The sequence below is a fragment of the Hypanus sabinus genome, chromosome 1, assembly GCF_030144855.1.
Source record: "Hypanus sabinus isolate sHypSab1 chromosome 1, sHypSab1.hap1, whole genome shotgun sequence".
NCBI classification, from domain to species: domain Eukaryota; kingdom Metazoa; phylum Chordata; class Chondrichthyes; order Myliobatiformes; family Dasyatidae; genus Hypanus; species Hypanus sabinus.
The window spans coordinates 149,464,727-149,536,815 of NC_082706.1; positions in this window are offsets into that span (position 1 = coordinate 149,464,727).

A 72,089-nucleotide genomic window follows, 5' to 3' on the forward strand; every position below is an offset into this window, starting at 1 on the left:
CCTCCTGTACTCTATAAACAGTAACAATGGATTAAAACAGATTATTCTGGCAGATTGAAAGATTTGCTCTCAATATTATTGTTAACTATAAGAAGAATGAATTTGATCTGGAATAACAAATAAAATTGTAACTTAAATTAATTTTCTTACACTTGTCAAAGAAAATAATAGAAACTAATTTAAAAGGGGCCAAGATATTCCTTTAATGAAGCACCAGAGGGATGTAACTCTGTACTGAAGAAAAAGGAAAGATAGGGACTGAGAATATTAGAATATTTTGGAAAAATTGACAGATGACTGGGAAAAAAGACATACAATAAATTTCTTTTAATAATTAGTCTCAAAAACAGTCAACTATAATCAAGTGAGTTTAATCCTCATGAAGGAAAAATTATGAGAAAGCTTATCAGAAATATGGTAAAAGGTGTTTTCCATTCCAACGTATCAGACCACAGACTCCTCCACCACCATGATAAGGCTTCAGGAGCAACAACTCATATTCTGTCTGGGTAGCCTCCAACTTGTTGGCATGAACATTAATCATAACATTGTAATAATCTGCAAAAAGTAATACATGGCACTATTGACAGACTAAAGCTGTTCAGCGGAAAAGGATAGCGGAAAATATTCCAAATAATGCTAAAGCTTTTTTGTGCTTATGTTAGAACTACAGTTTCAGACAAATCCCTTGAATAATGAAGGAGGAATCTTAGGAATTATTAGAAAATTGGGAAAATTTGTAATATGATCGTAAATGTCATATAAATTAGAAAGGGATGATGGGAAAGTCAGGTTTCCCATTCCAATGTGTCAGTCCACGGCCGCCTCTTCCTCTACTGCCATGACGAAGCCATTCTCAGGTTTCAGGAGCTTCACTTCATATTCTGCCTGGGTAGCCTCCAACCTGATGGCATGAACAACAAATTTTCTAACCTGATAATTTCTTCCCCCTCCTGCTTCTCTCTTCCATTCCCTTTTATCTCTTCTCTTCTCCTCGACTGTCTATCATCTCCCTCTAATGCCCCTATATTCCTTTCCTTTCTCCCGTGGTCCACTCTCCTCTCCTAATAGGTTTCTTCTTCTTTAGCCATTTCTCTTTTCCACCTATTACCTCTCAGCTTCTCACTTAACTCTCACCTACCTACCCCCTTACCTGGTTTCTCTTATCACCTTCTAGCTTGTACTCCTTCCCTCCTCATCACACACTCTTATTTTGACTTCTTCCCCCTTCCTTTCCCCTCCAGATGAAGGATCTCAGCCTGAAACATCAATTGTTTATTCATTTCCATAGACGCTGCTTGGCCTGCTGAGTTCCTCCAGCATTTTGTGTGTGTTACTCTGGATTTTCAGCATCTGCAGGATCTCTTGAGTTCGTGAAAGTGTGCAGCCTTTTCACAACATAAATATTCAAATGAAGTAAAGTTGCTGTGAAAGCTCAGGATCACAATCTGCTTGCTTGAACTATTCATTACAAGACCAGAAGCACTTTGAGATGATTTTAGAAGGATTCTGTTGTGTTTAACAAGTAGGATGTGTATGAATAAGCATCATGGACATCCCTAGTTTGCTCAGAGGTATCCTTCTTCCCAAGGCTTTTCATATGGTCTTCTTGTAGCTTATTTTTGGTTTTAGTGTCTTGACTTCCATCAAATTTAACTGTATCATAAGAACTTTCTTTCAAGCTTTTATTAAGGAAGTTGTTTTCCCAAGGTCCAGAAACATCTTTGCAGTTTTTTGGAAACTCATTTACCATTTATCCTGAAGGCCTTTCAGAAGAAGAAAAAATGCAAAAAGTTGGTAAAAAGGAAGGTTTACTGACCCAACAGACTGCAGATGCTGTAATCTAAAGCAACGAAGAGAAATGCTGAAAGAAGCTCAGCTGGACAGGTAGGCAAAGGGACAGTTGATGTTTTGGGTCAAGACCGGTATTAGTACTGAAAGGGAAGATACTGTGTAGAAAGTGAGAGGGAGAAAAGGCTGCTGATAGGTATCACAGTTTTCCGTCCTTGAACCTACAGCTCCTGAATTTTCATGTACGTTGCAAGAATGCCTACACAAAATACTTCTTGTTATACCTATTCAGTGCTAATGATGTTAACAAGATCTGATTGCGTAAATTATCAGTAGGTTGGTTTGTGGGAATATAACAAACTTGAATTAAAACTTTGTCTCTCTTCCAACAGATGCTGCTGGATCAGCTGATTATTTCCAGCTTTATTTATTCCAATCAAATGTGGAGTTATCATTAAGTAGCCTAGTTGCATCTTGCATGTCATTACATCATCAATTCCATTATGGTTTGTACATTCTCCCATGACCATGTGGGTTTCCCCTGTGTGCTCTGGTCTCCTCCCACATCTCAAGGACGTGTGCATTTGTAGGTCACATGGGTATAAATGGGCAGTGTGGATTCATTGGTCTGGAAGGGCCCTTTACCATGCTGTATCTCTTAATAATAGAGTATAGTTACATCAATGGAGTTTTAACAATTCTTTGCAATCTACTACTGTTATTACTTCTGGAATTGCATTGTGTAACAACCAGTGGGGGGAAAAAACAACTTCTCCAAGAGAATATTAAAAAGCGTATTTTAATTCTAGCATCTGACACAGCATTCCCCATAATTTCCGTCATCTTCAGTGGGATCCTACCTACAAACACGGCTTTACCTCATTCGTCCCCTCACCCAAAGTCTCTGCTTCCTGCAGGGATCACTACCTCTGTGGTTTCCTTGTCCCTTCGTCCCTCCCGACAAATTTCCCCCGTGGCACGTATCCCTGCAAGCAACGAAAATGCTGCATTCCACCTCCTCCCTCACCTCCATTCAGAGCCCAAATAATCCTTCCAGGTCTGTCGGTGAGAGGCTGCATTGGGAGCACTGGATATAGTGAGGGTCTGCTTTGTCCAGCACCGCCACTCCATCCACCAAAGTGGAATATCCTGGTGGCCAACCATTTCAATTCCAATGCCCATTCCCATTCTAACATGTTGGTCCATGGCCACAATGATGCCACTTTCAAGGTGTAGGAGCAACACCTCACATTCCATCTCAGTGGCCTCAAACTTGGTGGCATGAATATTGATTTCTCCTTCCGGTAACTTTTTTTTCTTTTTTACTTTTCCCCTCCTCCTTCTTTCTTCTTCCATTCTCCACTCTGGGTTCCTACCTATCACCTCCTCCTGGTGACCCTCCTTCTTCCCAGTCTCCCATGATCCACTCTTCTCTCTTATCAGATTCTTTCTACTCCAGCCATTCATCTTTCCCACCCACCTGGCTTCACCTATCACCCTCCAGCTTGTGTTTCTTCCCCACCTACTTTTTATTCTGGCATTTACCCCCATCCTTTCCAGTCCTGATGAAGGGTCTCAGCCTGAAACATTGAATGTTTATTAACTTCGATAGATGGTGCCTGACCTGCCAAGTTCCTCCAGCATTGTACTGCATGTGTGTTAATCAGAACATGTTTACTTTACTGTAGTTAAGGCACCTGCAGAAGCAGATGGTAATCCATCAGCTTTTACTGCAAGCTCTCAAATCTAATTACCAAATTAAATAAAGAGTTTCTTATAACTGAGCTCTCAGCCTGATTTCCCACTTTCTGTATTCAGAAATGCATTGATTGCGGCTGATAATTACATAAATCAGAACACAGAATGGATAATGTGAATTCATGAAATGTAATCAGTGACTTCAAATAAAGTCCTTTAAAGATAAATTGAAGAAATCATTAAGTGCATTTTCATAAATATCAGAAACAAGTCAACAGATCATGGCGGAACAAAATGGGTTGGGATCTGAAAGATAAAGTTAACATTTTCAGAAGTAGAACAAATTGACAGAATATAATACAAACATATCAACTGCACCTAATTTCCCAATGCTGCAAACAGAAGCAATCAATTAAAATAAATCAAGCAGCATTTCCAAAATACAAACACAGGAAATATGCATAGGAAGGAGCAGAGTACACAACAGCATATCAAATGCATGTAGATTTAAAAGGAAATTGGAAAAGTATTTGAAACAAAAAATACGTAGAAACAAAGGCTTGGGAATAATATTAGAACAGAGTGCTTCAGCTGAAAAGCCAATCCTTCTACTGGGTAATGAATCAGAATCAGGTTTAATATCACCAGCATATGTCGTGAAATAGTTGCTATTTGGCAGCAATGCACAATAAAAAAACATAAATTATAATAAGAAATATCTACATATAATTAAATTAAATTAAATTAAATTAATAATACAAAAAGAGAGCAAAACCAGAGCAAAAATAGTGAAGTAATCTACATAGGTTCATTGTTCATTCAGAAATCTGATGGCAGCAGGGAAGAAGCTGTTTCCAAAACATTAAGTGTGGGTCTTCAGGCTCCTGTACTGCCTTCTTCAAGGTAGCAATAAGAAGAGGGCATGTCCTGGGTCATGGGAGTCCTTAAGGATAGATTTGAGGCAACGCTGGGGAAGCTATTGCCCATGATGATGTGGCTGAGTTTGAAACTTTCTGCAGTTTTGCTAATCCTCTGCAATGACCCCTCCATACCAAGTAGTGATGCAACCTGTTATCGTGCTCTCCATTTAGACATCTGCAAAAATCTGCAAGAGTCTTTGGTGACGTCCCAAGTCTCCTCAAACTCCTAATGAGTTATATGTTGGGCTCAGGATAGATCTTCAGTGATGTTGACACACAGGAGCTTGAAACTGCTTGCCCTTTCCACTTCTGATCCCTCAGTGAGGACTAATATGTGTTCCTCTGTCTTCCTCTTCCTGAAGTTGCTGATATGCCAGTTTTGTGCAGTGCCCATATCTTTGCATGCATGAGATTAGACAGAGTAACTCTTGTATGGGAAAATTTGCACTAAAGCATTTCCTCCATAGTCTCCAACCATGGATGGTGGTGTTGGTGGGGGTATGGGTGTGTGGGTAGGGGGAGGAATGTGGAAGACAGTGGTGAGAGGAACATCCAGCCCTGGGGGAAATTGTGAAGGTGGGAGCTCTTGGTCCGAGACACATGGAGGAAGGGAAGTCATTAACAAATGGTCAACATGGAATTTGATTAGGAAAGAAGGGTCCACTAGAAGGATGATCACAAACTGAGGACATAAACACCTAAGTAGAATAGAAAGAAAATTACTAGTTAGAAAAACTTGAAACACATCCTTCTCCTCTTTTTTCAACATTTCAATGGAAACGGTTCCCTTGCGACTCCATGGTTCACTCTTCCCCTCTACCAATCACTCCACTTCTCAATAAAGTTTCCATGGCAACAGTCAAGAATGCAAGATTTGTTCCTTTGCCTATCCCTTTCCATTATTCTGGGACCTTAAATGTCTCTTTCAATGGAAGAAATGAATCACTTACACTTCTTCCCATCAAATGAACTGAATCTGGTGTTAAAACTGTTGCCTTCACTGTATCGGAGAAACCAAATGGAGGTTGGGCAACTGCATTGCAGAGATGTCCCAGAGCTTTCAGTTACCTGCCACTCTAATTTTCTATCCCTGTTATTCCTTCAACATTGCATCCTAGCTTGGTGTGGCAACTGCTCCAATCAAGGTGGCAAGACAACGCAGAGAGTTGTGAACACAGCCAGTCTATCACTTAAACCAGCCTCCCATATTATGACTCTGTCTACATTTCTTTCTTTCTTGAGAAAGCAGCCAACATAACTAAAGGCTCCTTCCAGCCCAGTATTCTGTCTTCCCTCCGCCCCACTCCTTTCATCACACACAAGATACAAAAGCTTGAGAACACGTAACACAAGGCTTGAAGACAGCTTCTAGCCTGCTGTCATAATATATTTGAAAGGACTTCTTGTATAGAAAAGGTAAACTCTTTATCTCTCTATCTACCTTGCCATGGCCCTTGTACATTCTTTGTCTACCTGCACTTCACTTTCTCTCTCTGTAATTGTGAGACTAAATTCTGTATTCTGTTATTGTTTTACCTCTCGTGCATCTTTGATGTATTTTTGTTTGGAATGATTTGTCTGGAAGGCATGCAAAGTTATTCACTGTAATTCAGTAATGTGACAATAATAAACTGATTACCAAGTTCCATTCTGACTTCTCTGTCTGTGGCCTCTGAAATTATTTCAGCAAAGTTTAATGCAAGCCTGAGGGCCAACTCCTCATTTTCAATTTGGGTATCTTGCAGCCTCCGAGATTCACTGCTGAACTTAACAGTTTCAGATAACTGATGTTTTCTGTTTGCATCAGGATTGACCAATCCTGGAGCAAGGTTTGATCTTGTCTTCTGTAAATACTACAGTTCTCTCTCTCTACAGACGCTGCATGACCTATAGGGCATATCTAACATTTATCTTTTGGTTTGAGATCTTGGCAACTACTCTGACTTACATTTCACCGCTTTGTGTGCCCCCTTGTTTTCTCTTCCTCTAAATTCTCTCATTAATCCAATCATTGGGTGGCTCCAGAACCAGTGGGATGATCTCAATAATACTGGGCTCACTCTATCAGAAATATTCCATTAGTCCTATTCATCTTTTTCTCTCATTCTCTGCAACTTAAAACTGATTTATTTTCTTACTTTCACAGTTCTGATAAAATATTTTTCCACTGGTACATTATCTGTTACACTGAGCGTGAAATCAGGAAACATTATTTTAAGCAAAATTTGGTGGAAGCCTACAACTTTCTCCATAAACACAAGAGCTGGAAAACCAGGGCAACATGCACAACAAGCAGACCAGGCATCTATGGAAATGAGACCTTTCATCAGGACAGACCTTCTCCATAAAAGCATATGGATGTTGGGTCAAATACCATTTCTGAAGTTGAGGTTCATAGGTTTTTATTCAGTAAAGATGTGAAGGGATTTTGAACAAAAAGACAATGAATAAAGTTGAGGAACAGAACAGCTACAATCTAAATGAATATTGGAATAGCTTGAAATACTAAATGACTCAATCCTGTTGATATTTTCCTGCCTTCATGTGGTTTCCTCATAATTACTGTCATTTTATTGACTGAGTGAAACAGCTGATAGCAGAAAAGCTAAACAACACATCTGAAGTGTTATAAACTCAGGATGCCTCTATGCCTTAATGAAAATATCAGGTATAATATCATAGCATATCAAAATACTTAGTAGTTTATGCAGCATCAATGGAAAAAGAAACAGTTTGATCAGAATGTGAAAAGCTGAAAAAACAAGGTTCTGATAATTTGCAGAGAGATAGCAATAGTGAAGGGAACGAAGAAAGTTTCTATGATAGAGTGGAGCAGATGGGACCCTGGATGAGAACGGTGAAGCACTGAGATTGGATGGTGAAGGCTCGTTAATTGTAGCTAATCTGTATGAAGAGAGAAAAAAGACAAACAAAATGCTGTAACTCCGAGATATTAAAATGTGAAAGAAAAGAGAATTTTGAAAATTCTCATCAAGAAAGAATGCACGTGTGGACAAAAAAACATAGAAACGTAGAAAATACGAACAGGAATAGGCCACTTAGCCCCTCCAGCCTCCTACCTTTCAGTATGAGCAAAGCTGATTTCCTATCTAAATACAGTCATCCCATGTCCTTCCCATATGCATTAATGCAGTTTGATTCCAAAAAAAAAACTATCTCCTTACAAATATTCAATGACTTTGTTTCCCCATCCCAGTGAGGTGGTAAATTTAATAGGTCCAGCACCCTTTGTGTGATGAAATTTCTCCTCATTCCAGTCTTGAAACTCTTGGCCAATAATCTAATTCTATAACCCCTGTTTCCATACACTCAAACCTGAGAAACATCTCCTCCACATTCATTCTTTTCTCATGCTGCCAGAACTTAGTTCCCCTCTTATTCTTCGAAACTTTAGTGAGGACAAACATAGTTGATTTAATCCATCTTCTGCCATCCTAGGGATCATTGTGATGAAACTTTACTGCCTTTATGATGAAAACTTTACACTATAGTCCATATGTGGTCTCACAAGCTCCTGTATAATTATAGCAAGCGGTATTAAAATGCTAAACACAGAGAGATCAAATGGACTTTGTTTTTCTTTTCACTAAATGTGTTTCTTGTAAAAATGGTATATAATTTATGTTCAATTGATGTTCTTCTTGTGAATGCTGCTTACATGATGTTATGTGCTTGCGATGCTGCTGTGTTAGTTTGTCATTGCAATTGCACATGGATGTACATATGACAATGAACTTTACTTTGAAATGATAAGCAACTGATCACCCTCGTGCATTGATGAGAGGAGTTCAGCAGAGTAGTCACCTAATTTGCATATGGTTTCTCCAGTGCAGAGCAGATCATGCTCTCAACTCTGAATGCAGTGTGCTACATTGTAAGAAGTTTCAATTTTAATAGTTACTTTACCCTGAAGGACTTCATGAATCACTGGGGGTGCAGAGAAGTGGTGAAGGATAAATGAATCTGCTGCAGTTGTATAGAAGGTGGCATGAAAATGAGAGGGATGGTTGAAAATACAAGAGTGAAACAGGGGGTCATAGAAAGAATTTTCCTTTATGTGTACTGAAAGGGTAAAGGAAGATATGTCTGATGGTTGAAGGTCACTGAAGATGATGAAAATAATGGAAAGTAATCTGTTGAATGTGGAGTTAGGTATGATGGAAGTTGAGAATAAGGAAAATGCTGCCCTGACTTTGGCTGGTTGGAGAGAGGTTGAGAGCAGAAGTGTGAGAAAAGTTTGCTCCCCATGCAACTGATGTCATCTAGTTTCTATTGATCTCCACCCTGTTTTAGACATTACTGTTTATTTTCTCTTCATCCATTCCCCTTTTCTGCAATTCAGTTTATGCTTGTATTCTGACTTTTCCTAGTTCTGAGCTGTTGATCTGAAAAGTTAACTTTTTATTTTTCTCCATAGTTTTATTTAATATGCTAAATAGGTCCAGGAATTTCTGATTTTACTTATGCTTACTCGAAAAATTGATACAGAATATTATACTAATATCTGTTATTAAACTAATTGGTTTACTTGAAAGTTTATCACTGATAGGTAACTAAAAAAGAGTTGTTTTCATTTTCAATATTGAACTCGAAACATGCTGTATAATTTTAAATCATTTTATGTAATTCTTCTGTTTTGGTCTGATTTTCATATTTTAGGATGCAAAAACATACCTTGTTTCCAATTTCAGCTTGTGTGATACATATTGCGTAAGTTTAAAGTGGTTCATGGAAGATTTGTTTTCTTCATTGCATGATTAATTTTTCATTTCCAGTACCATTCTTTTTCTATGCAAGCGATGTGCACTTTCATTTCTACAGCTACTCAATGACTTTTGAATAGGTGAATAATGTGCATTGTCAAGCTAAATTAAAATTCATTTGATTAAAGTCTGGCTGTCTGTTTGGAGCTTTGCATTCATTAGCATTTATTCATTGCAATTATCTTGAGAGTTGCATTTAAAAACTACACTGAATTATTTATTAGACTAGACAAAAAATTAAACAAATAATTAGTATTATGATATTGTGGTTGTGCTTTCTGTGGCAGTAATTATTTTTTGACAGCCCCTCAATGAGTATTACTTAAAGTGATAAATATCAATGCTGACAATTCAGATAAAAGTACAGCAGATTTTAATCATCTTGTTTCAGGTACATATTGCACTGAGTGACCACTGTAGTGGCTTTACAGTGATGAGAAACTGACTGGAATGACAGCTTGGTTCTAATCATCATTGTGAATTTATTTTTATATTATTAAAAGATCAAAGCACTGGTCATGACATTTTTAATGCATTTACCTGTTTTACCTACATACTTACTCTTAAAAACTTTTATAATGAAAAGATGACTGTAGACTCAGAACTATTCAATCGTCATTTTAGTGATCAAATATTCTTGACAGCAGTATTAATCTCATTTCACTCTTTATCATTGCACTTGTCCTGCTGATGCTTAACTAGTCCTAACCAACGTTTCTAAAAGATTGTAATTGACATTTTCACTGCTGTTTGTAGATTAATTAAAGGCTGATTTGGAAAGCAGATTTGAACTTCTGAGCATGTATGAAAAACATTTCAATTCTACACATACATTGTTACCTCTCAAAATTCAATGCATCAGGCAGCATCGGTACAGGGAAGTGGACAGTTGACATCTTGGATTGTGAGCCTTCATCTGGACTCTCACCCAGACCCAGGTCCAAACATAACTACTTCCATTCAACCATTCCATTCCTGAACCAACCAGCAAAACCCTAAACAATACATTTTAGCACCACTAGGCCAACTTCAATCGCTTTGCACTAAATGCATTTTGCTCTTTGGACTTCATTTTTCTTCTAATTGTGCTCTTTCTTGAAAAAAAATTGAGCAAAATGTACGTTTAATTTATTTTTTGTGCATGCTACTTGGATGATGCTATGTGCCTGTGATGCTACTGCAAGGTTTTCATTGCACCCCTGCATGAATGTAATTCTGCATCTGACAATAAATTCCACTTTGTTATGTTCCATAGCAACACCTGAAACCCTTCTGTATATTTGCTAGACTAAATGTTCTATACAAAGATAAAGTGTTCCTTGCTGTTCTAATGTCTTCCTTGCATTATTAGCCATTGATTTACTTCTACAGAATTGATTTACTGCAACAAAATTTTATTCATTTTGTTTGGTCATATAAGGATGAATTTTACTGTTTTATTCCTTTGTAAAATTCTAAACCAGCCATAATATCAAAACTTGGATCTCCTCCCATGAATTCAGTCATGGGATCTCCATTTCCCTCCAACTCTTGGACCATATATTTACCCAACTTGACTATGCCTCCAGCCACACTGTCTTCGTGTAAAAATGGTATTCTCTTTTCTCAGTTCCTTCATCTCCATTGCATTACCATTACCTCACACCCTTTCTGCAGGGACTGCTTGCTACGTGATTCCCATGTCCATTCGTCCCTCCAGGCACTTATTCCTACAAGCGGCCAAAGTGCTTCACCTGCCAATTCAGCTCTCTCTCATCTGGTGGGGTCATTTATTATATCTCTGTGCTCCTGATGTGGCCTCCTCCACATTGCTGAGGCATGTTGTAAATTTGAGATCCGCTTTATCAAGCACCTCTGCTCTCTCCACCAAAATCAGAACTTCCTGGGGGTCAAACATTTTAATTCTAATTCCCATTTCTGTTTCAACATGTTGGTCCATGGCCTCTTCTTTTTTCAAGATGAGTCCACCTTCAGGGTGGAGGAGCAACACCTCATATTCCATCTGGGTAGCCTCCAACCTGATGACATGAATATCGATTTCTCCTTGCCCACCCAGCACCTCCCTCTGGTGCTCCTCCCCCTTTTTTCTTTCTTCCATGGCCTTCTGTCTCCTTCACCAACCAACTTCCCTTCTCTTACTTCATCCCTCACCCTCCAGATTTCACCTGTCACCTGGTATTTCTGTCACACCTCCCCCCTCCTTTTAAATCTACTCCCCAGCTTTTTCTCTGCAGTCCTGCTGAAGAGTTTTGCCCTGAAATGTCGACTGTACTTTTTTTCCCATAGATGCTGCCTGGCCTGCTGAGGTCCTCCAGCATTTTGAATGTGTATTGATTTCTCCCTCCCTTCTTCTTCTATTCCCCACTCAGGCCTCTTATCTGCCTATCATCTCCCCTGGGTACCCTCCTCTTTCCCTTTCTCCTGAGGTCCATTCTGCTCTCCTATCAAACTCCTTCCTCACCAGGCTTTTACTTCTCTTACCCACCTGGCTTCATCCATCACCTTTTGGCTATTCTTCTTCCCCCATGCCCTATTTTTCTGGCATCTTCCCCCTTCCTTTCCATCCTGAAGAAGAGTTTTGGCCCAAAACATTTCCATGGATCAAGACGTACAAAAAGGCTGGATGAACTCAGCAGGTCGGGCAGCATCCCGTTGAAAGGAGCAGTCAACGTTTCGGGTTGAGACCCTTCGTCAGGACTAAAGAAGGAGGGGGCAGGGGCCCCATAAAAAGGTGGAGGGAGGGTGGAAAACCAATCAGAGGAAAGATCAAGGGGTGGAGGAGGGGAAGCAGGGAGGGGTTAGGCAGGAGAGGTGAAGAAAGAATCTAAGTGGAAAGCACTATGGGTAGTAGAAGAGTGCAGAGTCATGAGAGGTGATAGGCAGCTAGAAGAGGAGACAGAGTGAAGGTGGGATGGGGGAATGGAGAGGGAAGGAATTACCGGAAGTTGGAGAATTCGATGTTCATACCAAGGGGCTGGAGACTACCCAGACGGTATATGAGGTGTTGTTCCTCCAACCGAAGTTTGGCCTCATTATGGCAGTAGAGGAGGCCATGTATGGACATATCCGAATGGGAATGTGAAGGAGAGTTGAAGTGAGTGGCAACTGGGAGATCCTGTTTGTTGTGGCGGACGGAGCGTAGGTGCTCGATGAAGCAGTTCCCCAATCTGCGTCGGGTCTGCATGGATGCTGTCTGACCTGTTGAGTTCCTCCTGCATTTTGTGTGTGTTGCTCAATCATAAGTTGTAGTGAAAATGTGTGACAAAAGGTTCTTTCCTCCGTCATTGTGAAATGGTAGTGATTGACCCAATTCTAATGTGGTTGAAAAATAAATAGAAAACAGATTACCTGGTGTTCTATTTCAGCGCTAAGCTACCAATGATTTTCACAATCTGTCATACCTGAGCCACATTTAATTATTTCAAAATATCTTTGCATTATTAAAGTAAATAAATGTAGTTATTTTTCTCTTGCTTATTAGCTTTCTTTACAGAATGTAATTCACTTCACACAGAAATTGGGATAAGATGTTCCTATTTTTCCAATTACTATGTTATACAGTATTCCCAGTGATTCACTGCACATGTTATGATTATCCCTTTTTGCCTAAAGGCAGTCCAAGCATTGAGAAGATTAACAGGAATCTCAGTTCTCTGCTTTCCATCCACATTAAATTATTTACAATTCCAAAATATTATATTTTCTAGTTATTGCCACTAAATTGAAGTGCTATTAATTGAATCAATGCAAGCAAAAGCAAATTGGAACAAAAAGCAAGCCATGCTAAATAGAAGTACACTCTTCAGACTGCTTCATTTTAAGTTAGAGAGATACAGAGATACTTCCATTTATAATCTACAGAAATTAATAGACTACATATGTATTATATAACAGAAATCAACCACGGTTAAATTCAATGAGACTAATCATTTATTCATGATGAAGAAGGAAACAAAGTTCAGACAAGGTTCTTGAGGGTTATAAGATAGGCAAGAAAGTGCTTAAGAAAAGAACTTAGGAAAGCCAAAAGGGGACATGAGAAGGAGTATAGAAAATCCCAAGGCTTTCTCCACATTCATGAAGAACAGTGAGATGACCAGAGTGAGGGTAGGACCAATCAGAGATAAAAGGAGGAAACATGTGTCTGGAGTCAAAGAAGGTAGGAGAGGTCCTTAATGAATATTTTGCTTCAGTATACACCTGTGAGAAGGACCTCCATGAATGTGAGGTCAGAGTAGAACAGGATAACAAAGTGCTGAAACCTGCTGAGGTTAAGAAAGAATGCATTGAAACTCTTGGGAAACATTAAGATAGATAAGTGGCTAGGGCTGGATGGGATATACCCCAGGTTAGCTCAAGAAGAGTGGGAAGAGATTGATGTGCCTTTAGCAATGATCTTTGCATTTTCACTGGCCACAGGAGTAGTACCAGAAGATTAGAGAATGATAAATGGTATTCCTTTGTTTGGGAAAGGTAATATGGATAAACCTGGGAATTATTGATGAATGAGTCTTACATCAATAGTGAGCCAAGTATTGGAGAGGAATCATAGATTCAGGATTTATGAGCATTTGGAGAAGCACAGTCTGATTAGAGATAGTCAGCATGGCTTTGTGACAGGCAGGTCCTCACGAGTCTGATTGACTTTTTTTAAGAAAGCAAGAAAATAAGTTGATGAAGGGAGAATGGTGGATGTGATGTATATGGATTTCAGTAGGGCATTTGATAAGTACCCGATGGTGAGCTCATTCAGAAAGTCAGGAAGCATGGCATCCAGGAAAACCTGGCTATACGATTTAGAATTGGCCTGCCTACAGATGGCAGATGGAGTGTATTTTGTCTGAGGTCTATGACTAATGGTGTTCCACAGGTATGTATTTTTGGACCCCCGAACTTCAAGATTTTTTATAAATGACGTAAAAGATGAAATGGATGGGTGAGTTAGTAAGTTTACAGGTGATGGGAAGGTTGGTGGTTTGATGGATAGTGCAGAAGGTTGTTGTAGGTTACAATGGGACATTGACAGAATGCAGAGCTGGGCTGAGAAGTAAATGACAGAGGTCTACATGGGAAAGTGCAAAGTGATGCACTTTGGAAGCTGAAGGCAGAGTACAAAGTCAATGGCAGTATTTTTAGCAATGGATGAATTAGAAGGATCTTGGTGTCTATCAACATGCAAGTTAATTGGGTGGTTAAGAAAGCATATGGTGTTGGCCTTCATTAGTTGAGAGGCTGAGTTAAGAGACATGAGGCAGTAATTGTTACTCTATAAAACCCTGGTTAGACTGCACTTGGAATATTGTTTTCAATTCTGGTTAGCTCATTATAGGAAGGATAGACCATGGACTATAACATAAAGTTGTGTACAGCACAGTACAGGTCCTTCAGCCTATGATGTTCTGACCTTTAAGCTTGTTCTAAGATTAAACTAACCCTTTCCTCCCACATAGCCCTCAATTTTTTTCATCTATGCACCCATATAAGAGTCCCTTAAATGTCCCTAATGTATATACCCCTACCACCACCCCAGCAGTGCATTCCATGCACCCACCATTCTCTGACATTCCCTCTATACTCTCCTCCAATCACTCAAAATCAGACCCACCTGTATTAGTCATTTCATCCCTGGAAATACCTCTGGCTGTCCACTCTATCTATGTCTCTTATTGTCTTATACAATCTAACAAGTCACCTCTTATCCTCCTTTGTTCCAGACAAAAAAAATCTAGCTCACTCAACCTGTCCGTACAAGACATGCTTTCTAATGTAGGTTTATCCTAGTAAATCTCCTCTGCACTCTTCCTAAAACTTCCAAATTCTTCCTATAATAAAGTGACCAGAACTGAACACAATATTCCAAGTTTAAAGTATATTTATTATCAAGCTATATACAACCTTGAGGTTCAGTTCTTTACAGACAGCCACAAATCAAAGCACCCTGACAGAACATATTAAAACATGAAGACCCAATGAGCAGAAAAGACAAATCCTGCAAACAATAAAAATAAACAAATTACATTCAGAACTGAAGTTCATGAAAGTGAGTGCATAGCCAAAAAGCCAGCCATCACTGCATCTGATCCATGAACCCATTACTTGCAGGCCACTGCCTCAGTTTAGTGCAGAGATGAGTAAGCCTCATGGAGCAGTGTGCCCAACACAGGCTCATCCTTCTCCTCTGGCCCAGACACCCTGACCTTTTCAATCTGGCCCAGGGCTTAAATTGGCCAAACCTCAGGTCTTTTCTTGCTCTCAGACCTGGGTCCTGCCACTTCGATAGTGTAGGTTATAGAGTTGTAACAGTACCTCACAGCTCCTCAACTCAATCTCCCAACTAATGAAGGCAACCACACCATGACTTCCTAACCACCCCATCAACTTGCATGACAAGTTTGAGGGATCTATGGATATGGACCTCAAGATGCCTCTGTTCCTCCACACTGCTGAATTCCCCATTAACCTTGTATTCTGCTTTCAAATTCAACCATTTAAAGTGTATTACTTCACACTTCTCTGGATTTAACTCTAACTGCCATTTCTCAGCCCAGCTCTGCATCCTAGTAATGTCCTAATGAAACCTATGACAACCTTCTACACTACCAACTTTACAATACACTACACAATCAACTTTAATGTCATCTACAAAATTAATAACCCACCCTTCCATTTCCTCATTCCAAATCCCTATAGATGTGGAAACATTCAAGGGAATGCAGAGGAGATTTGCCAGGATTCTACCTGGTTTAGAGAACATGTCTTTTGAAGAAAGGTTGAGTAAGCTAGAGTGAAGGAGGATGAGAGGTGACTCGATAGAGGTATATAAGATAATAAGAGGCATAGCAGAATGGAAAGCCAGCACCTTTATCCCATGACCACAATGGCTAAAACTACATACTTTTAAGGTGATTGGAGGAAAATATAGGGGGATGTCAGAGGTAATTTCTTTTTACTACACAGTGTGATGGGTGTGTGGAATGCACTGCTGGAAGTGATGGTAAAGGTAGATATATTAGTAACATTTAAGATACTCTTAGCTAGGCACATGGATCAAAGAAAAATGGAGCACTATGTGGGAGGGAAGGGTTATATTGATCTTCAATTAGATTAAAAAGTCAACACAACATTGTGAGTCAAAGGTCCTGTACTGTGCAGCATGTTTTTATGTTCTGAGTTCTAATCGCAATATTAGAAAATGTAGAGGAGGTTTGACCCAAAAGCAGAGCAGCAGAGATAATTCAGCAGTAAGCAATAGTTACTAATAAACTGCAAAAGAAGAAACCACAAAACAAGAGAGAACCAATAGTGAACGTGACAAGGTGACTGGCTGGTTCATATGAACGAACAAGGACTGTGGATGAGAGTTGAATTTAAATGGGCTGCAGTGAAGATTTGGAAATGAGTGGCAGATGACTCTTGTTAGCTGGGTGGAGATTGGGAAGGGCCTGCCTGAGCAGGCCTGACAGGATTCCCCTCCTATGGCTCCTACAGCAGGCATGTGATGGCCCAGGCGATCAGGCTGGGTCTGTTTGAACTCTTCAATAAACAATGGATCCAAGATTAAACTGGACAGCGCCCATGGACTCTCCTCCAGGCAACGTGCTTCCCAGTTGATCAGGTGCTGCAGACCCCATCCGTGATGACGTGAATCAATCAACCGGCAAACTGTGTGCACTGGACCACCTTCCACTATGCTTGCTTCTGGTGGTGCAGGCTTGGGTAGGTTGAGTGGTTCATGGACAGGGGGCTTGAGGCAGGACACATGGAAGGTAGGTGAGATCCTGAGTAACAGTGGCAACTAGAGATGGAAAGTGACTGGGTTGAAGTGATGGGTAATCTTAATGGGACCAATGAAGTGGGGGAAGGGTTTGCGGGAGTTGGTACACATGGGCAGATCTTGGGACAACAGCCAGACAGTCTTCAGGCCAGAGTAGTCTGTCTGGCTGCTGACGATGGTTAGCCTACTGGCAGTAGGCAGAGATGGCGGGCTAAGATGGCCCTCTGTGCCCTCTTCCAAGCATCCCAGCATTGGTGAACCAGGACCCTGCCGGATGGGACCTCCATCTGGGAACAACAGGGGTTAATAGCCATGAACCATCTCAAAGGGTGACAGAGGAGGCATGTAGATTGTGTAGTTCAGCCCAGAGCAGATACTATACTTGTTCCATGTGAAAGGGGTTAGAGGTGTTGAAGCGTCACTGAAACTTCTCCACCTGCTGATTAGCTCTTTCTGACTGTCCCTTGGTCTGTAGATTTTACAGCCAGAGGAAAAACTCACTGAGGTGCCATGGAAGGAGCAGAAGGCTCACCTGAAGCAGGGGATGAATTGTGAGTTCCAGCCCGACATAATGTCCTGAGGAATGCTGTCTCAACAACTGACAGATATTTGGGGAGAGCAAGGAAGTGGGCAACCATGGAGAACTAGTCGAGCACTGTCATGATCACCATGACTCCATCAGAATATGGCAAACCCGTGAGGAAATCCATGGAAATGTAGGACCATTGTCATCGAGCTTGGAGGCATTGGACTGGGCAAATTGAGGGCAGGCAGTGACAAACTAAGGTACATTTGCAGTCATGGTGGCTCACCAGAACCAGCATTGCAGAAAATCCAGGATCCGTTGTGAGTTTGGATGGATGGTGAGTGATGAGGATCGGGCCTACTGGAGTGCTTTAGAGTGCATGACCACTGGCACATACAGTTGGTGTTAGATTTGTCAGCCGGAGCAGGATTGTGCTGTAAAGCCTCGCAGATCTGGTTCTTGAGGTCCCAGACGATAGAGGCAAGGATATAGGAGGGTGGAATGAAAGGATGAGGATCGATCTCCATTTCAGCAGGGTCAATTTGTTGTGACTGGGCGTCTGCTTTAGTGTTCATGCAGCCAGGTCAGTAGGAGAAGGTGAAGTTGAATTGTTTGAAGAAGAGGGCCCAGCAAGCCTGACATGAATTGAATGGGTTGGGTTGAATGGCATGAGTCTGGTGACCAGTCTAGATCAGGAAGGGTTCGATATTTCCTATCAGTCAATGTCTCCATTCCTCCAAGGCCTGTTAGGTGGCGAGTAGCTCCCTGTCTCATACTCCATAAAGATGCTGTGCAGAACTTGTGTGGGGAGAAGGCACAATGATATGCCTTCCTGCCCAGTCTTCCCTGGGAGTTGGATGGCCCTGTGCTCACATTAAGTGCGTCCAGCTCTACCACAAAAGGTCCAGAGGGGTTTAGATGGTGGAGAGTGGAGGTGGTTGAGCTCCTTGAACTCCTTAAAACCATGATCTGCGCAGCAGATCTGGTTATTCGTGAGGTAGGTGATTTGGTGAGTGGAACTGCGATTTGGCTGTAGTTCCTGATGAAGTTGGGGAAGTTGGGCAAAGAGCTCTGTACTGTCTTATGAAGTGTAGGCTTGTATTCATTTTCTTTGGGTCCATGTTTATGTCTTGGGGTGAATGGATAAAACCCAGGAAAGAAATGACTGTGTTGTGGAACTGACATTTTTCTAACTTGCAGTAGAGTTGGTTTTTGATGATACATTGTAAAACTTAATGGGCTTGACAGACGTGGTATTGGGGTCCTTGGACAAAATTGTGATGTTGTTGAGGCAGACAAGAATATACCTGTGCAGCATGTCTCAGAAGATCTTATTGATGAAGGCTTGGAAAATGACTGGACTGTTGAAAAGTCCAAAAGGCATCACGAGGTATCTGTAGTGACTAGTAGGTATAATGCACAGTGTCTTAGACTCATCCCCCGCTTTGGTGAAGATCTGGGCTCTCTGGAGTGTTTCAAATGCACTACCCATCAAGGGGAAAAGATAGTAGTTCTTAATGATGACTTTGTTGTGTTTGCAGTAGTCGATGCAGGGACGAAGCCCCATCTTCGTTTTTGATGAAGAAGACCCCTTCACCGGCTGGGGATTGGGAAGCTGTGTTGTAGCTCTTTGGCAATGTAGTCTTTCATGGCTTGGATCTCAGAAGGAGAGAGGGAGAACAGATGGACTTGGGGAGGGGAGGCACTGAGGAGGAGATGGATCACACAGTTGTGTTGTCTGTGAGGTGACATGGTGCTGACTTCCCTCTTACTGAAGGTGATGGCTAACTCATGGTATTCCTTCGGGAGTTTGATGAGGTTGAGCATTTCCTCCAACTCCATGGATGTATGGGGTGAAGTCCAATGAGGTTGCAGGCAGGTGGTCTAGCATTTGGGTGTCCAACCCAGCAGTGAACCAGATGACCAGGCAAAGCTAGTCATACAAGGAAAGCCAGGGTAACCCAAGACGAGAGGAGTGATGGGTGAGTCACTGAGGAGGAATTGAATGGACTCATGGTGCTTTCCGACCTTGATGCAGAAGGTGTGAGAGATAGGCTCGGTAGGGAGTCCAAGATGCACACACACAGAGTCCAGTCCAGAAAGTTGTCTGCTGCAGCAGAATCCACCAGAGCCTCCTATCTGGATCAAGCCACTGGAGTGTGGAGGAGGACAGGGAGACTGAGTCAAGCTATGGTGTTGGAATGAAGGGCTGGGGCATTGGGGTGCTTTCCAGATACAACACTCCTCATCTCCACTTGGTGCCATTTTCCTGGATGCAGTGGCATTTGATACATAGGTGATTGGCAGCTCCACAGTAAGCGCACAAGTTGTTTCTCCTCTGACACTCATATTCTTTAGGGGGTGGGGGTGCATTGGTTAAGGGAGCTCTCCATAAATGCTTGGGGTCTGGAGGCATTGATGGTGAGGGTCCTGCAACCTGAAAAGGTTCTGGGAATTGAACTGGGGCTCCAGCTGATGATCGGGGGATCGTTCTATAAGATGCTTGCAATTCAGAAGGCCAGAGTGATGAGGCTTTTCAGGTTAGTGGGCATCTCCCCAGTAGACAGTTTGTCTTTAAAGCTTTCCTAGAGGTAACGGGCCAGCAGAGCTTTTGCATTCCAATCATACTGTGCCACGTGGGCCCTGAATTTCATGGTGTAATCCAGCACTGTCTGTGAGCCTTGACACAGGTGAAGTATCATATCTGTTGCCTCCCATCCACTTCCCAGATGGTCAAAAACGCAGTATATTTAAGCAGTAAAATATTCATATTTATTGCAAATGGTGGTTTTATTGTGCCAGATAAGAGATCGGCCAGTCAAGACAGAGAAATGCCGAAGGCAATTTTGGCTTGATCCGTAACATTTAGAGATGTCTGGAGCTCAAAGTGTAAGATACACTGGTACAGGAAGTTGCGGCTTCAGGCTGGAGACCCTTCAAAGCAGTGAGGCACTGGAATCCGGGGCTCTGAGGCAGGAGGTTGACTGGAGTGGGGCTGCTGTATTAAGATGGGGAGTCAGTCAAAATTGGAAAGCAGATGGTCAGTGGTTTCCTGCTTTGTCAGGATTGTATGCTGTTGCTGACTGATGACCTCCTTTATGTGAGCATGCTCTGCAGGGTCAATCATGGGTTCACTCATCCTGTCAGGGAAATGTAGAGAAGGCTTAAGCAGAGAAATAATTTAGCAGTAAATGATATTTATTAATAAACTGCAAAATAACAAGCTATGAGGAGCCATGAAGCATAGAAACACAGAAAACCTACAGCACAATACAGGCCCTTCAGCCCACAAAGATGTGCCGAACATGTCCCTACCTTAGAAATTACTAGGCTCACCCGTAGCCCTCCCTTTTACTAAGCTCCATGTACCTATCTAAAAGCCTCTTAAAAGAAAATAATTACTTAACATGACAAGCAACAAGGCTAGGAGCAACTGGTTGAGGCAAGGATTGTAGCCGCCAAAGGTTTTCAGCCCAAGATGTCGACTGTACTTCTTTCTATAGATGCTGGCCTGCTGAGTTCCTCCAGCATTTTGTGTGTATTGCAAGGATTGTGGATGACAGCTGGGTTTGAATGAGCTGTAGGAATGATTTAGAAGAACGTGGCAGGAGACTCCTGTTAGCTGGGTGGAGACTGGGTAGTACCTGGCTGTACAGGCCTGACACTCAAGCAGCAAAATTAAAATAAAAATTTTATTTTCAGCTTTACCTTCATGTTGTATGCATTATGTTGTATGAGGTAGAATTATATTATAAATAGAAGATCTCCATCAAAGCCAAATATATGAAACTAAATGATTCAAAATTTATCTGGATTGTGAGTACAGTTACTTGAAATGTTTTAGTTTACATACTGATTAATGTTGGAACTACCTCCTTATACTATATTAATGTTATACGCTGTGATTGATTTTCTTGAGAGCAGAATTTTAATTGTTTAATTGGCACACAAATTGTTGTTTAAATGTCACAGCCACTGGCACCATTTGATGCAGCTTTATCTTCTACTGTCTCAAACGGACAGGTGCAGGTTTTCCTCATATGACTGAAAATGCTGGAAATACTCAATGGGTTAGGCAGCATCTGCTGTGTGTTTCCAGCACATTCTGCTTTTATTCAGTTTTCCAGACTGCAGTTTTTAAAAATAATTTTCACTGCAAAAAAAAATTCAGAAAATGTGTGCAACCTGCAAGAAACAATAACAATTAAATTTTAAGTGTAACTGTTTGAGGTAACTATCCCGGTTTTATCTGTGGAGAATTTCCGTTATGAGGTATTTTTAAAGCTTGTTAGTTTCTGAAACTTTTCCTGAGATTTGTACTTCTGCTTTTCATGACTTACTATCTGTTTCAAGTTTGAAGTTATTTTGCCTTCTATTGACCTGATTAATGGCAGTTCCAATTGGTAACAATAATAGACAATTGAAATACTGAAAATACTGATACCTTGAAATACTGAAAACTGAGAACTGAAATTCTTGTTAAAGTTCATATTAGTGGAGCTGCCTTTAGGCAAAAACAATCACAACAATTTATGCTGATGTACAATGAATCTCCACTAGATATCACAATAATTGCCAAAACAGGTCTTCTTTCTCTGTAAAGTTAGTCAGAATCTGAAAAGGAAAATATAAACTTAGCACCCCAATGGGAAAGTATGAATGCATTTATGTATTTTAATAATGCAAGGATCTATTGAAATAAATGAATGTGGATCATATAAGGCAGAATGTTACATTTCAGTTGTGGAAGTGCAATGTTGAATTGTGATATCAATTGTTATATCAAATACATAGCTCAAAGCTGTTTGACTTGCAACCACCTCAACATTCCTTGGATTGCACACTAGCAATTAGGATTGTGCCTAACAATACTTTAGAGAACCAGCTCCACCATGGATTACTGGGTCAATGAAATGATGTAGAACTTTCAAGAGGCAAGACGGAACCGTGAGTCCCTCAAGGGGGCTGATCCAGTTAAGTCTAAGAATTTTATGCTGTTTGTCTGATGTAGTGTCTACCAATGGTATTTAAAGGCACCAATTCTAATCAGGACAAACATCTTTACCTCTTCATTTGGATTAATCTCTAAACTGGATTATAATACACAAAAAGCAAGTGGGAACTGCTGGGACTTGGCTGTGGGATGGGAGATCACAGAACGAGTTGAAGATAGTTCCTTGTGAACTTTATGCACAAGTTTTAAAAAGTGAGTGGGGCCTGTTAGGACTTGTCTGCAGAGCAGGAGATTGTTTGTGTTATTAGTAATTTAGCCAGTGTGTATAAAAAGAAGTGAGGCTTAAGTGGAGCAGTCATTGTGTGAGTGGGCCAGTGATAGAATAGTCAAGATTTGGCTCAACAGGCTTAGAAGAGAACAAGCAAAGGCTAGAACTTAAGCTTGAGATGTTAGAGCTGAAGTTATAACAATTGTAGGCAGGATGATAGTTAAAGCAGTAGAATGCTCCTCCTGAAATATGTGGGATAGCAGGGTACCTAACAATCTCCCTGATGACTACATCTGCAAGAAGAGCATCCAACTTCAGGTCCTGACTGACAAAGTCAAGGAACTGGAGCTGGATATACTTAGAAACATCTGGGAGGCTGAAAACCTCATAGATGAAACTTTTTCAGAGATGGTTACACCTAGAGTGCAGGCTTCAGATCATAGATGCATGACCACCAGGAGAAGTAAAGGGAGTAAGCAATTAGAGCAGGGTTCCCCTGTGCCCAATCCCCTCAGCAATATATATCTTTTTGAATGCTATGTACCAGTCAGAAGGAAGGACAAGGATGTCAATTTAAGAGGACCTTGGATATCGAGGGAGGTGATGAATTTAGTCAAGAAGAAAAAGGAAAATTATGTAAAGCTTAGGAACCTGGAATCAAGCAGAGCCCTGCAAGATTCTGAAGAAACCAGAAAAGAAGGCAATGAAGAAATCCAGGAGGGGCCATGAAAACTCCTTGGCAAGTAGGATTAAAGAAAAGTCCAGGGCATTCTATACATACATCTAGACCAAGAGGATAAGTAGCTAGCAGGTAGGACAACTTAAAAATAAAGGGGGGAACATTTGTTTGCACGCAGAGCATGTGAGTGAGGTCCTTAATGAATACTTCATATCAGTATTGAACACGGACAAGTACCTGGAGGACAGGGAGATCAGTTAGCTTCCGGAGTTACAAAGCATAACAAATGGCATTTCCAGGTAAAGGAGAAAGTAGTGTTGGGTTTCTTAAAGAGCATTAAGGTAGATAAGTAACCAGATCCTGATAGGATATACCCAGATTATTGAGAGAGGCAAGAGATTGCTGGGGCCTTGAGCAATATCCTTGTGTCCTCTCTAGGCACAGATGAGGTCCCAAAGGACTGGCCTAATGTTGTTCCATTAGTCAAGAAGAGATCTTGGAAGTTACAGACTAGTGTGTCTCACATCATTGTTAGGGAAGTTACTAGAGAGAATTTTTAGAGATAGGATTCATAGCTATTTGGAAAACCATGGCCTAATTAGTGAGACAGCCAGCATGGCTTTGTGCAAGCAAGTCATGTCTTACTAACCTGATTGAGTTTTTTGATGAGGTGATGAGGGTGAATGTTGAAGTTAGAGCTGTGGAGCCATAGATGTCGTATGCATGGATTTTAGTTTTAAAAGGTCCCTCCAGAAGATTAAGATGCATGGGGTTCATGGTGAATTGGCCACTTAGATTCAGAACTGACTTGCCCACAGATGACAGAATGACAGAAAAGGACAGAGGATGGTAGTTGAAGGGACTTATTTGAGCTGGGGGGGGGGCGGGGGTTGTGATTACCAGTGCTTCACAGGGATCTGTACTGGGACCTCTGCTGTTGGTGATGTATATAAATGACCCAGATGAAAATTTAGATGGGGCGGAGTTTCAAGATGGCAACGTAGACATCTGCCTTTTAGGCGCTCTTCATCTTTTCAACTATAATCACCCTTTAATCAAATCTTTTCATACTTAATCATATGGGTTGATATTTATGATTTACTTTTTTTTTCTAAAACAATATTTGATCTAATCTTTTCAAACTTAAAATGGCTACAGCTAAGAAATCATCTAAAGACCCTTTATCCCTCGAGGCAATTTCTAATCTTCTGGATACTAAACTTGCAAGTTTGGAAAGTAAATTGGAAAGTAAAGCGGCAAGTTTGGAAAGTAAACTGACAAGTTTGGAAAATAAGCTTACCACGAAAATGTCTGAACTTGAAGGAGTTGTTAGATCGCTTGATACCAAGCTTCAATCGCAGGCATCGGATATTCAACTGCATGAAGACAAGATCACGACTCTTGAAAAGTTAATTTGTGAAAAAATACGTACAATTGAAACGTCGGAGAAGGTACTGTCGACTGCTAAAACAGTAGATCAGTATAAGTTCAAAATTACCGATCTTGAAAACCGATCTCGCAGACAGAATTTGCGAATCATCGGGCTTCCTGAAAAAGTTGAATCCAGTGACTTAACTGAATTTTTCTCTAACTTATTATGGGAAGTTTTCGGCGCTGAAGCTTTGCAGGCTAAACCTATTATCGATCGTGCCCACAGAGTTTCGAGATTTTCGGCTGCGAGAGACAAGCCACGAGCTGTGATTGTTCGCCTCCATTATCCTCGGGAGAAAGAGCTTTTAATCTGATTAGCTCGTCAGAAAGGCATGATTTCTCGCAGAAACAACAAGTTTCGTATTGTTGAAGATTATTCATTTGAAGTGATGAAGGCGAGAATCGCTTTTAAACCAGTGATGGCAGAGATTCATTCGATTGGACTTAAACAAGCTTTAAGATACCCAGCGAATCTCAGAATTACGTTGAATGACAACAGTCAGCTCTTCTTTAATACTCCGGAAGAAGCAAAGAAATTCGTCGAAGAATATCGATCTTCTAGTACAAGTTGAACTATGTGTTATGTTGAAGAATTTTTGGAGAGAAGATGCCATTTCGTTTTGGGCTTTAACCTATGAAGCTGCGTTATAGCTTTTTACTTTGATCTATAGATCTGATTTTTTTTGATTATTATCACAGTTTATAGATGCTCTTTTAATTTTTCTATAATGTCTTTTTTCTTATTTTTTTCTCTGTATTGGATATGCACATTTATATTTTATAATAATGATTTACTTTTTTTTAAGATGTCGTTTCTTCTTCCCATAAGACCTTGCTGTCCATAAGCATTTATTTGTTTGCTTGTACTTGGAAATGGGATGAATGTTTTGGATTTTTTGGACTTTTTTTTATATTGTAGTGACTATTGAATCCTTTTTTAATCCTATTTTGATGACTTTTTTATTACATTTTTTAATAGATTGCTGAACTTACATTTATATTTTGGAATATGGTTTTTTCAAAATGTTGTTTCTTCTTCCCATAAGTCTTTGCTTTTGAAAAGTCAGTTTCCTTGAATTTGAATATGGAATTTTTTTTAAAGTTATATTACACTTTTTCAAACTTTAATGTTTATCCTTTTTTATTAATGATCTTTTGCTTTATTATATTACTTTTTTCATTTTGATTAATATATATTCTTTTTTTGCAACCCTGTATTTAAATCTGGGTGTTATATAGTTTCGTTTTATCTTTTCATGGAGCTGCCATCTTGAAATGGGGGTAATATTAGTATTAGTTTATGCGCCTGCCGCTTGGCTTTTTTTCAAGGGGTTGGGGGAGGGGTTAGGGATCTTTTTTCACGCTTTTGCTTTTTATTTTTTTGCTTTTAGTTCATGGGCCGACTTTAAATTATTAATATTGGTGAGGTGTCATGTTCTCCGGTTGCTCCTGTATCATTTTTCCTTCTTCCTGAATTATGGGTTATGTGTCTTTTTAACCTTTTATGATATATACAATTAATATTGGCATGATGGATAAGTCTATTAATTTTATTTCTTGGAATACTAATGGTTTTAATCATCCGATTAAACGTAAAAACATATTTAAAGTATTCCATAGACTAAATGCTAATATTATCTTTGCACAGGAGACCCATATTAGGAGGGAGGATAATCAACGCTTTTTTAGGTTCTTGTAGGGTCAACAATTTCACTTGAATTGTACCGCCAAAATTAGGGGTGTGTCTATTTTTATAGACCCCTCAATTTCGTTTATACATCATGAAATTATATCTGATCCACAGGGCAGATTCTTGCTGATTACTGGTTCAGTTTTTAATTGAAAAGTGGCTCTAGTTAATATTTATGCTCCAAACTTTGACTGCCCTGAATTTTTTAAACGTTTATTTACTTCCCTTCCTAATCTAAATGAATATATGTTGATAATGGGTGGAGATTTCAATTGTTGTTTGAATCCTTTGATGGATAGATCTAAACCTATTCGAATTCTTCCGAATAGATCAGCCTCACTTATTAATTCTTTTATGGTTGATTCGGGAATTACTGAAATATGGCGGTTTTTGAACCCTAAAGATAAAGAGTTTTCATTTTTCTCATGTGTATATCATAGTTATTCTAGAATTGATTATTTCCTTATTGATCATCGTTTACTAACAGATGTTACTGATTGTAAATATGATTCTATTGCCATTTCGGATCATGCACCTTTGAAGTTATCTATCATGATTTCGGACTCTTCCATTAATACTAGATCTTGGTGACTCAACGCTACTTTGCTTCAAGATCCAGAATTTATTACCTTCATAAAACAGCAAATTGACTTATTTTTTTCAACAAACTATACTGAAGAGATTGACAGAGGAATACTTTGGGACTCTTTTAAGGCTTTTATTCATGGACAAATTATCTCATATTCTGCTGGTAAAAGAAAACAAAGATATTTAGATATAGCTTTATTGGTGGATAAAATTAAAGTAATTGATAAGATTTACTCCGTGACTCCTACCAAAGAACTTTATAAGAAGAGAGTTGAGCTTCAAATGGAGCATAGCTTATTATTATCTTCTTCAATTGAGAATCAATTAATTAAGACCAGAGCTCAATTTTATATTCATAGTGATCAAACTGGTAAATTGTTAGCTAACCAATTAAAAGCTATTTCGACTAAGTGACAAATTATTAAAATTCGTAAACAAGACGGTAATCTGACTACTGATCATAAAGAAATCAATAATACTTTCTAAGATTTTTATAAATCTTTATATCAGTCAGAATTTGATGGTGATCTGTCTATGATGGATAATTTTTTTTGACAATTTGAATATTCCCAAACTGACAGATGAAGATCGAAGTTCGTTTGATGCTCCTATTTCTATGGCCGAAGTAGGATAGGCTATCTCATCAATGAATTCAGGGAAAGCTCCTGGTCCTGATGGTTATATTATAGAATTTTTAAAAACTTTTTCTTCTTTGCTTTCCCCTTGGTTATGTGAAATCTTTAATGATGCATTCATTAAGAAGAGATTACCCCAGTCTTTTTATGAAGCTACTATTTCTTTAATTCTTAAAAAAGATAAGGATCCTACTTTATGTGCATCTTATCGCCCTATATCGCTACTAAATGTAGACTCTAAGATTCCTACAAAAATTTTAGCTATTAGGTTAGAAAAGATACTATCACAGATTATTTCAGGAGATCAAACAGGTTTTATTAGGAACCTATATTCCTTTTTTAATGTTAGAAAATTGATTAATATAATTTATACTTCTTCACCCACAACCTCAGAATGTGTTATTTCATTAGATGCTGAAAAAGCTTTTGATAGAGTTGAATGGACATACTTATTTAATGCCTTGAAACATTTTAATTTTAGTTCTAATTTTATATCATGGATTAAATTAATATATTATAAACCTGTTGCTTCTGTTCTTACGAATAATTACAGATCCTCTTTTTTTCAATTATCTCGTGGTACGAGACAAGGTTGTCCCTTAAGTCCTTTATTATTTAATATTGCATTAGAACCTTTAGCCATTGCTATTCGTGAATCCCCTAATATTTTTGGTATTACCCGTAATGAGAAGTTATACAAGTTATCATTCTATGCTGATGACTTGTTGTTATATATTTCTGATCCTGATAGGTCTATTCCCGCTATTCTATCCTTGTTGGTTCAATTTGGTTGTTTTTCTGGTTACAAACTAAATTTGGATAAGAGTGAATTATTCCCTTTAAATGTGCAAACTTTACTGAATGACAGGATACCATTTAAAGTTGTTACTGATAACTTTATTTATTTAGGTATAAAAATTACCAAGAAATATAAAGATTTATTCAGATTGAATTTTTTACCTATGCTTCATCAAATTCAACAACTTACTACTAGATGGTCTCCTTTATCCTTATCATTAGATGGTCGGATCAATGCTATTAAAATGATGATTTTACCAAAATGTTTATATTTATTTCAAGCCTTACCAATTTTTATTCCTAAATCTTTTTTTGATAACATTGATTCAAAAATTTCCTCATTTGTGTGGCAAAATAAAACCCCCAGATTAAGTAAAAGACAGTTACAGAAATCTAAAAAAGCTTTACCTAATTTTAGATTTTACTATTGGGCAAACAATATTCGAAATTTAATATATTGGAAACTAGATTTAGATTTACCATTGTGCCCACAGTGGGTAAATTTAGAATGTAATGATGCACAAGGATATTCTTTATTCTCTGTTCTTAGTTCTTCTCTCCCTGCTGATTTAGTTAAACTCAATAAACAGATATCTAACCCTATTATCAAACATACATTATGAATTTGGTTTCAATTTCGTAAGTTTTTTACTCTGAGAAACTTTGTTCTTGATAGCCCTATCTTACTTAATTTTTTTTAAACCTTCTTTAACAGATCAAGCTTTTAGCATATGGAGAAGGAGAGGTATAATATGTTTTCGTGATCTTTTTTCTGAAGGTAGTTTGATGTCTTTTGACCAACTTTCCAACAAATTTAAGTTACCTAAATCTAATTTTTTTAGATATTTACAAATTAGAAATTTTTTATATAAAGTTTTACCATCCTTTCCTAATTCAACTTTGATAGATTTTTCAGATATGATTTTTACTTTAAATCCCTGTCAGAAGGGATTAGTGGCTCTTATTTATAATATGATTATAAAGATACAACCAGAGGTGTCAGGTAGAATTAAACAGGAATGGGAAAAAGAACTTCAATACAATATATCAATGGAAAAATGGGAAAAAATTTTACAAATGGTTAATTCTTCATGTGCTAAACATGCTTTAATACAATTTAAGGTCGTACATAGAGTTCATATATCTAAAGATAAGCTTGCTCGATTTTATTCTCATGTTAATCCTCAATGTGACAGATGTCATTCAGATGTGGCTTCATTGACCCACATGTTTTGGTCATGTCCTACCTTACATAACTATTGGAAGGACATATTCACTTCCATTTCCTCAATTTGGAATATTGATTTACAACCTCATTTTATCACTGCAATTTTTGGTATACCAAATGAGGATGATAGTCGACTTTCCCCTTCAATTAGACGAATGATTCCCTTTGCAACATTAATGGCCAGAAGGTCTATATTACAAAATTGGAAAGAAGTAAATCCTCCTACCACATTTCAGTGGTTCTCTCAAACTATTTCTTGTCTGAGTTTAAAAAAAATTAGAAGTACTGTTTTCGATTCATCAATTAAATTTGAAGAAACTTGGGGACTGTTCATTCGACACTTTCATATGAATTAATTTGGCTTCTTCCAGACCTTTACTCTTTTTATTCTTGTTCTGGTATGGAGTTCCGGAGTTTTTGACACTATCATATACATATAAACTATTATTATTGCCCATGTTAGTTTAGGTTTATTTTTTTTAATATACATTTTTCCTGTGTTTTTATATATATATTTTTTTCTTTTGATGACTATTCTTAATCTTTTTCATGTATAATCAATATAGGTTAGATTGATTATTGTACGATCTTTTTTTTGCTGATAGCTTAAGATATTGTTATCTTGTTACTAATTTAACTTTAAGTCTAATGTACTCATAACCCATTTAATACAATATTATGTTGTGTTTTTTTATATATGAAATTTAATAAAAAGATTGAAAAAGAAAGAAAGAGAAAATTTAGATAAGTGGGTTAGTAAGTTTGCAGATGATACAAAGATTGGTGGTATTGTGGATAGCGTAGAAGACTGGCAAAGAATACAACAGGATATAGTTGCAGACATGGGTGGAGAAATGGAAGGCTGAGTTTGACCCAGCTAAATGTGAAATGCTGTACCTTGGTGGGTCAAATGTAAAGAGACAGTGCACAGTTAAGGGCAAAATCCTTAACAGTGTTGTTTAGCAGAGTGATCTTGGGGTCCAAATTCATAGCACCCTGAAAGTGGCTACACAGGTTGAGAGGGAGGTTAAGAAGGCTTATGGCATGCTTGCCTTATTAGTCGAGGCACTGAGTTCAAAAGTCAGGAAGTTATGCTGGAGCTTTATAAAACTAATTCGACAGCATCTGGGATATTGCACGCAGTTCTGGTTGCCGCATTATAGGAAGAATATCGAGACTTTGGAAAGGGTGCCGAAGAGGTTTTCTGGACGTTGCCTGGATTAGAGGGCATGTGCTATATTGAAAGGTTTGACAAACTTGGGTTATTTTCTCTGGAGCTGTGGAAGCTGAGTTGAGATCTGATTATGAGAGGCATAGATAGAGTAGACAGACAATATATTCTTCCTAGGGTTGAAATGTTTCATACCAGAGGGCATACATTTAAGATGAGAGAAGGTAATTTCAAAAGAGATGTGCAGGGCAAGTATTTTTATACAGAGTGGAAGGTCTCTGGAGTGTATTGGTTGTGTTGGTAGATGCAGAAACATAAGGGAATATTAAGAGATGTTTAAATGGACATGTGAATGAGAGGAAAATGGAAGATAATGGACATTGTGGAGGCAGAAGAAATTAGTTTAGTTTGGCTTTTGATTTCTAATTTAGCTGGTTTGGCACAACATTGTCGGCCAAAGGACTTGTTCCTGTGCTGTACTGTTCTATGTTCTAATACCAGAGAGCTCCTTGCATCAAAGCTTCAGCTGCCGGTTACTTTATCTCTATAATGGAATATAATCATTATAACAGACTATAATGTTTGATGTTGAACCTCACCGAAGCTAAGACAGTTTTGTGTCAGGGTATGATCTAAACTTGGGAAGTGTATAAAGAAGCCAAAAGTATTATATGAATAATCTTTCCAATAGAAATAGTACTGGAACAAATTGGGGTATTTAACTTTGTAATAATTTGTATCAAGTCAAACCTGACTTAAATGACAGTGGTACAGATATCTTTCACATACAGACTTAACTTTTATTATAAATACTGTATGTTTTGCCAGATTTTTTTTCAACAACACAATAAATAATGCAATGAGGATTGTTTATTGTTCATCTGTAATTGTAAAATCCATGTAAAACAAATTTCTTTCATAACGGAATGATAAAGTATGCATTTAATACACCAGAAACACATAAAATGGTTATTTGTTAATGCATTTTATCATTTATGCAACTATTACCATATATTGTGGAAAAAATGCCCAATCATTGGTAATTTTATTTTCCCAGACTGTAAAGTAATAGACAATAGACAATAGACAGCAGGTGCAGGAGTAGGCCATTCGGCCCTTCTAGCCAGCATCGCCATTCACTGTGATCATGGCTGATCATACACAATCAGTACCCCGTTCCTGCCCTCTCCCCATATCCCTTGACCCCGCTATCTATAAGAGCTCTATCTAACTCTCTCTTGAATGCATCCAGAGACTTGGCCTCCACTGCCTTCTGGGGCAGACCATTCCACATATCCACCACTCTCTGGGTGAAAAAGTTTTTCCGCATCCCTTTTCTAAATGGCCTACCCCTTATTCTTAAACTGTGGCCTCTAGTTCTGGACTCACCCATCAGCGGGAACATGCTTCCTGCCTCCAGCATGTCCAATCCCTTAATAATCTTATATGTTTCAATCAGATCCCCTCTCATCCTTCTAAATTCCAGTGTATACAAGCCCATTCGCTCCAATCTTTCTACATATGACAGTCCTGCCATTCCGGGAATTAACCCGGAAAAATTGATGTGGTTGATCATACTGGGTAAATAGCTCATGTTTTCTGAGCTAATTGAACAGTATTTTGAAGCAAATGAAAGAGCCAATGAGAAACAAGTATCACTTTTGCTGAGTGCATTGGGTTTAAAGGCATACAGTTTGCTTTGAAGTTTAACTACTCCAATCAAACCAACTGAAATGAGCTTTGTTGATATCATAAAAGTAATGTAGGAAAATACAGAACCAAACCCATTGTTATTTGGAGAACACTTCATGTTTCATAAGCAGAATCACAAGGAAGGGAATCCATTTCAGTGTATGTGGCTGAATTGAAGAAGTCTGAGCATTGTTAATTTGGTAATGAGCTTAATGACGCACTGAGCGATTGTTTGCTTTGTGGATTCTTACAAAAAAGCATTCAAAAATGACTCCTAATGAAAGTATATCTCAAATTTAAATGAGCAGTTGATATAGCTGTTTCAATGGAAACTACAAGCAGAGAAGCAATTAAGTTGCAGTCAGGAATAAAAGTGAGCATGAGCAAAATTGCCACACCTAAACAGGAAACTGCTTGACTGAACAAATTGTATTATCATTGTGGTAGGGTTCACATACACCAAACCAATACAGACTTAAAGATAAAACTTGCAGAAAATGTAACAAAGTAGGGCACACACAAAATGCATGCTAGGCAGGCAAAAATGTATTGACTGCACAGGGAAGAGAAAAAGCTACAAAGTCAAGTTGCAGTTTCATAAAAAGCAATAATTGGCATACTGTTGTTGAAAAATCTGATAATGATGAGAGTGACACAGGACTGTATAACCTTAGGATTTACAATGCGAAAACTACCAATAGACAAGCAATATGGTTTACACCAGAAGTGAGCAGTAAATTAATTAAATTGGAATTGGACACTGATTCAGCTGTTTCACTCATTCCACGAAATGAATTTGAATGGTATTTCAAACATACTAAGCTTAACCCTGTATATTCAGATTCAGATTCAGATTCAGTTTATTGTCATTTATAAACCACAAATACAATGCAGTTAAAAATGAGACAACGTTCTCTGGAATGATATCATGAAAAAGCACAAAATAGACCACACAAGAAAAACCACATAACGTTTGGTAATCCCCAATCCAGAGTCCGGAGAGGCTGCTACTATTCGATATAGTGCCACCGTCTTAGCACGTTCTCCGGAAAGGAACTACAAACCCATCAGACAAAACTAAAGCTACAAGACCTACACAAAACCAAATAGTTACATATAGTTATAGTTAACATATAGTTTCAGCAGTGCAGATAATTGATAAAAGACTAACTGACAAAGACACATAGTTTCAGCAGTGCAAAGCAATACTGTAATCTGATAAACAGCAGTCCATGGCACAGTTTAAAAGAAAGTCTCAAAGTCCCGACATCCCATAATCTCACGCAGACGGTAGAAGGAAGAAAAACTCTTCCTGCCATGAACCTCCAGTGCCGCAGCTTGTCGATGCAGCACTTTGGGAGACCCGATGATAGTCAACTCCGAGTCCGTCCGAAAACTTCGAGCCTCCAACCAGCCCTCCGACACTGAGCACAATCTCTGCCGAGCACTTCAACCCCGGCAACAGGCAAAGCCAAGAGTTCAGGGCCTTTCTCCTGGAGATTTTTCCGTTCGCACAGTAGCAGCGGCAGCGAAACAGGCATTTCAAAAGTTTCACCAGATGTTCCTCTATGCTTCACATGTCCGTCTCCATCAAATCAGGATTGTACATGGCTCCCTACTTGACAGATTACAGATATTCATTCCAAAGTGGCCGCTGCGCGCTGTGTCGCCATCTTGAAGTCAAGGCTTAACCAACTTAGAACTTATACTGGAGGAAAGATAACTTCTGTGGGAATAACATTCATAACAGTGAAATACAACAACCAACAAGCTTCATTGGGCTTGTAAGTAGCAAAAACCAGAGGACCAACATTGAGGGTATGTGATTGGCTTGATTGGAGATCCATCCACCATTTGCATGCCACATTCCCTGCAATAAAACCAATTGAAAGTGAATTAAGAAAGACACTAGATGATGCCGAAGTAGTGTCCAAGGATACCACTGGAAAATTCAAGGATATCAAGGGTAAAATAGTGTTGAATGAAAATATCATCCTCAAGTGATGCAGAGCCAGTCGGTTTCATATACCATCTATGACAAAGTAGCTAGTGAGCTGCATCACATGGAGGCTGAAGGAATTCTTTCCAAGGTTGAGTGGAGCTCATGAGCAATGCCATTGGTCCCGGTAGCCAAGAAGAATGGGTCTGTCAGGATCTGTGGTGACCCAATACTGAAAGTAGATCCCCTACCAGGATAGAGGATACTTTTGTAAACCTTTCTGAAGGAAAGCACCAACAAAGTGGCTTTTGCTGAGGCCTACCTCCAGATGGAGATGGAAGTCGAGTCCGTAGTGTTTCTCACCATAATCACTCACAAAGGGGTTTATTGATATACTAGGTTTATTTTTGGAGTAGCATCTACACCTGCACTTTGGCAACAAGCTATGGACCAAGTGTTGCAAGGCTGCCCAGGCACTCAGTGTTACCTGGATGACATCATTCCTACTGATAAGTATGACAATGAACATCTCCAAAACCTCAGGCTAATGTTAAAAGGATTGGAAGATTATGGGCTCAGAGCATGGCTCATCAAATATGAATTCTTTAAACAAGCATCACTTTCAGGGGCACAAGGATTACACAAGTGTGCTGAAAAAATTCAAACAGCGGTGGATGCCGAAAGGCCAAAGGATGTGCCACAGGACATGCCATAGTTGTAGCCCTTTTTAGAATTTATTAACTACTATAGCAGGTTCCTGCCAAACCTGGCTACTATGTTCCACACCTTGAATTCACTGTTGCAGACCGGAAGGAAATGGCAATGGACAAAGCAGCACAAGGTGGCTTTCAAACAGGTAAAGGAAATAGTGACATCAGACACTGTCCTCACTCATTATGATCCGCATTGTCAAGCGAAACTTGCCTGTGATGCCTTGTCTTATGGTACAGGTGCTGTCATGTCACGTGTTCTAAGTGACGGATGTGAACACCCCATAGCCTTTGCATCAGGTTCCCTTACCACTACAGAGAAAAATTGTGCACGGATTGGCAGGGTGGCCTTGAATCTATTTTGGAGTGTAAAACAGTTTAACTAGTACTTATCTGGAAGAGAGTTTACCCTCATTACTGATCATTAACCACTGGTGTTCATTTCCAATCTGTAGAGGGATGTTCAACTAACAGCAGCAGCATGAATGCAGAGATGCATTTTGTTTCTGAGAGGACACAAAAACAAATTTGAATTTGAGGGGATAACTAATCATGGAAATGTGGATGTATTGTCCCATTTCCCCTTGGAAAATTAGCTACTGGAAAAATTGACAAAAAAGAACACTCCGCTTGACATATTCTCCCTGAAGTATTCTGAAAAACAAAACCAGAAAAGACCTCACACTGTCTCAGGTCTACATGGCCAATCAAGATGGCTGGAACGTGCAGCAGAAACCTCAGTTCCCCATTTTTTGCTAGCGCCTGGATGAACTTACTCTTGATGGGGGTTGTCTTATGTGGGGCTTGTTGTACTGAGAGCTGAAGTGTTTGTGGAGCTACATAGCAGTCATCTGAGCATAGTGAAAATGAAAGCATTGGCTCAAAGCTTTGTCTGGTGGCCTGGCATAGATCAGCAGATCGAGTAGCTTGCCGTGCGCTGTTTAGAATTGCAGCACATCCGGGAGCCTCTCTCAAGGCCTGGTGTTCTGGAACACTTAGTCAATGATAATGGACCACAGTTTGTTGTGGATTAGCTTCAGTCATTCCTAAAACTGAATGGAATAGGGCATATTAACGTACCACCCATCTACAAATGGTTTGGCTGAATGGTTTGCCTACTGTCTAAGGAACGTAGTGTAAGTGATGTAAGCACAGCACACTCCACTGACACTTAATCAGAAGCTCACCAATTACATCCTTGCATATCAGTGCAGCACACTCCTCACCCAACAACTCACCAGTTATGCTGTTCTTGGGTCATCCCTTGTATTCATGCTTGGATTTCCTCAAACCCAGTCTTAGAAGGATTATGCAGGACAGATATCTGAGACAAATTGAAGGCTCCTCAGACAAAAATGTTCAATTTTTCACTCCTGGACAAGCCGTCCTAGTGAAGGACTACAGAGGTGATGAAAACTGGGTTCCTGGAAAGATTAAGGACAGAACAGGCCCACTCTCCTGCACAGTGGAAGTTGCATCTCAAGTCAAGTCAAGTCACTTTTATTGTCATTTTGACTTTACTTCTGGTACAGTACATAGTAAAAATGGGATGTTTTTCAGGGCAATGGTGTTACATGACAATGTACAAAAACTAGACTGAACTATGTAAAATAAAAACAGAGGAGAAAAACACACAGCAACTACACTAGACTACAGACCTACCCTGGACTGTATAAAGTGCACAAGCGACTGCAGGCATTACAATAAATAATAAACAGGACAATAGGGCGGTAAGGTGTCATTCCAGGCTCTGGGTATTGAGGAGTCTGATAGCTTGGGGGAAGAAACTGTTACATAGTCTGGTCGTGAGAGCCCGAATGCTATGGTTCCTTTTCCCAGACAGCAGGAGGGAGAAGTGATTATATGAGGGGTGCATGGGTACTTCATAATGCTGTTTACTTCGAGGATTCAGCGTGTGGTGTAAATGTCTGTAATGGTGGGAAGAGAGACCCCGATGATCTTCTCAGCTGACCTCACTATCCGCTGCAGGGTCTTGTGATCTGAGATTGTGCAATTTCCAAACCAGGCAGTGATGCAGCTGCTCAAGATGCTCTCAGTACAATCCCTGTAGAATGTGATGAGGATGGGGGGGTGGGAGATGGACTTTCCTCAGCCTTCGTAGAAAGTAGAGACGCTGCTGGGCTTTCTTTGCTGTGGAGCTGGAGTTGAAGGATCAGGTGAGAATCTCCACTAGGTGAACACCAAGAAATCTGGTGCTCTTTATGATGACATCTGATGTCACCTGCAGATGACACATCGATTAGTTGAGGGGAGCAGAGTCGAGTTAGAGAAGAAAAGCGACATCCACTTTCAGAGCTGCTTCCCGCAATCCCGGAGTCAACTCCTACCACAATGACGGAGGAGATCCTAGAACCTGAGAAAGGTTCACACCTGTCAGGAAAACATTATTCCATGAGAGAAAGTCCCACATAGGGATTAAATTTTTAGGCCTGGATGGGATTATTTAAAATTTACTATTCTGTGGATGTCTGTATATAGTAGTTATATTATATATAATATGGCTATATAGTTGAGATGCAGTCTCTATTGAGTTGGAGCTTGTAGCTAAGCAGGGAGGAGTGTTGTGCTTTTAATGTTTCAGTTAAATTTGAGTAATCTTTTATATAAATAGGTTGATTAAGCATTCTTTATTTGTTTAAATAATTTATTGTGGGCTCTATTTAAAAATAAGTGAATTGAATATGTCACGGCTCTATCTTGTGATATGTGTACGTCTCACTTGAACTAAGGAACAAAACTAATACACTCACATCTCATGGCTCTCTTGCTTTCCTTTAAAATACAAGCATAGTTTAATGTTTAGGAGTTACAAAACATAACTGCTACATATTTTGTTTATGCCCCATGTCAAGTCCTTGTTCTAACTCGGGCTGCTGGTTACCATGGTGACAGCCTTGGATGCTACTTCCTGCTACCATAGAGACAAATCCAGAGCTAACTCTACTACTTCTCAATACATGAAGGCATTGTGTGCCATAGCCTTGTAGCTTTCTGTACAGATGAAATTATTTTTAAGGGGTCTTGTATTGATGATCCTGCTAGTTCAGCTTCACAAACCTGATATGACTTATTTGGCGGAGTGGTGTGGAAATGCACTTTTTGTCCTACATTATGTATTTTTGCTATAATATGCAAATTAACCATATTTTCCACATAACCATAACTCTACCACTTCACCGTGGCAACTATTAATCTTCCTGTCCTGCTTGAGCCCAAACTCCTGAAGGAAGCTATCTAAACTGTGATGAGAAATTTTGAGTTATAACCACTAAGACATGTACTCCTAGTATATGTTTGAAGTATTCCTGAGCTGAGGTCCGCAACCTAACGTGCAGGCAAAATTCAAACTGGCATTAGTGAGCAGTCTATTAATGAGTAAATGCCATTCGGTCGCACTGTAGAATACAACTTCCATGATTTTGCTCTGGATAAGGTAACTTTTTTACTAACACGCAATAGACAGCCATTTGGCCAATGCTGGCTTCCAACAGAGAAATCAAATCTGTCCCTTTTCTACTTGCCTTATTTACCTTGTACCCCTGCAACTTCTTTTCACTCACATGCACACAATACTGGTGGACATTACCTACATTACGAAAAGCAAACTTTTCAATTACCCTACTAGTACACTTCAGGATGAGGTAGCAGACTGGATCACCCAGCAAAAAACCAGGGGTGACAGAAAGAAGCTCCACACAGTCAGTTTCTCAGGTCATATTGAACTCAAGACTCTAGAAATATGAAGCAGCATCCTTAACATCTGTACTACCCAGTCTGGGTGTCCAATCTGGCATATGCTGAGACGCCCAATCATAAACTGAGGATTTGCCTAAACTCAACAAATCATAACAGTTTCCTGAAGAGGAACAAATCAAATATTTTCAGTGCACTGGATGCAAACAATGACATGTATTTAACTGGCTTTTCAACATATTGTTCAGTAGGTATTAATGGAAAAATGGTTCCTAAAGTTGTCATAGTTGGGGGTAGTAGTGGGGATAAGCCTCCATTACCTATAAAGTACTCCAAATGGTGTTGGTGACAACCAAGTCGAACTCTTGGTCTTCACGTGTAGCCTAGCTACTAGGCCCAGTGGAAATGTTTCTACTGACAAGAGAAGGGTCAAAGGCAGACCACTGGTGCCTCATAAACCAATTGTTTTGGGCAAATGGGGTTCATCGGTCTTGGAGGCAACCTGTTTAGGAGATGGAAAACTCTGCTGTCTTGCAGTCAAACTCACCCATGGGAAAGGCTTCAAGAGTAAACCCCGAGGAAGAAATCCAGAGCCAGGGTCCCTAAGGCAGTTTGATGTTGTTTACAACTTCACTCTGGCAACCTCTGCAACAACACTGGTACCAAGCTGTATCAGTGCTTGCCAGTCCCTACATCAGTGACGTAGAGAGGGGGAACTCGCTGCGCGGGCAACAGCCAGTTCTTCAAAACTTTCCTTCCAAGCTTGCATCCTGGAGAGGACACAGTCCACCAGAGGCTCAAATCCATGATCACCCTGGGATCAACAGCTGCTTACTAATGGAAAATATGCTATTTGGGGAATCAATGCAAAGATTGAACATCTACTTGAAGGCTTCTGTTGGACAAAGATCATAGATAATGACATATTTGTCTTCAGAGAAGAAAAACTGGATGAAATAGTGAAAAAGACAATTGGACAATGATAGGATGCTGAGTGCTCTAATGAGGAAAAGTGCTGAGGTTGAATGAGCAGACATTGAGCTTCAAAATGGACGAGTCTCTTTCACATGTCAGAGGATCGCCAGGGATTACCAGAAGCCGGTTTCAGCAAAGATCAGGATAGCAGTGGAACTGCTGGGCCTGACGGATGTTGCACTGATTGCAATGCTTTCTGAGGATTATCAATTATCTGTGCAAGTTCCTGTGCTATATGAATGAGGTACAACAGACAGCTGATCATGACCTACTGTTAAAACAAATTAAGGCAGTCACAGAAAAGGCTGCATTGAAATATCTTGATAAGTTGGAGCTGCGTTAACAATAGATGCTTTAGATAAGATTTTTGAAGCAATAGATTTTGGTCAAAGACATGAACAGAATTTTGACAGAAGAAATGCATTAATTGAAGATCAATTGAGGATACTTGTTGATATGGAGAAGTTTCTCCAATACACAAATAGGGAAATTTTATTTATTCATGATTATTGTATTAATATCGTCCTTTGACCACTAAAGAAATTGCAAAGAATGGTATCAGGACTCAGATTAATAACACAAAGATCATTAACTGTCTGGGCAAAGTGCCAGCCTACCTCCTGCCAGTCTTCTCCAATAACTGAGGTTACTCTCTCCCACTGCATCTTTATTAAAACCAGAGATGTGCAGGTTGGAGGCATGATGGTGCAGTGACTCAGATTTTCATCATTTTACCATCCTACCTAGTTCAAACATGGTTTTTATGGGAGTGTAAACTCTCAACATTTTCCAGCTTCTGCTGAGTCATTTTCTAGTCCATGGACCCTTCAAAGCATGGTGTGTGTGCAGAGTGATGAATTAACTGGCTACTTGAAAACAAAGCATTTGTGAGTAATAGTGTTTCATTAATACAGAGGTAAACACTACAGAAGCTGAAAATCTAACATGAAAGCACAAAAATATTGCAAGTAGTTATTCACTCTTTCTTTCTCTTATCATTGTTTTCCTATGGTCCCACCTACTGGGCATGTCTTTGTAGTAAGATCCTTTCTCTGTATAAGACATTGCCAATGTCTTATAGTGGCTCTACTAAATACAATTTTAACTGTCATCTACTCTCTTCCCACCAGACATAATCTCTTTAATCCACTCATCCCTCACTTTCATTCTATCCGCTACAAAACCAGTCTGCTTCTCTCTTTCCTGTTTCTCTCCTTCATCACTGTTGTGCTTTGACTGAAAAAAAAGAATGAACAAGCAACTCTTCAAAACTGCCACGTCCACTGATGCCGACATGAAGGCACTCTTTAGTAAGGTGAATCCATGGAATACATCTGGCCCATATGGGGTACCCGCTCAAGTACTGAAGAACTGTGCTAATCAACTGGCTGGAATGTTGATTGATATTTTGAACGTCTTGCTTCAACAGTCTGTGGTACCTACCTGCTTCGAGCAGACTTAAATTACATTTACTGGTGCCCAAGAAGAACATGGTAACCTGCCTCAATGACCATTGTTTAGTCATTTATAACCACAGTGATAAAATGCTTTGAGCGGTTGGTGATGAAGCATATCAACTCTTGCCTAAAGAAGAGTTCACTCCAATTTGCCTATCATCACAATATATCTACATTTCAATGGTTCTTCAGTCAACCCTGGAACATCTGGAAAGTGAAGAAGCATACATCAGGATGCTCTTCATTGACTACAGCTCAGCATTCAATACAATCATTCCTCAAAACTGATCAATAACATTCAAGACGTAGGTCTTAATATGTCAAACAAGAGAAAATCTGCAGATGCTAGAAATCCAAGCAGCACATATGAAATGCTGGAGGAACTCAGCAGGCCAGGCAGCATCAGTTCTGATGAAGCATCTTGGCCCGAAATGTAAACTGTTTACTTTTTTCCATAGATGCTGCCTGGCCTTCTTTCTGTAAACTTTGACGTCTTGACTAAACAAGAATTTACCAACATCTGCTTTAAATATACTCAATGACTTGGCCTCCACAGTTGTTTGTAGCAATGAATTCCACAGATTCACCACCATCTGGCTAAAGAAAATCCTTCTCTTCTCTGTTCTAAATAGGCATCCCTCTATTCTGAGGCTGTCCCTCTGGTCCTAGACTAATTCACTATAGGAAACATCCTTTCCACATGCAGTCATTCTAGGCCTTTCAATATGCGATAGGTTTCAATGAGAACATCCTTCATTCTTCACAACTCTAGCAAGTACAGATTCAGAGCCATCAAACACTCCTCATACATTAACCGTTTCATTTACGGAATCATTCTCATAAACTTCTCTGGACCCTCTCCTATGCAAGCACATCTTTCTCAAATAAGAGACCCAAAACTTCTCACAATACTCCAAAATCCTAACATTGCATTTGGGATCTTCTGATTTTTGAATTTTCTCCCCATTTAGAAAATAGTCTACACCTTTATTCTTTTGACCAAAGTGCTTGACCAAACACTTCCCTACACGATTTTCATCTACCACTTCATTGGCCATTTCTCAATCTGTCAAAATCCTTCTGCAGACTCCCTGCTTCCTCAGCGCTACTTCCCCTCCACTTACCCTTGTGTCATCTGCAAACTTGTCCAAAAACCATTAATTCCATCATCAAAATTGTTGACACATAACCTGTAAAGAAGTGGTGTCAATACCGACATGTATGGAACACCACTTGTCGCCACCAGCCAACCAGAATAGGCACTCTTTATCCTGACTCTGCCTTCTGTCAATCAACCAATTTTCTATTCATGCTAGTATCTTTCCTATAGCACCATGGGCTCTTATTTTGTTGAGCAGCCTCAAGTGCAGCACCTTGTCAAAGGCCTTCTGAAAATCCAAGTAAACAACATCCATTTACTCTCCTATGTCTATCCTGCTTGTCGTTTCCTTAAAGGATTCCAACAGATTTGTCAGGTGAGATTTTCCCTTAAGCAAACCATGCTAACTTTGACCTACTTTGTCATCTACCTCCAAGTACCCCAAAACCTCATCCTTAATAATGGACTCCAACTTCTTTCCAACCACTGAAGTCAGGTTAACTGGCCAATAATTTTCTTGATCAATTCTGGATGGTTGGAAGAAAATGATTAGATATAATAGGACTTGATAGGATAAATTTATTCAACCAAAAAATTATGAAATTGGAACCATATTCGTATTGTCTGTTTAGTTATTGGATTAGCCATTTGTTTATTCAGTTTAGTAAGTGCAAAGGGAAGCGAGGCCCCTAAGATAGAAGCCAATGAGAACCCCTGTACAGACTCGTGCTCGAGGTTCACCCATCATGGACAATGAATTTCATCCAAATCTTGTGTCCAAAACATTAAATATCAAATATTAATTGCCGAATTGTAGAAACTTAAATTTGGCATTGCCAAACCGCCCTCCTTTTTTGATTTCTGTAAGTATTTCTTACTCAACCTAGGATTTTTATTCTGCCATATATATGAAGAAATCTTAAAATCATTGATATCAAAAAAGGATTTAGAAATGAAAATTAGTACCGCCTGAAATGGATACAGACATTTAGGTAAAATAGTCATCTTAATAATACTAATTCTACCAATCAATGATAAGGACAATGGGGACCATTTAGTAAGCAGTTGTTTAACATGATCAATTAAGGGTAAAAAGTTAACTTTAATTAGATCCTTATACTTCTTTGTAATTTTAACACACAAGTAAGTAATCAGTAACCAGTCTGAATGGTGATTGTCTATAGATTGAAGGTTGCATATTTAATGGGAAAAGCTCACTCTTATTAAGATTCAATTTATAACTAGAAAAAGTATTGAGTTGAGCAAGTAGTGATATTATTGCAAGGATGGATGTCTCTGGGTTAGAGATAGAGAGTAACAGGTCATCTGCATATAGTGATACCTGATGTATCCCATTCCTACAAATAATGCCAAATATATTGGGTGTGCCAATAATTTTTTTTGGTCCTCCTTCCCTGCTTAAAGAGTGGAATTTTCCAGTCCTCTGGAACCATTCCAGAATCTAGTGATTCTTCAAAGATCATTACTAATGCCTCCACAATCTCGTCGTTACCTTTTTTAAAACCCTGGATGCAGACCATCTGGACCTGGAGACTTAACTACTCTTCAGCTTCCGAAGAACTTTCTCCTTACTAATAGCAGTTACACTAACTTCTACCCTCTGGCACTCTCGAATTTCAGGCATACTGCTGCTGGCCTCCATAGTGAAGACTGACACAAAATGCCCTTCCTTTGTCCCCCAATGTTACCTCTCCAGTGTTATTTTCCTGCAATCCAGTATCCCCACCCCCGTCTCTTTTACTCTTCGTATACATGTGGTTTGCTTCCTTACGCTCATGTTTCATCTTTTCTTCCTTTTTGCATTTTCCTGTTGCCTTCTGCTGGTTTTTAAAAGGTTCACAATTCTCTAACTTTCCACTAATTTTTCCTATATTATGTGCACTCTCTTTTCCTTTGATGCTGTCTTTGAATTTGCTTGTCAGCTACAGTTGCCTTTTCCATCCTTTTGAATACTTCTTCATCTCTGGAATGCATCTATTCTGGCCTTCTGCATTGCCCCCAGAAACTCCAGCCATTGCTGTTCTGCCAGAATCCCTGCAAGTGTCCCATTCCAATTACCTTTGGTCAGCTCCTCTCTTATGGTTCTGTAATTCCCTTTACCCCACAGTAATATATATATCTGCTTTTATCGTCTCTCTCTTGAAATGCAGGGTGAATTCTATCATATTATGACCACTGCCTCCAAAGGATTCTTTTACCTTAAGGTCCCAAATCACATATAGTTCATTACACAACACCCAAACCCGAATTGCCTTTTCGCTGGTGGGCTCAACCACAAGCTGCTCTAAACAGCCATCTCATAGGCTTTCTGTAAATTCCCTCTCTTGGATCCAGCATCGATCTGATTTTTCCAACCTACCTGCGTTTTGAACTTCCCCATGACTATTGTAACATTGCCATTATAAAATGCCTTTTCAAGTCAAGTCAAGTCACGATTTATTGCCATTTCGACCATAACTGCTGGTACAGGACACAGTAAATGAGACAACGCTTTTCCGGACCATGGGTGCTACATGAAACAATACAAAAACTACACTGAACTACATAAAAACACAGAAAAAAAATTATACTAGACAACAGACCTACACAGGACTGCATAAAGTACGCAAAACAGTGCAGGCATTACGAAAAATAATAAACAACACAATAGGCACAGTAGAGGGCAGTAAGTTGGTGTCAGTCCAGGCTCTGAGTATTGAGGAGTCTGATAGCTTGGGGGAAGAAACTGTTACATAGCCTGGTCATGAGAGCCCGAATGCTTTGGTGCCTTTTCCCGGATGGCAGGAGGGAGAAGAGTTTGTATGAGGAGTGAGTGGGGTCCTTCATAATGCTGTTCACTTCAGGGATGCAGCGTGTAGTGTAAATGTCTGTAATGGCGGGGAGAGAGACCCCGATGATCTTCTCAGCTGACCTCAATATCCGCTGCAGAGTCTTGCAATCCGAGATAGTGCAATTTCTGAACCAGGCAGTGAAGCAACTGCTCAGGATGCTCTCAATACAACCCCTGTAGAATGGGATGAGGATGGGGGGTGGGAGATGGACTTTCCTCAGCCTTCACAGAAAGTAGAGACGCTGCTGGGCATTCTTTGCTATGAAGCTGGTGTTGAGGGACCAGGTGAGATTCTCCACCAGGTGAACACCAAGAAATTTGGTGCTCTTAACGATCTCTACCGATGAGCCATCGACGTTCAGCAGGGAGTGGTTGCTCCGTGCCCTCCTGAAGTCAACAACCACCTCTTTTGTTTTGTTCACATTCAGAGGCAGGTTGTTGGCTCTGCACCAGTCCGTTAGCCGCTGCACCTCCTCTCTGAAAGATGACTCGTCATTCTTGCTGATGAGATCCACCATTGAATCTATATCCCATATCCTGGCTACCATTTAGGGCCCTGTATATAACTCACATCTGCATATAGGAGGGAGAATGAATATTTGGCTGTATCGTGCCATAACAACAACCTCTCACTCAACAAAAGCAAAACCAAAGAACTGATTATTGAATACAGAATGAGAAAACAGGTGGTCCATGAGCCAGTCCTTATGATGGGATCACAGGTGAAGAGGGTCACCAGCTTGAAATTCCTCAGTGTTATAATTTCAGAGGACCTGTCCTAGGTCCAGTACCTAAGTGCCATTATGAAGAATGCACAGCAGAAGCTCTACTTCCTTAGAAGTTTGCGAAAATTTGGCATATGATCTAAAAGTTTGACAAACTTCTATAGTTGATTGGTTGAGTATACTGAGTGGTTACATCACGGTGTGAAACAGAAACACCAATAAACTTGAATGAAAAGCTTACAAAAAGAAATGGATACAGCCCAATTCGTCATGGATAAAGCCCCCCTTACCATTGAGCACATCTACAAAGAATTTGATTGTTCCTGTATAAGTCATCAGACTGAGTTAAACTGCTGTTATGTGTTGGATTGTTTCTGGTTTCTCTTGGCATTTTCTGTATTAATCATCTTGAACTTGTTTTTTTATTATGTGTTGTTAATAATTTTTTTGTGTTAACCACCTGGTCCTGTATTGCCACAAGGAACCATTCTGTTTCTGGGAAGAGGTCTCCAACTCTGAGCCAACATTCAACGCTTCCTTGTCGACATCTAATCTGTTCAGATTGTAGGGATGTCTTCCATAGAGGGTCATGCTCTTCCATTGGTTAACTTTCCCTCTATAGCGATAATGTCTTCATTTTTCAGGGTTGAGCTTCACTGGTGTGTGCTTCCAATCAGAATTGCATACGCTCACATGGAGTGCTGAATCCTGATTTTGTTGATGAAAATATACCCTTAGAAGTTTTATCTGACTGTTGTGTAATTGTTTTTATGTCTGCTATTTCTCTCCCTCCTTCTGCCCTAGATGATGTTAATCTAAGTACGTTCAAGTGAAATTTAAACATCCAAAAGGAATAATATTGGAAGTCAAAAGGTGATAAAGATATGCCAAGTTAAAAAATCTTACATTGTTCTGGAATTAACAAGGTTGAGTGTAGTGTATTTGAAATTGTTAAACTTATTAGGTTTGGAAGTATGTGTATAATGATACATGGGGTTTGTTCCAAAGAAAAAAAATGGCTAGAGTCCCTTGGCACTTTCATGCAAGGGTGTTTATTCAGCGTGTCGAAAAAATCAAACTTACAAAAATTAGCAATAATTGCAAAAAGTAAACTGCCAAAATTTACAAAAAGATATCCCTCTGAAAACACAATATGAGCTCCGAACCTTGTCCAGTGTGAAAACCTAGCAGCTCAATCTCTCTCTCGCTGCCAAGAGTAAAGGCACCTACCACCTTTAGTTACCACCAAAGTTTACTTAAGACTTCACAAGGATCAGGATATGATGCACCCTACAATGTACAGTCATATTACAAAATATAAATAGGCATCTGTTAGTCTCATGAGACCATGGATTTGTGCCTTGGAAAGTTTCCAGGGTGCAGGCCTCGGCAGGGTTGTGTGGGAGACTGGCAGTTGTCCATGCTGCAAGTCTCCCCTCTCCACACCACCTATGTTTTCCAAGGGAAGGGCAAGGGCTGATACAGCTTGGCACCAATGTCATCGCAGAGCAATGTGTGGTTAAGTGCCTTAGCTGAGGCTCGAACTAGCAACCTTCAGATCACTAGACTAATGCCTTAACCACTTGGCCATGTGCCAACACTATTACAAAATAAACTGAAGTATCTACCTTAACTACAGTATGCAAACAGTATGCACACCGTACGGTGTGCAGTTACCAAGCTCTCTCTGTCACTTTACCACCCTCCTCTCCTGCAGCAACAATGCTCAGCAGTTGTGACAGGTAGTCTATAGTAATATTTTCTTTCCCTGCTTCATGGTGGATACAGAATTTGAAGGGTTGGAGTTCACTTGACAAAATTTCTTGGATCTAATTTTCCAGTGAGGGTTCGAAGAGTTTGGCTCTGGCCTAAGGCTCTTCCTCCTCAGATGTCTCCATTGTTTCTCAGACATCTGGCTTAATTTTTCACCTCAGAGGGTTTCCAGATTGGGGAACATAATTCTACACTTCTCTGAGCTAAACGCCTTTTGTGACTAGCCATCCTACTGCTGCCATCATATAGATAGTTTATTGATCCCAAAGCCAATTACAGAGTCACAGTAGCATTCCAAGTGAACAGATATATAAATATAGAAATATTAGAAGAGTAGTAAGAAGAATAAACAGGAAGGGGGTCATCACTTCCCCAGCTATAGATTGACTCATTACAGAAGCTAATGGCCAAGGGTAAGAACGACCTTATATAGCACTCTTTGGATCAGCACAGTTGTCTTTCTCTATTACTAAAACTGCTCCTCTGTTTAGCCAAGGTGGCATGCAGAGAGCGAGAAATATTGTTCAGAATTTCCAAGATTTTCTGTGGGGTCCTTCGTTCTACCACAGCCTCCAGTGTGTCCAGTTTGACTCGTATAACAGTGCTACCCTTTTTAATCAGTTCATTGAACCTGTTGGCATCTCCCATATTGATGCCATTGCCCCAGCCTATGTTATGATATGTCGGATTCAATGCAAAGTAAATAAAGTGGCTTAGCACTTCTGAGTGTGTGTTAATGAGTATGTGTCCTGAGTGCGTTTACCAAGCACTTTCCATCAGAACGTGACGTTCCTAGCTGAAAAATGCAATGCTTTTCCTTAACTTTCAAGGACATCTTCAATAGGTGTTGAATCAAGAAGGCAGCTTCACTAAGGTCTCTCACCATCTAGGATATGTCCTCTTCTCATTCCTGCCATTGGGGAAAAGACACAGGAGCCTGAAGACCTACACTCAATGATTCAGGAACAGTTTCTTCCCTTCCACCATCACGTTTCTAATTGATCCATGAACACTTCCTCTTTATTCCTTTTCATTGTACTATTTTTGTAATTTTTTTAGTAACTTTATGCCTTGCATTGTACTACTGTCAGTAAACAACAAACTCCATCTCCTATAAATTCAGTGATATTAAATCTGATTCTGGTCCATTGTGATTATTTGGAACAATAGAAAGGCTGACAATGGGGAGTGGCAGTGGGATTGCAAGAGGAATTTGTGCAGAGTGAGTGAAGTTGGGGAGAAGCAAATCTTAAATGGTTGGTTTGTGTTAACAATGGTCCTGGAATCAGACATCAAGAACTACAAGACAGACCCACAAGGCATTGATACAAGAAGGCCATTCATAAAATTGGCAATAGAATGTTGCTAATTACTTGTGGCTAGTTAAATCAAGCAGATTTCTGCTGGTCCCATTAAAAACACTGGACATGGCATGAGTTCTCTTCAGAATTCCCTTCCATCACTCATCTGCACACTATGGACAATTTATCGTGCCAAGTAATTTACCAGCCTGCATATCTTTGGTCTGTGGGAGGAAATTGGAGCAACCAGAGGAAACGCATGCAGTCACTGGGAAAGTGTGCAAGATCCACACAGATAGCAGCCAAACCCAAAGTTCTGGCCCTTTGAGGCAGAGTTTCTATTAGCTGCACCAACCAGTGTAGAAGCAGGTTAATTTTTCATTCATCCGCAGCAGGTGATGTGTCATGGAGTTCCCTTCTAGTGGCTGCAGCTGTGCTGAACTTGGACTCTGCACTAAAAATTTCAGGCTTCATGACATTCACACTGAATGGATGGTGTGGCTGATCTGGTGATTTTGCAGCTGGGCTCAGGCAAAAATCAAAGATCACTGCTCATAAACACTCTGTTGGCTTTTCAGCTTCCTCCCAATAATAACGAATGGCTACATGAACATGGAACAAGAGTGGCATCAACCTATCCCTTATAACTGGTGTGCTGCAGCTAATCTTACAGCACCTTTGGGACCTTGAGGAGCAGCAGGCCATTAGCCAACATCATGCTCGTATTAATACAGTCCTCAACGTACTGAATCTAGGTAAGGGTCTATATAAAATGAACGTAATCTACTCGCATTTGCAGCAGGACTGGTTAATTAGTCCTTCAGTTCCCTCTGTTTAGTTGTCCCTCCTTTGCATTTTGACAAAAATATTCTCATCTTTAATGTAGGTCAATGATGCAACGTTTGCAGTTTCACATATACTTAATGTCTTGTTCAATCAGGGCTCATTAACTGCATAATTTGCCCATGCAATCAAAGACAAAAAATACATGAGGGATACAAATATAAATCAGATAATTAACTATTCACAAGCTGCAAAAACAGCTGTGTGTTCAAATTCCACATAGATGCAAATGCATTGGGATAAATTACAAACACATAAACAGCACACTAATGGCAGTTGTACAAAGGACAATTTACATTTTTGCATATAATAAAAATATTTATTTATTTTCTACTTGGAAAAATGGAACCACAAGGGATTTAATATCAATTTAAAACATTAAAAAGTAGCAATAAAAGTAAGATATACACTTAAGCTGTAAGCCTGTTCATTTCTTTAGTCTCATGGTTAACCTTCCATGTTAACTTTTCTTCTGGCTCTGTAAGCAAATATTTGGCCATACGCTCTCATTGTCCGAGCATCTGCAGTTCATTGGTTTGCTAAGGCAGTGAGCTCCAAAGATCTGTTATCTCAGATCAGAATCTATTTTGTTATCACTGACATCTGTCATGAAATTTCTTGTTTTTTGGTAGTGGTACAGTCCATTGAATAAAAATATTATGTTACACTAAGAATGCTTTAAAAATAGTGCAAAGGACAAGAGCAAAGAGTTAGGTAGTGTTTATGGAATCAGGGTTTGTCCATAGATCTGATTGCAAAGGAAAAGCAGCTGTTCTTAAAATATTGAGTGTGCATCTTCAGGCTCCTGTATCTCCTCACTGATTGCAGTAATGAGAAGAGAGCATGTCCTGGATGGTAATGGTCCTTAGTGATGGATGCTGCCTTCTCAAAGCGTCACCTATTGGAAATCTCACCACCAACCCAATGGCCGTGATGGAGCCGAGTCTACAAACTGCTACAGCTGCTTCCAATCATGCCTGAAGAAAGTTCATTTCAGTTTAGTGGAAGCTGTGGATAAACCAAGAGATTCACAGTCTGCTGAAGGTTAGATGAGTCCTGGAGAAGCGTCTCAGTCAGAAACATTGACTGCTTCTTCCCCTCTGTAGATTCTGCCTGATCTGCTGAATTCCTTTAGTTTGTGTTGCTCTGGATTTCCAGCATCTGCAGAATCTCTTGTGTTTCTGAGGGCTACATCTGTAGCAGTAAAAATCAGTCATGCACAATCCTACAAGAGGTCCAGTTATAACCTGTGGACAGCCACTGTAATAGCAAAAACACAATTCCATGTGGAGTTAGTGAATCAATCAGATGCACAACAGCTGCGACAGAGTTTCTATGCCATTACTTCCTATAAGGTGAAATCTAACTGTGTAATGAAGTGATGTTCACTCCCCGAGAGGCTCAACTCCTTTAATGCACACTTTGGGAGAATAATACTACACCACTGCAAATCTTTACAGCATCTGTAAAGATGTACAGCATCTCTACAGACTCTGTGATCTTTCTTGGAAGTCGATGTTAGAACATCCTTTGAAAGGGTAAGGTCTTGCAAGACTTCAGGCCCTGACGGTGTACCTGAGCTGACCAAATAGCAGTTCAAGGAGATCTTCAACCTCTCACTGCTGCAGATGGAAATTCTCTCCTGCTTCAAAAGGGCACCAATCGTACCAGTGCCCAAGGAGAGCCAGGTGAGCTGCCTCAATTACTATTGCACAGTGGTATTCACTGATGAACTGCTTTAAGAGGTTGGTCATGGTTAGAATTAACTCCTGCCTGAGGAAGTACCTGTGCCTACTGCTACAACAGGTCTACATAAGATATAATATCCTTAACCCTCCACTTGGTCTTGGATCACTTAAACAAAGGCAATACCTATAGTACCTCAGGCTGCTGTTTGATTAAAGTTCAGCATTCAAAACTTTCATCACCTAGTACTTATCATCAAGCTTCAAAACTTCCATACCTCCCTTGACAACTGGATCCTTGACTTCCTCTTCAGCAGACCACAATCAGTGCAGATCAGACATAACATCTTCTCGCTGACAATCACACAGGCACAACTCAAGGGTCGGTGCTTAGCACAACATAGGTCAGTGGTAATGAATCTGATTCTGACTCTGCTCTGTTCTCTCTATGTTCATGACTGTATGGCTAGGCACAGCTCAAAGTCATCTATTAATTTGCTGATGGTGCCCCTGATGTTGGCAGAAACTCAGATGGTAGCAAAGAGGTATACAGCAATGAGAAAGATCTGATGATTGAGTGGAGTCACAGCAACAAGATTGCGCTGAATGTCAGTAAAACCAAGGCATGCCAGTGGGGCAGATTTGGTATCTCACCAGAGACTCCAGCAAGTTTCCGCAGATGTAACATGAAGAGCATTATGACTCATTGAAGGTCTGTAATGATTGATGGCATCAGTCATTAAGGACCTTCACATCCTGGACATGCCCTCTTCTCATTACACCCATCATGAGGAGGTACAGGAACCTGAAGACGCATACTCAAAGTTTTCAGAACAGCTTCTTCTTCACTAGCATCAGATTTCCGAACAGTCCATGAACTCATGAACTCTACCTCACTATTCTTCTTTTGCACTATTTATATATTTTTTTATATTTTAACTTACAGAAACTTTTTATAGCTTCTACACAAATCACCAAATTTCATAACAATGATAATAAATTCCATTTCTAATTTGGTGTATCATAACTAGGAACATTAAGGGCAAGGGTAATGAACACAGAGCATGGATTAGTACATGGAACTACAATATGTGAATACAGCTGTAATATTTTCCCTGACTAACAGTGCAGCTCCTTCTTCATCATCAATTCTATGCACATTGACATTGAAAATATTACAGCTGTATTTATGTATTCAAGAGAGGACATAAAAACATCCACTGATCCTCCTCTCATTCACTAGAAATCAAAGATAGGACAGATGCAATCACACTGGAAATTAAGAAACAGATAGGCAGGTAGATTAGAGAAAGGTGGAAAGAAAACAGGGTGTTATTTTGTGAAAACAGCTTATATAAGATGATGAGGGGCATTGATCATGTGGACAGACAGAGGCTTTTTCCCAGGGCTGAAATGGCTAACACGAGTTGGCATAGTTTAGAGGTGCTTGGAAATAGGTACAGAGGGGATGTCGGGGTAAGTTTTTCACACAGTGGGTGGGTGCATGGAATGCACAGCTGGTGGTAGTGGTGGAAGAGGATACAATAGGCTTTTTTAAGAACTTCTGAATAGGTACATAGAGTTTAGAAAATTAGAGAGCTATGCACTAGGGAAATTTTAGGCCTCTCTAGAGTAGGGTACATGGTCAGTACAACATTATGGGCTGAAGGGCCTGTAATATGCTGTAACTTTCTATGTTCTATATTCTATGAAACTTCAACATTCCCAATATTGTCTGGGAACTCATCAGTAAGACCATAAGACATAGGAGCAGAAATAGGTCATTTGCCCCTTTGAGTCTGCTTCACCATTTCATTGTGGCTGATCCAATTTTCCTCTCAGCCCTGAACTTCTGCCTTTTCCCTGTATCCCTTCATGCCCTGACCAAACCAGAATCTGCCAACCTCTTCCTTAAGCATACATACAGAGTTGGCCTTCACAGCTGCCTGTGGCAAAGAATTCCACAGATTCTGGCTAAAGAAATTTCTTGTCATCTCCGTTCTCATAACATGATTATTAAGCAGGAACTAGGGATGCTTAATTGGGAACAGCTGCTTTTGGGCAAGACCACATCTGACGTGCACAGGGTTTTTCAAGACCAGCTGCATGGAGTACAAGGCTGGTATGTTCCAGTAAGGAGGAGGGCCAAGGATGGCAAAATCACAGAACAATGAATGTAGGGAAAGGGATGTAATTTATTCAAGAAGTAAAAGGAAGTGTGTGTAAAGCTTAGAAAGCAAAAATCAAAAAGAGGATTTGAAAGAGGGCAGAAAAGAACTCAAGAAGAAAATTAGCGAATTGATGAGGTGCACATAGAATTACAGGAAATCTCAAGGCGTATACATCAACAGAGTAAGAGGATAACTACATGAGGGTCGGACTTCTCAAGAATAAAATGAGGAAACATATGCATAGAGGCATACGATGTGGCTGAGGTCCTAAATGAGACCTTTGTGTCAGTATTTATCAAGGAAAAAGACATAGAGTGTAGTGAGATCAGTGTTGTGCATGCTAGTATCCTTGGGAATTTTAAAATAAAGAAATAGTTAGTATTGGATCTCTTAGATTAAATGGGTCACATGTGCCAATATGCAGTGAAAAGCTTGACTTATTACAGATCGAATTATTACACATTAGATTGAAGTAGTACAAGGTACAATAATAAATGAATGCAGAATAGAGTTACAATACAGAGAAATTGCAGTGCAGGTACACATAAGGTTCAAGATCTTAACAAGGTAGATTGTGAGGTCAAGAGTCTATCAAACTAGGGAACCATTTATTAGTTTTATACCACAAGGGTAAAAGCTGTCCTTGAGCCTGGTGACAGCTGCTTCCAGGTATTTGTGTCTTCTGCCAGATGGGAGAGGAAGATCTTGGGTGGATGGGGTCTTTGATCACGCTGGCTGCTTTACCTAGGCAGTGAAATATGTAGGCAGCCCAAGGGGGTGAGGCTGATTTCTGTGACATGCTGTGCTGTGTCTTCAGCTCTCTATGGATTCTTGAGGTTACTGGCAGAGCAGTTGGCGTACCAAGCTGTGATGCATCCAGATAGGATGCTTTGTATGATGCATTGATAAAAACTGGCAAGGGTCAAAAATGACATGCCACGTCCTGAGGAAGGAGAGGTGTTGGTGAACGTCCTTGGCTATAACATCAACATGGATGTAACAGAACAAGCTATTTAGGATTCTTGTCCGTCTGAGTAGACTGCCATAAGGCTACCTGAAGTGAACTCCCGCAGCAGGTATATGGGTGACTCTTCAGCATTAGATATTCCAAGACAGATGAGCAGGCCATTGCCAGGCCCAACACTTCCAAACACCACAAAGTGTTAGCAAATATTTACAAGAATAGGTCAAGAAAACCTGATGGTATGTACACCAGGTTATTGAGGGAAGCAGGAGATTCGATTGCTAGGGCTTTGACCAAGATCTTTTGTGTGGTCACAGAGATCTGGCAAATAATGAATGCTGTTTCATTATTTGAGAAAGGAAATAGGGATTATCCTAGAAACTATAAACCTGTGACTGCTATATTTGTGATATGGATGAAGACTCCTCGGGATAGGATTTTATCCCTAAAAATCAGACAAAGCTGCTGGAAGTTGTAAACTCTTCCAGCTCCAACATGGGCACTAGTCTCCCCAGCATCAAGGACATCTTCAAAAGGTGATGGGTGATGCCTCATAAAGGTACAATCCATTATTAAGGACCCTCATCACCCAGGACATGCCCTCTTCTCATTGCTACCATCAAGGAAGAGGTACAAGGGCCTAATAACACACACTCAACATTTTAGAAACAACTTCTTCCCCTCTGCCATCAGATTTCTGAATGGGCAATGACCCCATGTACACTTCCTCTATTTTTTTTTTCTTTTTTGCTTTTTTAATGCTACTTCTTTAATAAAAATATATAACTATATTTTTTATTGTAAATTATGGTCTTTTTTAATGTATTGCAATGTACTGTTGCTGCTGCAAATGTCACGACATCTGTAAGTGATATTAAACCTGATTCTGATTTTGATGCTGTTTCTGAGCATCTGGAAAACCATGGCCTTAGTGTGTGTCAGTTAGTCAGTTAGTGTGGCTTGGTGCAGTGCTCGTCCTGCCTTACTAACTTGATTGAGTTTTTTGAGGATGTAATGAGGGTGATTGATGAAGGTAGAGCTGTAGTTGTGGCCTACATGGATTTTTGCACAGCGTTCAACAAGATATCTCATGATAGGCTCATCCAAGAGATTAAGATGTATAGGATCCATGGTAACTTAGGTGCTTGGATTCAAAATTGCCTTTCCCATAGAAAACAGAGGGCAATGTTTGATTCAACTTATCAATCTGTAGATCCATGATTCGACAAGGATCTGTACTGGGACCTCTGCCGTTAGTGATGAAAATATGGATGGGTAGGCTTAGTAAGTTTACAGACAAATCAAAGTGTGGTGTTGATGTGGACAGTGTAAACCATTGCTGAAAGGACTAAGCAGCATTTAGCTAAGTTGCAGATGTGGGCAGATAAATTGCAAATGGAGTTTAACCTGACCAACTGTCAGGTATTGAATTTTATGAGATAAAGAGTCAGTATGCTGTTAATAGAAAGACCCTTAACAATATTAACCCTTACATACTGTTCGGGTCAAATTTGACCCGTTTTGACAGCAGTAAAAACACCCTAAATGCCATTTTTTAGCTGAAATTTAATGACTTTTCCTAAAGTGACCCAAAATGCGCAAAAATGAAAATATTTGAAAATTTTCTAAGTTTACCAGGATGATGCCTGGATTAGAGGGCATGTGCCATCAGTCAAGGTTAGACAAACTTGGATTGTTTTCTCTGGAGGAGACTGAGAAGAGACCTGAGAGAGGTTTATAAGATTATGAGAGGCAGTGATGTCTTTCTCCCCAGAGTTTTGAGAAGTTTGATACTGGAGGGCGTGCACTTAAGATAAAGGGTAAGTTCAAAGGAAATGTGCAGGGAATGTACTGCCAGGGTTGGTAGGAATGACAAATGTTATAAAGGCATTTAAGAAGCATATAGATAGGCACATAGATCTTCAGAGAATGGAGGCCTGTGGACATTGTGTAGCCAGATGGATTAGTTCAATTGCACACTTAATTACTAGTTTAATTAGTTTGGTACAACATCATAGGCCAAAGGGCCGATTCCTGTGGTGTACTGTTCTAAACTGTGGAACTATAGGAAGACAATCTCAGTGGACAATCTTTTCATAATTATACAGAAGACATATATTTGAGATATGCTACCAGAGATTCCATAATGACTTTCTGTAGCTGGCAAACACTGCTGTCACAGTACTGTATGTCAATAATGGAAGCAATGGATATTCAAACTCAGATATTTAATCAAATTACTAAAACAGAGTAATACCAAAAATATTCTGTTTCAAAACACATACAACATTTACAGATGACTGAAAATATTAAACTGTACTGAAATATTTGTTAAAATGTTTAATTTCACCTTTTCTCTTGTCCTCTGTAGGTCTGGAAGGCCCACTGACATCCTTTGCTAAATGAACCCAATGCACAATCTGAATGGTGGCGAAAAGTGACAGCGAAATTGGTAGACGTGGCATCAAATGTGTTTCATGTCTTGGACTTCCATTCATGAGCACACATATGGAGAAATCTGGGGCTTATAATAAATCAACTAGGCTAAACAATTCCATTCAGAAGCTCATGTGAAACCCATAGGAAACTCTGATGAAGCAGGAAACAAATAACAGCGCTCTACCACCTGTTGCATAAGAGCCATTTCAAATTTGCATTTGCATGCTTGAGATTGGTTCCTGACCTTTGGGAATTAGTTTTCTTCCTGGCTTGTAGAGGAAGCAGCGGTGGACCAGTTAGCTTTTGTGCACATAATTACTAGGGATATGATTAATGCTTTTTGGATAAATGGCCATTCATCTGGTGCTTGGCCAGCAGTGAAACTGGCAGTTTGTTCAGACAGATAGGATGACTGCATGCAAAGCCTAATTCAATCATTATTTGATTTCTACACACTGAGTATTGATGAAAGGATTTCTAGTTGATCTTTCTTCTCTGAGGATGCAGAGTCAAAGATAGGATTTGATTTGTGATTTCCAGACAAATTTACTGATTTACAATTTTTATTGAAATTTAATCAGTTGGCTGTTTAATTTGGCAAGGATTTGTAAAATCAAAGCATATGTTTAATATAGTAAAACATTGAAAACCGAAGCAAAATCAATATAATATTTGAAATGGAAAATTAATGAAAATATTTGAAATGAGAACATAAAATAATTAAAATTATTAATCAAACTTATTTAATGAAAAATAAAAGAAATATTAATGACCTATGGCGATCCTTTGTCTTACAGCCATTCCTCTCCATTGAAATGAATTAGACTAACTGTTCCTGCACTAGATCTTAGAAGCTCTAGGAAGATCAGAAGATCTAGTTAGGCTAGTTAGTCTAACCTCAGTGGCTGAGAAGATGTTGGAGTTGATAGTTAAAAACGTGGTTTCGGGGTACTTGGAGACTCATGACAATATAGGCCAAAATCAGCATTAAGAGAAAATCTTGCCTGACAAATCTGTTCGAATTCTTTGAAGAAAGAACAAGCAGGATAGACAAAAGAGAAACAGTAGATGTTGTGTTCTTGGATTTTCAGAAGGCCTTTGACAAGGTGATGCACTTGAGGCTAGTTAGCAAAGTAAGTGCCTATGGTATTACAAGAAAGAAACAAGCATGAAGGGGAAATTGCTGATTGATTTTCAGAAGGCCTTTGATAAGGTGCCACACTTGAAGCTGCACATGAAGATAAATGCCCAGGGTATTACAGTAAAGATACTAGCAAGGCTAGAGCAGTGGCTGATTGGCAGAAGGTAAAGTCTGGGAATAATTTCAGATTAGCTGCGATTGACGGGAGGTGTTCCATAGGGATCTGTGTTGGGACTGCTTCTTTTTACTTTGTATGTTTACAGTTTGGATGAGGGAATCGATGGATTTGTGGTCAAGTTTGTGGCTGGTACGAAGACAGGTACAGGGGTAGGTAGTGTCGAGGAAGCAGAGAGACTGCTGAAGGAATTAGATTAATTATGAGAATGGGAAAAGAAGTGGTAGATGGAATGCAACATTGGGAAGTGTATGGTCATGCACTTTGGTAGAAAGAATAAAAGCATATTTTCTAAGTGGGAAGAAAATTCAAAAATCTGAAATGCAAAAGGCATTTAGGAGTCCTCACTTCCTAAAGTTTAATTTGCAGGTTAAATCTGTGGTGAGGAAGGCAAATGCAATGTCAGCATTCATTTCAAGAGGACTAGAATATAAAAGCAAGGATTTAATGCTGAGTGTGTTTAAGGCACTGCTGAGGGCTCACTTTGAGTACTGTGAGCAGTTTTGTGCTGACACACAAAGATGTGCTGACACTGACATTGGAAATGGTTCAGGGGAGGTTCATGAGAACGGTTCCAGAAATGAACGGGTTAACATATAAGCAGTGATTGTAGGGTCTGGACTGTTCTCGTTGGAGTGAGGGGGGAATCTTATTGAAACCTATCAAATGTTGAAAGGCCCATACAGCATTGATGTGAAAACACTGTTTCTTTGGTGGGGAGTTCAGGACAGCCTCAAAAATAGAGGGACTTCCATTTAGAACAGAAATGAGGAGGAATTTCTTTGGCTAGAGCATGTTGATTCTGTGGAATTCATTGTCACAGGTGGCTGTGGAGGTCAGGTCACTGTGTGAATTTAAGGTGGAAGTTGATAGGTTCCTGATTAGTTAGGGCTTGAAAGGATTATAGATATAGATTCACAGTGTAGCGCAAGCACTTACAACTAATATGTACTTTGATGCTAGCAACTTACAAAGTCACAACAAAGTATGGCCCACACATTCAGGATATCGATGCTGGTGCAGGAATCCAAATATGATGGTACTCCAACAGAAAGTTGTCAGTAGTTTAGCAGAGAACTATTGGCATTTCCCAATGCTTTTTGGCTGAATTAAATTGACAAAACATTTTTGTTTTTGAGTGAAGTTTTGGTAACAAGAGTTTGGAAATTGCTAATTACTTTTAACAGTCCATGTTACTTAAAAAAGTAAGAAGTAACCTTTCTCCTTATTTGAATGGAAAATATTAATGCCAATTCACAATCTGGCAATTTGACTCTGATTGGTACAGTGCATTTTGCAGATGTTGTTTTCTTTTCCTCACATCATAGATGCAGCTGGTCAGGGCCGTTTCCATTTTGATGAAACATCTGAACTATTTGAGATCAGTGGGATTTTGATCAATGCTTTCCGTCACGCTGTGTGCACATTTCAAAATGCCATTTCATTACATAAAGAACAGTTGATATGAGTGATTTGTGGAGATCTAAATAAAAGTGGTACAGCCTTAACACAGCACAACCATTTCATTATCTGTGAACATGCCAAGAGTGTCACCATTCCCTATATTATTCTTTGATTAATTGAAGGCTGCTTTGGTAAGTGAACAGGCCTATTCAAAAGATTTAGCTTTCCAATGTCCATTATCATTTCTGCCCTTCCATTAATTGGTATTTGATTTCTTGCTGTAGCCTATTTGGATTCAGCTTTGGATGCGGGTACTGAGCTTCCTGACCATGCCTTGGATCTCCTAAGGATGATCCAAGGAAAACTCACAGAATTTATGTGAGCTCAACCTTATCCTCTCAGGAATGCCAAATCTGAATATCTTCAGATTAAAACAAAACTAATTTTATGTATGGACAAATGGATTTCTATTGTTGTGGGAGAGTTTATTAACAAGTTTTATGTCGCATGCCAGTGATAATATACCTGATTCGGATTCTGATGCTCCTACTTAGACTTGTTTTTTCTTCGTTAAAATGATATGGCATACTTTACCATGATTAAATATGCACTAATGTGGCTATAAAATTAATACACAAGTACTATAAAACAAAATGCATAAAACATTACTAGACAAACTGATTATCAGTATATGTTTAAAATCTAGGTACCAGGCAGTACAACTTCTGATGCAATGTCATACTGCTGTGAAGAGTGTACTGCCTTCTTTTAGAGCACGACTTGTATTATTTGCCTTAGTAGCAACACAAATGAGTCCAGAGACACTACAATCGCAACAAGGACGCAACGTTGCTGCTTGAGGGAACAGCATGATAGTGATCCAGTGTGGCTAATAAAGGTAGAATTCTGTAGCAAGAATAGAAATGATAGCAGGCATTGAAAAGAAACAGAATTAAGTATGAAATGAAATGCATAAAAAGTGCAGTGAAAATTAATGATAGACCAGAGGACTGGGAATTGTAACAGACAGAATATTATGGTAAATTAGCAAAGCGATGATAAGATGCTCGGCAGGACTATAAAAAGGAAGAGAGTAGCTATAGCAACCATTGGTCCCTTAGAAGATGAGAATGGGATACTAATACTGTGAAATAGAGAAATAGTGGCAATTCTAAATATTCAGTGTTCAGTTGCAGTACACTCTATCCCTTCATCTCAGTCAAAGTTAAAGTTACAGACAGTATTTCACATAGGATAATGGGCAATTGGAACAAGGAATATGGAACATAAAACGTTTAACAGTATAGCGCAGGAATAGGCCTTTCAGCCCAGAATAAATGTGTCAATTTAAACTGTATGTGGCCTATATCCCTCTGATCTTTGCTGAGTTACGTGTCTGTTTAAATGTCTCTTAATTTCCTCTATCTTATCTGCCTCTACCACCACATCCGTCAGTGTATTCCAAGCACCTACCGCTCTGCATGTAAAATACTTGCCTCAAATTTCCTTTAAAAATTCCCTCTCTTACTTTCAACCAAAGTCCTCTAAGCCGCTCATCATTTTATGTATTTCTCGCAGGTCATGGCTTAGTGTCCGGTGCTCCAGAGAAAACAAGCTAAATTTGTCAATATCCATTTCTAGATACTGTAATACACTCCAACTGTCTTGCTGTACAACCGAGCCTGTTGGGATGTCACTAATCTGGCTGCTGTTGACATTTTCCCCTGAAACACCATTCACCTCAAAAGCATCAAAAATTGTATACTTGTTTGAGACGGGAACAGCCCAGGAGAATCCTATCCTATCTACCTTTGCTTCCTAGTGGTTATTGATCTAACTGAATGAACATTTGGTGTGATGATCTCCCAAAACTCCTATCTATAATGCTCTCTGCTTTCTGTATATTTCTCAGTGAGTCCAAGTGTCATAGTCTGAGAGGAGCTGCAGTTGGACTCACTTCCTGCAGACATAGCCATCAGAGACACCAGACCGCTCCCTGATCTGCCACACCCACATGAAGAGTACACCAGTCCATCGACTACCACATCTCTAGGAAAGTGAAAAATCTTACCTTGACTTACACAGTTGCTCACCATCCTCACCAAAGACCATACTTTGACCTCACCAGCACTCTAAACCTTGCACATTAGCACAATTTGCCATGAACAAAGAATTTTAAGTGAAGTATTAAGCCAATGTATCATAAGTTATAAAGAGATGCATAAACAGCATTTTTTCACAAATCAAGTAGTGAACAATCAATTAAAATCTAACTCTCAGAGACCAAGGCAACCGATGTTTAATGTTCTGGTGGTTGAGTTGCTGGCAAATACCATACTACTATTCAAGGCAGAAAGGAAACAGAAAGCAAGAAACTATGCATCTTTAATTGGGAAGATGTAATATGAGATAATAGAATGCCATGTAGTGCACTCTGTCCAATACAGGACAGGCATCACCTCCCTCCCCACCATCCATCATCACAGATCTCAAACATCTAGGATATGCCATCTTTTCTCAACTATCATTGGGCAGGAAGTACAGAAACCTATAGTCCCACACCACCAGGTTCAAGAACAGCTACATCTCATCAACCATTCCATTCTTAAACCATTTGAAAAAAACCTAATTGTCACTGCAGTTTAGCAACACAGTGACCATTTGCACTAAAATTAACTTAGTTTTCTCTTGTTCTAATTATGTGTGTTTTTTTCTTGTGCACGTGTATACTTTATATGTAATTTATGTTTTTTTTGTGAATTTTGTTTATATATGCTATGTGGCTGTGATGCTGCTGCAAATAAATTTTTTATTGCACCTGTTCATACAGATACTGTGCAGTGTGACAATGAACTTGTCTTTGACTAACTTTGACAACTGGAAAATATAAGCAGTGTTATGAAAAGAAAATTGTATTTGACAAATTTGCTAGACTTCTTTGAAGATGTAACAGACAAGATAAATTATGATGGCCAATAGATGTGGTGTATTTAGTTTAACCCAGAGAGGTACTTAATAAGGTGCCACTGAAAAAACAACTGAACAATTTAAGAGTACACTGGATTGGAGGTAATATACAGACATAGACAGAGAAATGGCAAACAAACAAAATAGTGCAGCAATAAATGGGTCACATTTGGGCTTCTCCAACTAATGGGCTGGCACAGAGAACAGTGCTGGGATCTCAACTATTAATTAGCTGCATTATTGAAGCCAATTTTTTTGATAATAGAAACGTGGGTGGGTTGGCAAACTGTGAAGAGGAGCCAAGGGGTCTGTCGGGGGATAAAGATACAGTAGGTTAACTGACTCGACACCTCATTGTTGGATCAGATATAATGCAGGAAAATATGAGGCTATCCACTTTGCTGGAAAGACTGAGAAAACAATAATTATTCAAATGACATGTGACTACAAAATGATGAAGTACGATGAGATCCGGAAAACACCAAAAGTTAGTATACAGTCACTGTCAGGAATCAAAAGGTCTAAAGGAATCTTGTCCTTTATTAAAAGGGGTACAAAGTATAAAATTCAGAATGTTTTGGTGCAACTTCATAGTGTGCTTGTAAAACAGCATCTCTACTACAGTATCCTAATGAAGGGTCTCAGCCTGAAATGTCGACTACTCTTTTTCATAGATGCTGCCTGGCCTGCTGAGTTCCTTCAATATTCTGTGTGCATTGTTTGAGCTTCTAGCATCTGCAGATAGTTTTGTATTTGTGTCTCTCACACAGCATCAGTTTTGATCTCCATGTTTAAGAAATAATTTACTTGCTTTGGAAGCTTTGCAGAGAGCGTTCAGTCAGATGATTTCTGAGCTGAAGCAACTGATGTAAGAAAATACATTGAACATGTTGTATTTATTTCTTAAGTATTGAAGAGTGAAAGATGATCTCATTGAAATATACAGTTGATGCACCATCAATAACTCTTGGAGACGGGAGGTGAACGATAGGCTTTTATTAGCAGAAAAAGGGACCACGACCATGTCGAGACTGAGGGAGGAGCAGTGCCTCCAATCGCCTTTATACAGGGGTCTGTGGGAGGAGCCACAGGAGCAGTCAGCAGAGGGGCGTGTCCAGACAGGTATACATAGTTTACCACAATAGTATATGATTTTGCAGGAGATTGATAGGATGGAAACTGTGAAGGTACCTCTGCTAAAGGGATTGTTCAGAACTAAAGAGCATAATTTCAGAATAATTTCATTTGAACAAGGATGAAGAGAAAGAGTGGGAATTTCTTGAATTTTCTATTCTAAAGACATGGAGGCAGAGCCATTGAAATATATTGCAGTATATACAGAGATTGACAGACAAGCAATCTCCAAGGAATCACGAGCTATGTGCAGGAAGATGGAAGATGGTGCCACTTTTTGTGCGGCTTAGATGCAAACCATCAAATATTCCCATTTAAGACTACTACAGCTGAAATCCACAGATACAGCCATGAGTACTTCAGTAAGCTGCATCATCTTAAGACATTTAAAAAGTCTATTGATACTCAAAATCGGCAGACCTAGGGGTCACAAATGCAGTTCCCCTTCAAGAAAACGGAAGCAGGAGGTTGCGCTGTCTACAGGTACGATTGAAATGCAGAGGCTTTAGCCCCCCATTCGTGACTGTCCTGCTGGTGATTGTACAGTCTCTTGAAAATAAAACTGAAGACCTCAGAGCAAGATTCCAGTGTCAAAGGAACATCATGAACTGCTGTGTATTTAACTTCATGGAAACATGGCTAAACCCCATCATTTCAGATGCATGCTGCAGCCTGGTGGCTTCACCATTCTCTGCAAAGACAGGACATCTCAGTCTTTTAAAGGTAGAGAAGGTGGAGTATGCTTTAAGATTCACTCATCATGCTGCATAGATGTAGTGGTTCTGTCTCAGTTCTGTTCACCCAACCCGGAACATCCAATGGTCAGATGTTGTCCATTTCAAAGTTCAAAGTAAATTTTATTAGCAAAATACATATATGTCACCATACACAACCCAAAGATTAATTTTCTTCCAGGCATACTCAGCAAATCTATAGAACAGTAGCTATAACAGGATCAGTGAAAGATCAAATAGAGTGCAGAAGACAATAAACTGTGCAAATGCAAATGTAAATAAATAGCAATAAATAATGAGAATATGAAATAAAAAGATAAAGAACTGACTGAGGTCTACAAGTGAGAAAACCTAGGATCCTATTGCACAAGGTGGCATTGATGCCAAGCTCTTGGAATTTATTGATTAATTTGGAGAGGATGATGGTGTTAAAAGCTGAGCTGTAATTGGTAAAGAGCATCCTGATGTATGCACATTTGCTGTCCAGATGTTCCAGGGTTGAGTGAAGAGCCAAAGAGGTGGTATCTGCTGTGGACCTATAGTTCCTTAGGCAGATTGAAGTTGATCCAAGTCACCTCTAAGACAGAAGGTGATATGTTTCATCACCAACTTCTCATTACACTTCATCACCATGGATGTACATTCAATACAATATTCATTGAGACAGGTCACCACACTCTACTTGGGCATTGGTATGATTGAAGCCTGTTTGAAGCAGGTAAATACCAGACACTACCAAAGTGAGAGGTTAAAGATCTCAATGAACAGACCAGCCAGTTGATCAGCTCAGGTCTTTAGTACATCTGGAAAATAAAGAGTAACTAAAAGAACCTGACAACCTTCTCAAGCTACCAATATCCACCAGAGGACAAAAGCTGAATGAAAATTTTCTTTATCTTCGCAGAAGTAAACTGTTTAAATCTGAAACAGTTCTTGGAAAATCCTCACTTCTATTTGTGCTCCATCTGGAATAGTACTAACATGGTACATGAACATCACTGAAAATAGTGCCTGCTTTCTTTCTTGAGTAGTGGTGTTATGTCTAATTTTTCAGTTCTCTGCGATCACTCCAGCAGCTAGTAAATTTTGGTAGATTCCAACGAACACACCCACAATTTCAGTAAAGACTTCATTTAAGATCTTAGTGTTACATCGTTCATGTATATTTTGACCCTTACAGGTTGCTGTCAAGCTTCCCTGCATGTTACTTACTGAAATTTATGTGAGAGGACATTCTGTGCAGATGACTTAGAAGCAAATTAGACAGTCGCATGTTTGTTCATCACCTCTCTGTCTCTCGTATGTGTTATTCACAGTCACCCGGCTTCCCAGTACCATAAGGTCACAAGTCCTCATGCAATAATTATTGTTTTGGTCCCTTTAGCAAGAAGTCTGGGTGCAGTACTGTTGGTGTACCACGGTGTAATGTGGTTGTGTGAAAAGAAAACAGCCACAGAAAGCCTGGCACACAAAACAAAATGGGAGAAGGAAGGGGGGATAATTATATCTGAGGAAGAATGGACAACAATATGGAGGTATCAATGGAAGTGTACCAATTCACAGAAATGGAGGGAGTTTGGATGGAAAAACTTGATAAGGTATTTTATTACACCCTCTCAGAAATCCGATTTTGATAGTAACCTCCCTGTTTGCTGGAGAAATTGTGGAAATCGAAATATAAACCATTATCATATTTTTTGGGACTGCTCTGTTATCAAAAACTATTGGAGGGGGATACACAATGGCCTACAAGACATCTTTAAATGTGAAATACCGTTAGAGAGAAAGACCATATATTTTGGATATATACCTCAAGAATGGTTGAAAAGAGATAAATATTTAATGAACATACTGTTGGCAGCTGGTAAAAAGACTCTTACTAGGAAATGGTTGACTTTATTACACAGCCTAGTACAACCTGCTCACCTAATGATGACACTCATGGGGACAAAGTTAAAGCCTTAAAGGACCACTACTCACCTAAACCTTTGAATAATGCTCAAAGATTTAGACTTCATAAACAGAGTCAAGAGGAAAGGCGAGTCCATTTCACAGTTTGTAGCAGTGCTGAAGCAATTGTCTGAACTCTTTGCTCCTGAGCAGTCACTGATAACGTAATAGTGCAACGTCATCACAGCTCAGGGCATTCCAGAGGTCAGACTTCAATTCCAGTGCCATTTTGTCAGGAGTCGCAGTACAACCTCCTCAAGGAATGTGGGGGCTTTCTGTGGATGCTCTTGTTACCTCCCACAGTCCAAAGACATACTGAGTAGGTTGATTGGTCATGGTAGGTTAGGTTAGGGTTAATTGAGTTTGCTGGGGGTTACTGGGGCAGTGTAGCTTGAAGGACTGGAAGGGCACCACAAAATATGTAAAATAAATAACTGAGACACAATATGTGATATACTTGTGTGTAGTCTCATACATACTAGTCTCATAATACACGTTGCAGAGCTCATGCAACTCAGAAACATTTGCACTCAGATGACAGACTTACATTACAAAAAGCAATTAAGAGTAGTACATCTCTGGAAATGGCAACTAAGGAAGCACATCTTTCCAAGTTCATAAAGTTTCTACTGACTTTAAAAATTAGATCCCTATTGGCAATTAATGTTACCACATTGGCAAAACCTGGAATTTAACAAAAGAATGCTGGTATAAGGATTTGCAAAGCAGGAGCTGTGGCAAAAAGGGACATATTGAACACACCGGTAAAAGTAAAAAGGCACTGTCACCCAAAAACACTGGAATAAAGAAAAATACTTTTGGTAAAACATAAGGAAACATATGAACAAGATGGAGCATACTGAGGAAACTGAGTGACTCTTGAAGAAACTTTGCTTGTTTTATCTGTTTTACCCAGTAGCCGTTTATCTGACAGCTAGTTGGTGACCCCATGATTGGATGGGGTCACAGTAAGGATGCAGGTGGATAAAGGTGCTGCAGTTTCACTGTTGTCTGAGACAGTTTACAAGGAGAAATTGCAGCATCTCGCCCCAAAGGGGAAAGGTTGACTTTGAAGATTTACTCCAGTGAGGTTGTTCCAGAGAGGGGAGTAGTACATGCTACAGTGGAGATGAATGAACAGAGAAAGAAATTTCCAATGTACGTCATTAAAGGTAGTTATCCAGCATTTCTGGGCCGCTCATAGTTGGAGGAACTCAAACTCAACCAGCACAAAGTGCACTTGATTGGCGGGAGCACTGATCTATAAAAGGTATTGAAAAAGCATGCAAAAAACATTCAACAGAGAACTGGGCAGTATGAAAGGAATCATAATTAAGCTGGCCATTAAGCCAGGCACAATACCCAAATGTCTGAAGGCAAAACCTGTTCCATATGCCCTCAAACCAAAGGTAGAGGCTGAATTGGAAAGACCGGTCCAGAGTACGATATCAGAACAAGTGTGTGCAAGTAAATTGGTAACTCCAGTGATTCCTAAAAAGGGATGGGTCTTTAGGCTTTGTGGAGACTTCAAGGTAACCATTAACCTGGTTCTCACAGCTGAACATTGATGACCTCATTGATGACCTTTTTGCAGGATTGGATGGAAGACAGATATTTAAAAAGATTGACTTCTGTCAAACACTTGCAGCTGCACGTGGAGCCAGCGTCACAGGAACTCTTGACCATAGTGACTCAAAAGGAATACACAGTAACCAAAGGTCTCTGTTTGGCATCACCTCGGCTCCCAGACTTTTTCAGCGAGCAATGGTCCAGATTCAGAGTGGATGCAATGCTATTTGGATGGTTTACTCATTACTGGGAAACATGAGTGTGAAGATCTACAAAACCTGGATGCTACACTACAACAACTCAGGGACATGGTCAAAGGGTCTGGAACAGGCAAAACCTGTTTCATAAAAGTGTGGGAGTCGAGGTGATGCCAAACACTTGGAATCTGGACTCTGAATGGTCAAAGGGTCTGGAAGGACAAGTGTGAGTTCTTTTGACTTTCAGACTGGATCATGTGATCAACAACTTTAAACTTCACAAGTCATCATCAAAGGTGAAGGCAACTGTGGATGCTTCATCACCACAGAATGTAAGTCAATTCAGATCATTCTTAGGACTTCTAACATACGACGCAACATTTGCTCCTAACCTAGCTAGCATGCTGAAACCACTTCATGAGCTTTTAAATAAATCAACCCACTGGCAATAGACAGATATTTGTGAAGAGGCTTTTAAAAAAGCCAAAAGAGCTTTGTCACAATATGAAGCATTCACACACTTCAACCTGTCATTGCCCATACAATTGGCTGTGACGCATCACCCTATGGTTAGGGGGAAGTTATCTCAATATCATGCCATTGGATGAAGAGCATCCAAACATTTGTGCATCAAGGACATTAAGCAAGGCAGAAAGCAACTATGCCCAACTTGAGTGGGAAGCACTTGCAATTGTCTTTGGAGTTAAGAAATTCAATCAATTCCTCTTTGGTCAACAATTTGCGCTACTGATAGATTATTGCCCCTTGATGTCAATACTTGGTCCACATACAGGCATTGCTTCCATGGCTGCTAGTCAAATACATCACTGGGCTCTGTTACTATCTGCACATCAATAGGATGTAAAGTACAAGAGGTCCAAAAGCTATGTGAATGCTGATGGGCTATCCAGACTTCCCATTAGATGCTACAGATCCAGAGCCATCCCTGAAAGGGATCTTTTGCTTCAAGGAAGTACCTACAGCTCCAATAACTGTGGCGCAAATCCAGAGAAGCACATGTACTGATCCTGTTCTATCTAAATGGTGGACATAGTAACTGACAAATGGGAAGGAGAGTCAAACAAAGAATAAACCATACGAGGCTTGATGGGAAGAGCTCACAGTCCACGCAGGATGGTTACTATGGGGCTACTGTGTTGTCATTCCTCCACCATTAAAAAAGCTCGACGAGCTACCAGCAAGACACCGTGGCGCTCTGTGCATGAAAGAAATGACACGCAGCTACTTCTGGTGACCAGGGTTGGATGTAACCATTGAAGAGAGAGACAAAGAATGCCCACATTGTCAGCAAGTGAGAAATGTTCCTCAATTTGCTCCTTTGCATCCATGGGAATGGCCTGAAGAACCATGACAGAGGATTTGCATATATTTTGCAAAATCTATAGAAGGCTACATGTTCTTGATTTTAGTAAACGCACACAGCAAAAAACCCAAGATTATCATCATGTGAAAAATGCATTGAGGAGCTGCATTCCATCTTTAGCCAGTTTGGGCTTCCTCAACAGCTAGTAAGTGTTGATGGCCCACAATTCCTGTCTGAAAAGTTCAAGGCATTTATAGGAGCAAACAGTATTCAGCACATTATATCAGAATCATATCATCTAGTCACTGATGCCCTTGCTGAATGATTTGTACAAACTATGAAAGAAGCCCTCGAGACTTCAGTGGGAAGTGGATCCCTGAACCAGCATCTTAACACTTTCCCCTTGATATACCTCAACACATATCATTCCACCACCAAAATGGCTCCAACCATTGCACTGATGAAAAGACAGCTTTTCATCTGATGACTTGTTTAAACACTCAAACGCAAAACAGATCTTGATAAATATACAGAAAACCCAAGAAGAGAGATATGCCAAAACAAAGTACAGAAATTTCACAGCAGGAGAAAGATTATTTTCCCAGAACTGCATCTGTGGAACAAAGTAGATACCTGTGACAATGGTGGCACAAATTGGTCGAGTGTCATATACAGTGGAAACCACAACATCTGCAGCAGACATGTTGATCAGTTGTTGCCAACTTCTGAGGCTACTGGTTGGCATCCATCTGTCTCGAAGGGTAATGGGTGATAATGATGTTCATAAAAAGCCTGGCTGTAAGGTATGGAGATCCTGAGATGCCCAATTGTCAAGATCCCTCTCTCGGTCTCGCCAGTGTAGTCCAAAGGAAAGCAATACATTTGACACCAGCTTGGCTGCAGGAGCTGCTGGAAGGATGTTCAATGATGCCCAGCTGCCTTAGGGGGCTCCACTCCCACCAGTGGGCTTGCATGCTATGTGAACAGGGTCCAGACCTCCTCTCCATCCTTTGTTGTTCAGCCTGAGTCCAAAAGGACAAATTTCCATGTGTTGCCAACAAGGAGGCACTACATGAGGCTTGCTGTTGGAGAGGCTATGCACTGGCAGGGAGAAACCTACAGTCAGCTCTCCTTTTTACAAGACTGCTAACCTTTGGACAGATTGATTCTCTAGTGACTCACCCTCAGCACATGGGGTAGAATAATCCCCAGGGTTATGTCTGTGAATTGAGGCAGTCCACCCTTCTTCCTTGCTTAGAAAAAATGTTTTTGCTGTTGCCTAAATTTGGTGATTACTCCATTAAATGTTTTTAGTTCAGCAGCTGGTCTGTGTATGGGAGGGGGCAGAAAAAAATAAGGAGAGATATGTTATGTGTTCATGTATACTTTGACCCTTATGGATTGCTGTCAAGCTTCCCTGTGTGTTATGTATTGAGCGTACTGTGAGTGGGCACTCTGGGTAGATAACTTATCATCAGCACTATTTCCTTTCCTCTCGTGTAAGGTCAGCTTCCCAGTGCCACAAACGTAGCATTTAGGATATCTGCCAACATGTCCAACACACTTTTTGGTAACAGTCTCATTAGTTTGCTAGTTACTGTTTTTTCTAGTGAGTTAAATTGTTTTCATTTTCTTCCCCCTCTAAATTCCTGTAAGTATTTATTATTAGGATTTTTGTTGTCTTTCACTGTGAAAATGCAGTCCAAAACTACACTCAATAACCACTTTATTATGTACCTCCTGTACCTAATGAAGTGGGCTTTGATTGTATGTTTGTGGTTTCCTGTTGCATCCACTCCAAGGTTTGGCCTGTTGTGTGTTCAGAGACCACTGTGGTAACGAGTGGTTATTTGTGTTACTGTTGCCTTCCTGTCAGCTTGAACTAGTCTGGCTATTCTCCTCTGACCTCCCTCACTAACAGGGTGTTTTTGGCCACAGCATCCACAGAACTGGATGTTTTGTTTTGTTTTTCACACCAGTCTCTGCAACCTCTAGAGACTGTTCTGCATGAAAATCCCAGGAGATCAGCAGCTTATGAGATATTTAAACCATCCCGTGTGTTATTCCATGATCAAAGTCACTTAGATCGCATTTCTCCTCATGCTGATATTAGGTGTACTTAATAAAGTGGCTGCTTAGTGTACACCCATTTTTTCCAAATGTCCCAATTTCAGACTGGCTCTTCTGTGAAACTAAGTGTGCACGTCCTCCTAAGATATCT